Raw genomic sequence first — 72,089 nt, forward strand, 5'->3', positions numbered from 1 at the left:
CTTCACAGATGATTTGAGCAGATAGGGGTATATCTACTTAATGAAACATAAGTCCGAAACATTTGAAAAGTTCAAAGAATTTCAGAGTGAAGTGGAAAATCATCGTAACAAGAAAATAAAGTTTATACGATCTGATCGTGGAGGAGAATATTTGAGTTACGAGTTCGGTCTTTATTTGAAACAATGCAGAATAGTTTCGCAACTCACGCCACCCGAACACCATAACGTAATGGTGTGTCCGAACGTTGTAATCGTACTTTACTAGATATGGTGCAATCTATGATGTCTCTTACTGATTTACCGCTATCATTTTGGGGTTATGCTTTAGAGACAGCTGCATTCACGTTAAATAGGGCACAATCTAAATCCGTTGAGACGACACCTTATGAACTGTGGTTTGGCAAGAAACCAAAGTTGTCATTTCTTAAAGTTTGGGGTTGCGATACTTATGTGAAAAACTTCAACCTGATAAGCTCAAACCCAAATCGGAGAAATGTGTCTTCATAGGATACCCTTATATCATGATAAATCTTTTGTGACAATACTGGTGCAATTGCCTTGGCAAAGGAATCTAGATTTCACAAGAGAACCAAGCACATCAAGAGACGCTTCAATTCCATTCGCGATCAAGTCAAGGAGGGAGACATAGAGATTTGCAAGATACATACGGATCTGAATGTTGCAGACCCGTTGACTAAGCCTCTCTCACGAGCAAAACATGATCAACACCAAGACTCCATGGGTGTAAGAATCATTATAATATAATCTAGATTATTGACTCTAGTGCAAGTGGGAGACTGAAGGAAATATGCCCTAGAGGCAATAATAAAGTTGTTATTTATATTTCCTTATATCATGATAAATGTTTATTATTCATGCTAGAGTTGTATTAACAGGAAACTTAGTACATGTGTGAATACATAGACAAACAGAGTGTCACTAGTATGCCTCTACTTGACTAGCTCGTTGAATCAATGATGGTTATGTTTCCTAACCATAGACATGAGTTGTCATTTGATTAACGGGATCACATCATTAGAGAATGATGTGATTGACTTGACCCATCCATTAGCTTAGCACGATGATCATTTAGTTTGTTGCTATTGCTTTCTCCATAACTTATACATGTTCCTATGACTATGAGATCATGCAACTCCTGAATACCGGAGAAACACTTAGTGTGCTATCAAACGTCACAACGTAACTGGGTGACTATAAAGATGCTCTACAGGTGTCTCCGTTGGTGTTTGTTGAGTTGGCATAGATCGAGATTAGGATTTGTCACTCCGAGTATCGGAAAGGTATCTCTGGGCCCTCTCGGTAATGCACATCACTATAAGCCTTGCAAGCAATGGCACTAATGAGTTAGTTGCGGGATGATGTATTACGGAACGAGTGAAGAGACTTACCAGTAACGAGATTGAACTAGGTATGGTGATACCGACGATCGAATCTCGGGCAAGTAACATACAGATGAGAAAGGGAACAACGTATATCGTTATGCGGTTTGACCGATAAAGATCTTCATAGAATATGTGGGAGCCAATATGAACATCCAGGTTCCGCTATTGGTTATTGACCGGAAACGTGTCTCGGTCATGTCTATATAGTTCTCGAACCCGTAGGGTCCGCACGCTTAACGTTCAGTGATGATCGGTATTATGAGTTTATGTATTTTGATGTACCAAAGATAGTTCGGAGTCCTGGATGTGATCACGGACATGACGAGGAGTCTCAAAATGGTCGAGACATAAAGATTGATATATTGGATGACTATATTCGAACACCGAATGAGTTCCGGGGGTCACCGGATAATTATCAGAGTGCCGGGGGTTACTGGAACCCCTAGGGGAACTAATGGGCCAACATGGGCCTTGTGTGTGAGAGAGGAGGGGGCCTTAGGGCTGGCATCTCCCCCCCTTGGGAGTCCGAATTGGACAAGGAGGGGGGCGGCGCCCCCTCTTTCCCTCCCTCTCTCCCTCTTTTTCCTTCCCCCCTTCCTCCTCCTAGCAGGACTAGAAAAGGGGAGTCCTACTCCTACTAGCAGGAGGAATCCTCCCCTCCTTGGCGCACCACCAAGGGCCGGCCAGCCTCCCCCTTGCTCATTTATATACGGGGGCAGGGGGCACCCCATAGACACACAAGTTGATCATTGATCCCTTAGCCGTGTGCGGTGCCCCCCTCACCATAATCCACCTCGGTCATATCGTCGTAGTGCTTAGGCGAAGCCCTGCGCCGGTAGCTTCATCATCACCGTCATCACGTCGTCGTGCTGACAAAGCTCTCCCTCGACACTCAGCTAGGATCAAGAGTTCATGGGACGTCACCGAGCCGAACGTGTGCAGATTGCGGAGGTGCCGTACTTTCGGTACTAGGATCGGTCGGATCGTGAAGACGTACGACTACATCAACCGCGTTGTCATAACGCTTCCGCTTACGGTCTGCGAGGGTACATGGACAACACTCTTCCCCTCTCATTGCTATGCATCACCATGATAGATCTTGTGTGTGCGTAGGAATTGTTTTGAAATTACTGCGTTCCCCAACAGTTCTATGTATGATGTATTGATGTATTCTTGTGGCATTGTATGCCTTTTGTACGTATCCCAAATATTATGTAATAGTATGATGTAATGATATCCACCTTGTAAAAGCGTGTCAATATGCGGTTCTATCCTTGGTGGGACCTTCGAGTCCCTTTAGGATAGTGTCGCATATTGGGCGTGACACGAGGTCTCCGCGGACCCACGCAAGCTCGTATACATACCAGCGCTAGCGCCCGTGCCCGTGCGCGCCCTCCGCCCACCGTGGCGCCGGCCCCCGTGCGTTTGGCTGCACCCGCCACGCCTGTGCCCCTGCCCGTGCGCGCCCCTCCACCCACCGCGGTGCCGGTCCCCGTGCGTTTGGCTGCACCCACCGTGCCCGTGCCTGTGCGCCCCCCCTTAGCGGCATGTGACGCTGTCGTCAATCACTATCTCTCAGCGGCGCCAGTTGCTGTCCTCCCGCACCCCGCCCATCGATCACGCATGCAACGACATGATGTTTGATTTACAAGTGAAGAACATTCTGTGCTGCCTTAAAGACTTTAACAACGGCGTCCCGGAGGACGATAATGACAACGACGACGTGGCACGCTGCCTCCGCCGCCGCCAGAAATAGTTTTCTTGGGTTTAATGCTGCATCTCGAATTCTCGATCATATGAATATAAATTCGGAGTGTGACTGAATGAAAGATATGGTTTGAATGAACTTGCGTTCTTCTCTCTTAACGTACAGACTTATCAAATGCTTTTCTTTTGAAAAAACACGTCAATGGTTTTTAAATATAAAACACTCATCGCAAACGTTTTAGTTAGAACACCTGTATGCAAACCGACAGCTTTCCCACGAAGCTAAGGGAAAATGTGCCGAGCAGGATTTCTGCATCCCTTCAACGCAAACCGTTGTTTTGCATGACCCGTGTGCACCCATGTAGAAACAATTGGGTAAAATTTGCATTTGTCATTTTGGGTATGTTGCCATTTGTCAAACTGGAAAGATTGACATTTGTTTATATAGTAACATTGTCATTTGTCAACCTTGTAACACTGCGATTTGTCAAAATATGCAGCTAAAAATCACTAGCACTATCTTATTTTTCAACTAAAATCACTGGCACTGTTCGTATGGACAGCACTAGCAAGCGTGAGTTGATGGACGCATATGCAAATGTACCATTGATTACATACAACAAGTCATCAACCCACAACGACAATGAGGATACACATTGGATTATAGATTATTTCCAACAAAACATTCTAGTAAAGTAAAGTTTTTCTCACACAACAAATAACAAAGCGATGAAATGAACTTCAGCTCAACCACTCATCGGCGTTGAAAACGCTTGCTTTGAATCAGAAGTGATTCTCTGGGAAGGGCCAATTATTGTCAATCTCGAGACTAACGCAGGACTGATCATCCAGGCTGAAGCGGGCTATGTCAGGACCCATAGTGCGATGGTAGGGAAGCATACTACTTAAAAAGAATGTAAGGTTCCTATTTCATCTTTCTTCCCATCATTCCTTGGTCCAACCTTTCATGTATATGATAATTAATCATCTTAATTTATTTACCTTCTCAACCAATTACACTTTAATTTACTTATTATCAATCTTCTAATCAAAATATAAAGTAATTCACGGATAAAATTTGATGAACATTTATTTACATAATTATATTATTATTTACAGATAAGCTAATGTACTAGTAGGATATTTATATCCCGTCGCCATGCACTTACATTGTTCTCTAGTCTCTAGTCTCTAAAAAAATAGAAACCCTCCCCTCCGCCCTCCACTATCCGCGCCCCTACGCCGTTACCGCCAAGCCATGGCCGCAACCCCGCCGCCGCCCGACGCCTTCGCCTTCTCTTCTGACGGAGAGCTCTTCGCAGCCGTCTCCGGTCGGCGAATCCAGGTACTCGCTTCGCCTCTCTGCCCCCGCCTAAACCCCATTTTTACGAGCTGGCTAGCTCTCTAGTCTGTCGCTGTGAATTGGGGAACTCTCTGATCTGGATTGTTAATCCCTGCGAGATGTCCCGTGGTTGAAATGTAGGGTTACATGCCAGCAAGTTGCTAATTACCTCCCATGTTCATTTTATCATGGCGATTGATAGTTGCTACCGGGCGAAGCTAGTTTCTGGTGTGTTATGTGTTGCTTGTAGCGGTGGTAAATATTTCTTTGGTATAGTACTCTTTTATTTTCTATTTTTGAGGTATCTACTTAATGTCATTTCCTAGATCAGAGAGAATGTGGCGCGATAAAATATCTAAACGTATGCGGCTGATTTAAATTGAAGGACCGTGAGAAAAAAACAATTAAAGGCATAATTAAAGGAGGAGTAAAGTCGATTGGAATCGCATTAACCGGTTGCACGCATCGGCATTAAATCGACAGCATAAAAATCTAAAGGTTAAAGGGAGAAATTAAAGGCCACACATCGCTCGCTAATCGCTGTGGTATCTACTTAAGCCCCTTGTCATTTTCTAACTAACTAATCGGCGTGGTTTCTCCTTTCAGGGGGTGTTTGTTTCCAGGGACTTTTTGATGTAGGTACTAGAAAAAGTCCCTCTTAGAGACTTTTTAACCAAACAGGAGGGACTACTAGGGACTAAAAGTTGCTTTTTGGGACTAAATGAAGAAGACTCTCAAGGAGAGTCTTTTTTGGGACTTTTTGAGACTTTTCCAACAATGCCCCTCCATGCACCCATTGGCCCGCCACCCCATGGTGTTATTTGGTTGTTATTTTTCTATATACCAGGGGTAACATGGTCATTTAATAACCTCTAGGGAGAGACTAGGGACTTTTTAGTCCCTGGAAACAAACAGGGAGGGACTTTTTAGGGACTAGGGACTTTTTAGTTGGGACTAGAAAAAGTCCTATGACTTATGAACCAAACAGGGCCTCAATAAAATTGTGGAACCGGGGCTATGACACTTTGATCCATTTCTTTGTAAGTAACTAGCTGTGAAGCCGGGTGAGCAATTTGTTATCAGCTGTTTATAAAGAGTGTTCTAAATAAAGAGTTCCGTGTTGTGAGTTTTAGTATGATTGCTGCTTATACTGTTCTAAAGAGGTATGGATTTGAGGTACAAGCCTCCTTGTAAGCAAAAATGGTTGAAAATTGATGCTTACATGGATTTTCTTGTTGGAATTTACTTGAAAGTGTCAAGTGATGTTTACTGGGTTACATAGCTGCCAGCATTTAGCACCTCATGCAAGCTTTTTGCATTTTCTGCTTGTTCATCCATCTATGAGAGAAAATGAAACATTTAACTTTATATGGTATCAGTAGATTCATGCTTGGGAAGATAGGATTGTTAGAATTAAATATTTCTGTTCATTGGGGTGCCCCATCTAGCTAGCAATATTATAGTAGGGCGCTATTGGAAACAATATCTTTTTGTAGTATTTCTATTTTCTGCCTTTTTGATACACTGCATTTCTCATCTTTTTCCATTGTGAACTGGAATGGAAGTATGTGAGTACGTAGTTACCCTATATGCTGACATATTCTATTTTCTTCACTTGAAATTATTAATTGGGAAGGTATGGAGTACAAGAGAAGGACAAAAGATAGCAGGATGGACTGATCCAATAGCAGCCCATGATGATTCATACAGTTGCATTGCCTGCAGCTCTGTTCAGAAGAAGGTACTTTGTGTTGAGCTTAGTTGGTATCTCCTGTACTGTTGTATTATTTCAGGTTTTGATTGTTGGTTTTTTTACAGCACAAAAAGGATGGCGACCTTATTGTTGTTGCTGTTGGCACTGCAAATGGTGTAGTTTTAGCTCTTGATTCTACTGGTGTTATATGGAAAAGTGCTTGTCACACTGGGTATGTGAAACCTTATTACGAACTTGGTATTGTTGATTTTGTAACTCTAATCACGAGGCTTCTCCTGCGCTGTTTCTATTCTTCTGTCATGTAAAATAGGAACCATACCAGATACTGAACTTTCGTTGAGTACTTTCCCCTCTGAACTCATTTTAATAACTCTAAAATCGTCTGGCATACATCTTTTGCCTTGATGAACACACATGCTGGTTCCTTGTAGTTGGTGTCTTCTGCAATAGAAGGGGCCCTCATATTTCTTTGATAAACACCGTGTTGATTTGTTTGTAGGACTACCATGTTGATTATGGTTGATGCTGTAGATGCTTAGAAAGAAAGGGCTATACACTATCTTCTAACCACATAGTCTAATCCTTGCACCTCGATGGTAGTTGAAATTAAATAGTGGCAATTCCTGAAGGGCTATACACTATCTTCTAGCCACATATTCTTTTGGCCTATTCATAAGTTTCTGTTTCCTTCTTCATTCTGAGATGCTGAAGCTCAGTTTCTCACCTAAGTCCAACTGTCCAAGCATGGATGAATCTGTTCTTCAATTATTATTTTTTGTTCTTTTGAACTCAATAATGAGAAGGTCAAGTTGGTCATACTTACACATGCAACATGAGCTTAATTCCGTTGCCACGATCAAGGCTATAGCCCATATGCTAAAATTTTAACTTTTTAAGCCACTTTAGTTTTTTTAGGTCATAAGCTGACTCTATGTGGTTCCAAAGAAAACCTGATAGAAACTGCATTCTGTAAGAAAACATCAGCTAGTTCAAGATATCTTTAGAATGACTTCACTGTGAAAACATTGATGCCTACTAACATGCCTTTCTCTTCCTACTAGCAAGGTCATTTCTCTTCACTTTTCGAAACAAGGGTGTGTTCTTATTACTGCTAGCAGGGATGGAGTTATATGTGAATTGGATACTTGGACTGGAAAATCCAAAGACACATTAAAAGCTTCGAAAAAGTCAATTAATTCTTTGACAGTTTCTCATGGTAAGTGCAACCTTTGTCTCCATGTGCTCTTACTTTATGCATACTTAACAAGATATCTTTATATTAAAGTTTCACGTGTTTGTTGTATTCATGATAGGATCTTCACTAAAATGTTTGGGTTATGTGTGAAGCAGTGTGAATTACATTAGGAAGGATCTCATCTGATTTCCTTAAATATTTGTTCATCATCATGTGGGCCTGTTATGGACCTTGATCCACAACAATATATATTGGGCAGAGGACTTGAAGACCAGGGACATGGCATTCACCCTCAACAAGGGTAGAGTGCTGGTCCCTGGTGTGGAAGCTCTAAGGCCTGTAAAATTTTGTTTATTTTATTGCTCCTATGTCGTCTCAACATAGCCAGTCCCAAGCCCGGGTGAAGGAGGAGGGTTGTGATAGGCTGACGACGCGCCATATCGGAACCCGGGTGTGCTGTCAAATGGGCAAGGGCCGGGCCGTCACCCCCTTGTTGGCGTGCCGAATCTTGATCTGGATATGGTGACAATTGAGCAAGGATCAGGTCGTCACATCCTTAGTGGTGCGCTACATCGATGCCCGGTGTAGTGAAAAATGAGCAAGGGTCTTAGCATTTGACTTGACGAGTGTGAAGGGCAAGGAAGCTAGCCCAGCCTAGGAGGACCCGCTCAGGTAGCTGGAATGTAGAGTCCCTGACAGGTAAGCTATGGGAGCTAGTTGATACAGCAGTAAGGAGAGCTGCTGTTATCCTTTGCGTCCAAGAAACCAAATGGAGGGGACAGAAGGCGAAGGAGGTGGAGGATACTGGCTTAAAGCTGTGGTACATGGGGACAACTGTAAACAGAAATGAAATTGGTATCTTGATCAACAAGAGCCTCAAGTATGGAGTGGTAGAGTCAAGAGGTGTGGGGACTGGGTTATTCTGGTCAAGCTGGTAGTTGGGGACTTAGTTCCCAATGTTATTAGCGTGTATGCCCCGCAAGTAGGCCACAATGAGAACACCAAAAGGGAGTTCTGGGAAGGCCCCAAGGACATGGTTAGGAGTGTACCTATTGGCGAGAAGCTCTTCATAGGAGGAGACCTCAATGGCCACGTGGGTACATCTAACACAGGTTTTGAAGGGGTGCATGGGGGCTTTGGCTATGGCATCAGGAATCAAGGAGGAGATGCCTTTGAGCTTTGCTCTAGCCTACGACATGATTGTAGCTAACACCCTCTTTTAAAAAGAGAGAATCGCATCTAGTGACTTCTAGTAGTGGTCAACACTCTGGCCAGACTGATTTCATCCTCTCAAGAAAAGAAGACAGGCGTAAGCTTGTGGTGATATCTGGAGAGTGTTGTCCCTCAGCATAAGCTTGAGGTGGCTGACTTCTGCTTTCGGATTCGTGTCCAACGGGATAAGGGCGCCAAAGTCTCTAGAACAAAGTGTTGGAAGCTCAAGGGGGAGGTAACTTAGGCTTTCAAGGAGAGGGTCATTAAGGAGGGCCCTTGGGAGGAAGGAGGTGATGCAGACAATATGTGGATGAAGATGGCGACTTGCATTCATAAGGTGGCTTCAGAGGAGTTTGGAGTGTAGAAGCGAAGCTAAAGATACCTGGTTGTGGAATGATGATGTCCAGAAGGCTACTAAGGAGAAGAAGGATTGTTTCAGACGACTACACCTAGCTAGGAGTGCAGACAACATAGAGAAGTACAAGGTGGCAAAGAAGGCCGCAATGCGAGCTGTGAGGTGAAGCAAAGGGTCAGGCGTATGAGGACCTCTACACACAAAGGAAGGCAAAAGGGACATCTATAAGAGGAAGACGAGGGATGTCGACCAAGTCAAATGCATCAAGGATGGAGCAGACCCACTCCTGGTGAAGGACGAGGAGATTAAGCATAGATGGCGACAAGCTGTTCAATGGAGAGAATGAGAGCTCTACCATTGAACTGGACGACTCCTTTGATGGTACTAGCAGGTGTTTTGTGCAGCGAATTCAGGAGTCTGAGGTCAGGGAGGCTTTAAAAAGGATGAAAGAAGGCAAGGCGATGGGCCCTGATTGTATCCCCATTGAGGTGTAGAGAGGCCTCGAAGGCATAGCAATAATATGGCTAACTAAGCTTTTCAAACTCATCTTTCGGGCTAACAAGATGCCATAGGAATGGTGGCGGAGTATATTACTACCGATCTTCAAGAACAAGGGGGGTGCTCAAAGTTGTACTAATTACTGTTGAATTAAGCTGATGAGCCATACAATGAAGCTATCGGAGAAAGTTATTGAGCACATTGAAGAATGACACACACGACCAAAAATCAGTTTGGTTTCATGCCTGGGAGGTCAACCATGGAAGCCATCTTCTTGGTACAACAACTTATGGAGAGATATAGGGAGCAAAGGAAGGACCTGCATATGGTGTTCATTGACTTGGAGAAGGCCTACGATAAGATACTGCGGAATGTTATGTGGTGAGCCTTGGAGAAGCATAAAGTCCCAACAAAGTACATTACCCTCATCAAGGCGATAATGTTGTGACAAGTGTTCGAACAAGTGATGGCGACACCGACACTGATGACTTCCTGATTAAAATAGGACCGCATCAAGGGTCAGCTTTGAGCCCTTATCTTTTTTCTTTGGTGATGGATGAGGTCACAAGGGATATACAAGGAGATACCCCATGGTGCTTGTCGTGGGAACGATTCCGACAATAAGAGGGGGGTAGGATAAAGGAGCATGATCTATCGAGATGCAAATGGGTGACACGGTGGTTTTAGCGAGTTCGGGCCTCTCACGGTGGAGATAACAACCCTACGTCTCGTGCTCCAGAGAGGCTTTGTTTTATCTGAGTATGTATCCGGAGATTACAATGTGTGTTTGAGAGAGAGAGAGAGGGGAGAGCGGATCTCCATGCCTGAGCTATGTCCTGAGACTAATGGTGAGAAAGAGAGAGAGGTGGCAGAAAAAAAGCCCCCTAGTCTAGTGGTGGGGGCTGGCTTATATAGAGTGCGCCACCCCCTCACCCATTATGTTACACGATGGAGCATCAATGCCATAATGCCTGCCCACTACAAAACCGTCATGCTGACTATTGGTCTTTGCATATCCGAGTGAGTTACACGGTCGAGTGGAATGAGCTCGTCGAGTGAAGTGCCGTGCTCCGAGTGGTGATCGCCGTCCGAATGACTTTCAAGTTGTGGTACATCTAGACGGCGATCTGGCCCAGGGGCCCAGTACAAAGTATACGGTGTCCATGGGTAGGGCCTTTAGGTCAAGCCTGTTACCCTACCCCTAATACATGTCCTCGTCATTAGCCCTCGAATCGGTCGAGGTTGAGCGGGTCGAGTCGAGGTGAATTCCCAGATGAGTCGAGTGCTGCGGAGGCACTTATGAACTCCCTCTGGTCACCCAGCAATCTTATCTCCGCATGTTGCCTTGACGGATTCCAGACTGTATGGTGTCCGAGTGAAATGAGCTCAAACGGGTCCGCGGAGGAGCGTTAAACTCACCTTATAGCAATTTTTTTGGAGTGATTTGGAGCTAGTCCTGCATTGAGTAACTGATTACTCGGAATTTCTTCACGCCTGGAACGTGTCTTTGTTTTGTTGTTTGGCCGTCACTCGGACCGGGCGGACCGTTCCGAGTGGATACCATTCCAGTGGGGGCACGCTGAGTGCACCCACTGGGTGTAGTCCCAGAGACCGCCGTCGATTGCGGGCAGTCGGCGGGAGTCTTAGAGCTTATCTTTTTTGTTGTTGTTTGGCCGTCACTCGGACCGGGCGGACCGTTCCGAGTGGATACCAACGGTCGGTGGGAGTCTTAGAGCCTGTCTTTTTTGTTGTTGTTCATCACTCGGACTGGTCAGGCCGTACCGAGTGGAGATTACTCCAGTGGGGGCACGCTGAGTGCACCCACTGGGTGTAGTCCCCGAGACCGCCGTCGACTGCGGGCAGTCGGCGGGGGTCTGAGAGAACTAAAACTCTTCTTAGATGGTACTGATCGAACTTGTTCTTCTCTGACTCGGAGGTCGAGTAATTCTGGAGCTGGTTTTGCATCGCGCAAAATGTTTCTTTCCGAGTTCTCTTCCAGTGGGGGCACGCTGAGTGCACCCGCTGGGTGTAGTCCCCGAGCCTCTGACGGACTAGATGAGTCGGGCAGAGGGTTTAAGTCTCCTGGTAAACCTCCACGCAGTCGACACGGTAAATATCTTTTTAGTCTGAAATTGAATCAATCAGATGCATCTTCAGGTGATTGACATGGTAAATAAGCTCAGCCTGGAGCTGAGTCAGTCGGAATGATCTTCGTGCACTCGGCACGGAATAAATTCAGCCTGGAACTCGGTCAAGCATGTGAATCTTCGTGCTCTCGGCACGGTGAATGAATTCGGCTTTGAAACTGCCGACTGTAGAAAAAAGCTGGACACTCCAGGGAGTAATCTTTCCATTAGTACTTCTACCGTTAGATTTTGCGTGAAAGGGGTATTTGTAAGAGTACACTGTATCCGCAGAGGAGCTTCATTTTCACCCTTTTGCATGAAAGGGGTATTTGTCCGAGTGGACGTGCTTCCCAACTGATCAGGGTATGTTGACTGCAAGGAAAAACTCGGTGGCACTCGTATTTCTCCCGAAGGAGATAGACTAGTGGTCTGACGTGGACGTGCCATGAAACTCGAGTGGCGAGGCTAGTGTGTGGGCTGACTATCCTGAGAGACGCCACTCATTATCCCGGGGGAACACTAGCACATGCCATCTCTGAGTCCAAGTTTGTGAAACTGAGGCCTTGGAGCCTAGGATAAGGGCCAAGTGTATCCGTAGAGGACCGCCATTTTCACCCTTTTGCAGTCCTTAAGATGACTTCAAGAAATGATTTGGGCGATCGTCCGAGTGGACAGTACTACCCTTATAGATGTTCGGCAGAACGAGCATGTATGGTCAGAAAGATATTCCTGATGTGGTCAATGGGTTGATCGAATGGGTGTAACCCCTGAGGGCAGCATGGACAACGGCTATGCGTAGCCCCCGAGTGATGCTCGAAAGAGGTAAGCTTGCTACAGAGTGTGATATGAGGTTTGATCATACGAGTAACTTAGTCGTCCCGTGCTGGGGGTGTAGAGGTAAAGATATGCCCAACTGATGGTGACGCGCGAGGTGGCTAAGAGGCGATGATATGTACAACCGAGTGACGACGCGCGGGGCGGTCGAGTGGTGAAGACATGCACAACCGAGTGGCGACGCGCGGAGTGGCCGAGTCATGATGTGCGAGGTGGTCGAATGATGAAGACATGCACAACTGAGTGGCAACGCGCGGGGCGGCCGAGTGGTGAAGATGTGCACAACCGAGTGGCGACGCGCGGGGCGGCCGAGTGAGGACGCGTGAGGCGTCCGAGTGAAGGATTACGTGTCCAGCCAACGGGTGACGCGCGGGGCGGCCGTGTGGTGAAGGCATGCACAACCGAGAGGCGACGCGCGGAGCGACCAAGCGGTGAAGACGTGCGCAACCAAGTGGCGACGCGCGGGACGGCCGAGAGAAGATACGTGAGGTGGCTGAGTGAAGGACTACGTGTCCAGCCGAGTGGATGAAACTGTCTTCGAAGGAGTTAGCCAGATGCTTTCGAAGTTAATGTAGCGACGAGATTGATGTAGTGTGGTTGCGACGCAACAAGACCGGCGTGACAACTGAGTCTGAGTAGGAATGAAGATGGCGCGCACAGCGTCTGGGTGATTATAAAGCTTGTCAAAGTGGCGGATCGAATGCACTTGTTGAAGTGAAGGATCTGACTGGTGATGAAGTACTCGACTACTCAGGAGAGTGTCATTCCAAATGAGATGCAGCCCCCGAGTGTGGCGTAGCCCCCGAGCGTACTACAGGCTTCGACAATGGACATGTCGAAATATGAGAAATATAGTGTTGAATGGATAATTTTTAATTTATCGAGTCGGACTCGGGTAAAGATGAGGAGAAGCTTCCGAGTGATGCTCGAAAAAGGCAAACTCGCAAAGGAGTGAAGTGTGAAGTTTAATTGTAAAAGGGACTTATCTGTCTCATGCCTGGCGGGGTCTATATCATTGATACGATGAAGAGGATTCCACAGAGGGGTTGGCTGGATGTGTTTGAAGTCAACAGAGCGACAAGGCCGGTGTTGTGGTGCGCTAGGACCGGTACGGTGACCGAGTCCGAGCAGCGATGAAGTTGGCGCATAGGGACGTCGAGTGATCGCGTAACTTGTGTAAAAATGGCACAAGCCAATGAGATAATTTCTCGAGGAAATTTGATGTGTGCTGAAATGATTTGTGTGAATAACACCCATAGACACCCGCTGGGAGTGCAAGGGGCTTGCTGGCTAACCAGCAAGAGTCTGAAAGAGCGAAGGATCCGTTCGAATTTGTTGAAGCGACGGATCCGACTAAACTCATTGGAATACTGGCTCAAAATAAAATGGAACTGTAGTGTTTCAACTGAGTTACAGCCCCGGAGGACCGATGCAAACTCGAAATGAAGAATGACACATGGTGTTCGTGAATGATGTATGCGAAAAAATGGAAGCTGGACTCGTGAGTCACATAACCAGTACTAAGCAAGTATGTGAAAATAAGCAGCCGAGCGTTGAGGTACACTCGTTGAGGTACACTCGGTGGCGTGGCCTCCGAGTGAACGTGATGTGTGAATTACGAGACACTCGGGAAGACGGAAATAACAGGATGTAAAATGACTTAGCTGTCTGAAGGAGCGCGAGTGGCCGAGTGGTGACGAGGCAATGGTGACAGTCGACCTTCGTCTCGGTGTCCTTGCGGATAGGGATGGAGCGCACATTATACTTGTGATGCAGCTCCTTGAGTTAGAGGTTTGCTCTTGTCTCAGTCGGATTTTGGCTACTTAGGCGAGTCCTTGGACTGCAGCTAAGCCTCCGAGTGGGAGGCTTGCTCTCCACTCGGTAGGATTTCAAACACTTAGGCGAGTACTGGACTGCAGCTAAACCCCCGAGTGGGAGGTTTGCTTTCCACTCGGTAGGATTTTTTCAAACTTAGGCGAGTACTGGACTGCAGCTAAGCCCCCGAGTGGGAGGTTTGCTCTTCACTCGGTAGGATTTTTTCAAACTTAGGCGAGTACTGGACTGCAGCTAAGCCCCTGAGTGGGAGGTTTGCTCTCCACTCGGTAGGATTTTTTTTTCAAACTTAGGCGAGTACTGGACTGCAGCTAAGCTCCCGAGTGGGAGGTTTGCTCTCCACTCGGTAGGATTTTTTTTTCAAACTTAGGCGAGTACTGGACTGCAGCTAAGCCCCGAGTGGGAGGTTTGCTCTCCACTCGGTAGGATTTTTTTCAAACTTAGGCGAGTACTGAACTGCAGCTAAGCCCCCGAGTGGGAGGTTTGCTCTCCACTCGGTAGGATTTTTTCAAACTTTAGGCGAAACAGATTCGCAGCTAAGCCCCCGAGTGAGAGGCTGACTCATCACTCGGTAGGATTTCTTGAACTTAGGCGAAACAGATTCGCAGCTAAGTCACCCACTGGAGGATTTTGGTTACAAGTATAAGCAACAACAATTATTTCAGAAAAAACTGTTAAAATCAGTGTGGTGATGAGGTGACCAACCGATGGCGCGAAGTGACGATGCGCGGGGCATACGAGTGAAATAGACGCGTGTCCCCGCGGAGTGACGACGCATGGGTGGCCTGAGTGTCGAGGACGCGTCCAACTGAGTGGCACCTTATGTGACGGTCGAGTTGAGCATGTCGTCGAGGAGGCATCCGACCGAGTGGGAACACACGAATGATCAAGTGCCTGCACATTAGTCGCCTGAATGTGTCGAAGAAAATGATGCATGCCCGAGTATAGCATATGTCGAGTGTAGACTTGCACTTGTCCGAGCGTACCAGAGTACCCACTCGGAGTAGCGGACCGGGTGGGCCAGCTTGAAGTCAACGCAAGCTGCGTGTGCGCTGGAGGCTGGTGCAGGTGGCTGCGGAAAAAAAATGAATCAACGCACCTTATTTGAATGGCTGATTAATGAGGCAGCCAATTAATCCGGCGTTGAAGATTCCTTTCGTTTCCAAATATTCCTGCATGCCGTTAATTGATGGAAGAAACAGCTCACGTCCTGACCATTGGAGTCGCACTTCAACGCCCGCGGAGCTGAGCCGAGTGCCGGCAGGCGGGCCTCGTCGCCCGATAGCCGGGTCGACCGCCGGTCATTGTCCTCCGCCAGCCGAGGAGCCAGGCCAAGCGTTAGCGGCTGTGCGTGTATGGGCGCTCGACGACGACGTTCGCAGATGAGGCCAGGGATGACGGCGGACAGCGGCGCTTCAACATCCGGGAGCCGAGCCACCAATCGGTACAAAGGGAGGTATCCTTTTGTATGAGCTCGTGTGCATACAGAAAAAGAACAAACCATAGTTAGATCATTGTAATGTTTGACTGTAAAGAACAAGTTGATATGAGCAACTCCCTGATCCTTTTGTATGATGAGGAGTATTTCGTGTGATGGCCGGGACTCCAATAGTCAAAATTGGTAGCGGTGATTGTTTGATCTCGGGAGATCATCCCAAGAAAGCTTGGGTCGCCCGCAGAAATTAGTCTGTTGCCGGCGATTGAAGAATAAAACCATCTGCATCATGCCTCGACAGACGCCATGCCCCACGGTGGGCGCAAACTGTCGTGGGAACGATTCCGACAATAAGAGGGGGGTAGGATAAAGGAGCATGATCTATCGAGATGCAAATGGGTGACACGGTGGTTTTAGCGAGTTCGGGCCTCTCACGGTGGAGATAACAACCCTACGTCTCGTGCTCCAGAGAGGCTTTGTTTTATTTGAGTATGTATCCGGAGATTACAATGTGTGTTTGAGAGAGAGAGAGAGGGGAGAGCGGATCTCCATGCCTGAGCTATGTCCTGAGACTAATGGTGAGAAAGAGAGAGAGGTGGCAGAAAAAAAGCCCCCTAGTCTAGTGGTGGGGGCTGGCTTATATAGAGTGCGCCACCCCCTCACCCATTATGTTACACGGTGGAGCATCAATGCCATAATGCCTGCCCACTACAAAACCGTCATGCTGACTATTGGTCTTTGCATATCCGAGTGAGTTACACGGTCGAGTGGAATGAGCTCGTCGAGTGAAGTGCCGTGCTCCGAGTGGTGATCGCCGTCCGAGTGACTTTCAAGTTGCGGTACATCTGGACGGCGATCTGGCCCAGGGGCCCAGTACAAAGTATACGGTGTCCATGGGTAGGGCCTTTAGGTCAAGCCTGTTACCCTACCCCTAATACATGTCCTCGTCAGTGCTTGCTCTTTGCGGATGATGTGGTGCTAGTCGATGATAGTCGGACGGGGATCAATAGAAAGTTAGAGCTATGGAGACAAACCTTGGAATCGAAAGGCTTTAGGCTTAGTAGAACTAAAGCCGAATACATGAGGTGCGGTTTTAGTACTACTAGGCATGAGGTTGAGGCCATCCTTGATGGGCAGGTGGTACCTCAGAAGGACACCTTTCGATATTTTTGAGGTCAATGCTGCAGAAGGATGGTGATATCGATGAAGATGTGAGCCATCGAATCAAAGCTGGATGAATGAAGTGGCGCCAGGTTTCTGGCGTTCTCTGTGACAAGAGAGTGCCACAAAAGCTAAAAGGCAGGTTCTATAGGACGGCGATTCGACCTACAATGTTGTATGGTGCTGAGTGTTGGCCAACTAAAAGGTGACATGTTCAACAGTTTGGTGTAGTGGAGATGCGCATGTTGAGATGGTTGTGTGGTCACACAAGTAAGGATCGGGCCTGGAATGATGCTATACGGGATAGACTTGGGGTAGCACAGATTGAAGAGAAGTTTGTCCAATATCGTCTGAGATGGTTTGGGCATATTCAGTGCAGGCCTACAGCTCTAGTGCATAGCGGATGGCTAAAGCATGCTGATAATGTCAAGAGAGGTCGGGTTAGACCAAACTTGACATGGGAGGAGACTTGTCCCACAGGACACGTTCTCTATCTCCGATCTTCCTAAGTATACTGAAGCAAACTGATATTGCCTAATTCTATTACTCTTTTCCTAATTAACTAACTCTCCTAATGGTTATGTGGCTGGTGCTGGGCGACCTCTTTAGCCCAAGCACTAGCCTTTAGAGCATGTATGAGGATTGCCAGTAAAACATATTTTTTTTCTCGAAATAACATAAACTGCGGGTGCCACCCTGCCAGGAACAAACTCAGGTGGAAGCACTATATTGTATATGTTTGCACCTTTAGTGCTCAAATATATTTAGTTTATCGAGTGTATTGGAACAAATATTAACTTCCAGTCTTTCGTGAATATAGCACTCTTAGGTCATTATTGTTTAGATCTTGCTTTACATATTATCTTCTCAACTTTGTGTGTTTTCTGGACTTATATTGTAGCCCTGCACTTTGCAGATGAGAAGTTTATGGTTGTCTCAGGTAAGACAACAAAACTATATAGTATGAAGGACAAAAAAGAGATTCTGAAGATTCCTTCTGATGATGTATGTTATTCTTACTCTTATTCCGTACTTGCCCCCACCCCCTGACCCTCCTCTCTCTCGCAGTTGTGCCACGTAATGAAAGAGGCCTTAATTTTTATCGGTGCCATTGTGATTGCAGGGCCCTATCCAGCTGATGTCTGTGTCCGATGAAGCACACACATTAGTTTCTTATACTGACAATAATAAAGAAGTCAAAGTCTGGTCTTGTGATCACCAAAATTGCACTGTTGTTTCTACAGTCTCTCTTGCCATGCATACTCAGCCAAAGACAGTAGAGTGTAAAAGGAGCACATCATCTAAAGCCGGGGGAATTGTTCTTGCAGTATCAAAGAAAGGTGTGGCTTATGTGTGGGATTTGCAGACCCTTTCCCAAGATGAAATACTGCCCACCAAAATTTCAGTAAAAAAATCACTTGATAAAAAGGGCCGTGTCCCAATTATTTTAGCCAAGTTATGTGATGTCAAAGAAGACAACACAATTAAGGTTCATGTTGTGTTTGGATCACTAGACTGTTTACAGTTCAAGATTGTTGTATTGGGTGAGAATTGTGAGGACATCAACTTGGTTGCGGAATCTGATGCATTAGCTTCAGAAGAGCAAGATGCAAAAGGTTTGTTCAAATCGCTGTTGCTGTCCAACCATCATTATTAGCACAGTAAAGTCAATGAACATGCATAGGGAATTATCTTCATAGTACTGAAAGTTAATTTTGACAGATGTTCCTGGTTATATAACAGCAGATACTGTTCTCCCTCTTTTCTTGTGATTTGATTTTGCTTTTGCGAGTTTGTTGCCATGGGAAGATGTGCTTTTACTGTTGGACGTGTCTAGTATCTGCAATATATTCTATGGTGTTAAAAATGTTTCAGTTGTTCATCAGGATATAATGTGAGCATTCATATCTTGTAAGCCACAACTTTGGCTTAGCCTATCCTATTAGCATTACTGTATATTTTCACAAATCTTAAAGTCCCTGTGTCTGTTTGTGGTCCGTTTTGAAGGTTTCTCTACAGTGACAAGTACTTCTCATTTCCAGATAAAACGAGTTACTTAGATAGCAGCTAGCCTATAATTAACTAATGTATGGCCAATTTGGAAGTAGACAGAACATGTAAGTAGATGTTCTGTTGATGAAAAGGTGATGCACTTAGCCAAACACTTGTGGCATGTTATGTGGCTTGTAGCTGCATGATAATGAAATATAAATCACACCTAATTAACTGGAATGTTTTATCATAATTTATGACCTGATGCAGTGCTTCAGCGCTTTTCAGATAAGCGAAAAGCACACTTTTAAAAGCAAAACGAGGATGTAATTTGCAATCATCAGTACACATAGTAACTGCACCGCTTTAGTTTTCTGCAATTAGCATTTTGGAAATCATGGAAGCACCACTCTAATTTCTATATTATTTGTCAAGTTGTTAGTGGCTTTATTATTATTATTTTGTGATAAATTGCTTAATTCGATGATAAGCCACTTTTGACTCCTGTTTATAAACGTGATGGTCTGGCACAATGAACCATTGTGTTATTTTGTTGTTCTATTATAGATGATGGTTACACAGGGCTCTCAGATGCTAATTTACAGCTGATGGAAGCGAGATACCAACATCATAGGAAGCAGAAAATAGGCAGTACTTTGTGTGCCAGATTAGATATAATACAGTAGTCAACAATAATAGAATAACAAAGCAACATATGAGAGAGATGATTTCTGTGGTTACAGCATGCATGTTTTGACACTAATGGCATTTTCGTTGGGTCTTGGTACCTTTTAAACCGATCACAAGATTTATACTTTGTCTCCATATTTTCTTACGACTAAGTATGCTATTAAAGTTAGAGATTATGTACTTTGTTAAATGCCTACCGTTGATCTCAACTGGTTACTTGTTTCTTTATGGCACCAGTAAATAACAAGATGGATGATGAACAAGATCGACAGGAGAATACAAACCTCACTCGTCAAGGAAGACCAAACAAAAGGACAGCGTCTGTTTTGGATTCTATCACTGGTAACAATTAGCCCTGTTAATTTGAAGTACATTCAGACCTGATGCTGTAATAAGCATTGAGTGTATACCATGAAGAAACAAATTTAAGGTGTCCTTCATTTTCTACTTTTCTGATCACTAACTTCTCTATTTTGCTGGAAAGTTTAGACACAGTCAAGGAGGTGAATCCAGAGTATAATCTAGATGAACCAACTATGGAGCAGAAACTCGAGAGTCTAAATTTGCTCAATAAGTCTGAATTCCTTGAAGAGCAATCAGCCTCTCTGGCGCCGCCGAGTGCAGATTCAGTCTATATTTTGCTGAAGCAAGCTTTGCGTGCTGATGATCACGCTGAATTGCTGAAATGCATGTACAATAGAGATGAAAAGGTATGGCTTTCTTCTCTTTCTTGTGCAATGTTTGGTCAAATACTTTGTTGCCGCTTGTCTTGGTCACACTGTGAAAGAAATTTTACTTTGAAGCAATGGGTCATACAATTTAGCATACTTCTGTCACACAAGTTTAGTCAATGATGTTATAGATACATGTTACCCCCTTGGTTGTGTTGCAACTTTTCACCTCGTATGTTCTATTTCCTGGTTCATAGAGTGTCTCTATCTTATAATCACAAAACACTAGAGACATGCTCAAGTTCTCATGATCAACCACATTTGATTGACTCAACATTTTTTAGTAGTGTTGAAGCTAAATTTGGTGATGCAAATCTAGCGTCTGGTTTTCTTTTTCTTATTAGCTCCATGTTTAATGAATATCCTCATAGTAAGTAAAGGTGCACATAAAAAGAGAGGATAAATTATATGTAACCCGGAGTTACTACCAGTGATGTTATTGATAACGGAGAAGAAACAAAGTTATTCCTGGTTGTGACCAATGCACTACACCTCTAGTCTTATCAAGTCAAGTTGGGAGGCTTTATGAACAATCCTTGCTAGAAGTAGTCTGTTTGCCGAAAAAGGGTTTCCCCCCGCTTTGTATACAAAGCAAGCAGCCGAGCCATACATGGATAGGTGCTGGGGCGGAAGCAGCACAGTCACGCCCAAAAGAAACGACAGAGAAAAGCAAAAGAAACAAATGCCGACAACGGCGGATCAACAAAAACGAAGAAGCCTCGCGATTGCAGCGCCCACCAGGATCTTCCACTAGACTCCAAGACTCCGAAGCGCCAGCACCTATCAACACCTCCAAGAAGGACCGCGACGATGATGATGCTGCCGCCAAGGGTTTCCCTCGGTACACGACGAGGCGAGAGGAAGGGTAGCCCCGACGCCCTCCCGAAAGGTCAGGTGGTACCCACAGGCGCCATCGCGCCGGTGTTGGCCATGCCGACAGGGGTTTCCCCGATCCCAACCCGCACCTCGGGCGCCCCGGAGCCTGCCACCAAACCAACAACCACTGTGCGTCAACATGGTCATGAGGCCCCCATGCCGTCTCACCACGGCACCGCGAAGTGAGGACAGCACGGCGAAGAATCAGAGCCGGGACTAGGGCATCAGCACCGTCGGCACGCGGAAGGGCCCCACCTCCACCGTCCGCGACGGTAGCCGTCCGGACGCAATAGTAGGAGCACACCAGGCCCGTGGGCCCACAGGCCCGACCGAGCCCTCGTAGGCCCGTAAAGCTCCCGCCTTCGCGCTGCTGCCGGCACGCCGTCGGTGCCGCCGCCCCAAATCCGAGCCGCTCCTCCTCACCGCGTCGCAAACAACGAGGCCACGCTCGGGGGCCGACCCGCTAGGACCCAGATGGGGCCCTAAGGGCCCAGACCTGGGCCGGGGACGTGCCGCCGGCCAACCTGCGCCACCAGGCCGCCCCGCCGCCAAAGGACAGCGCCACCACCGCGACGGGCCGCCGCCAGCCCTGACCCCGGGTCAGGAGGTGCGCGCGCGGGGTAAGGAAGGACCCGCTGCCGCCAGCCCGCCCGGCCAGATCCAGGGGCTCCGCCGGCGGCGGGGCGGGGGGGGGGGGGGGGGGGGAGGAGAGCGGGGGGAGGCGGCGCGTGCGCGGGGTCGAGGGAGGGAGGGGAGGTCTTCTCTCCAGAAGTAGTCTGTTAGGGTGTGTCTGGTTCAGGGAGCAGAGTGGAACGTAATGGGTTGGTTTTGCACTTACGAGCCATCCTCGTGTTTGGTTGAAAAGCGGAACGGAATACACTGGTTCCTCGTAGAGGAATATTCCTCCCATATGCCGAACCAACTCACAACGCCAAATTGGTGGAATCACGCGGTTCCTCACTAGAATCGCGTTGTGGTTTGCAACTATCACTGCGAAATCACCCCCTCTCACATCCGGTGGCGGCAGCACATGCAAGACCATTAGCCCGGTAGGAGGTGAGTGCAGGCGGCCACGCCGGAAGGGGGAAAACGGGGGCCTGCTAGTCAGCGTGCAGTGTGTCAGAGCGGCGACGGTGGTTGAAGGCGAGCCAGGCGGCGGTCCGAGAAGAAAAACGGAGCTGTAGCGACTGGCAGAGGAGCAGAAAAGGTGTGTTTGGTCAGATTTGCCGCGGCAGACGGGTGCTGCAGGTGGCTGGAGTTGCAGCGCCGGTTGCCGCTGAGCTCACCCGTGATAGCTGCCGGGCTGCATCTGACAGGGAAAGAGGAGGCACACGCTGCAGGGAAGAGGAAGGGCTGCAAGCCTGATACAACGTGGAGGGGCTACGGGATGCTAGGCCAGTGAGCAAGGTAGGACAGCACGGGAGGAGGAAAGCAACGAGCTGAGCATATTGGAATTTTTATGTTAGTATTTTCTCCAACATGTATTTACCTTGTGCGGTGCTCAACCTATTTATGCAAAGAGTTGTGAGACTATACACATATGTGTACGAGTGGAATGACTAAAATCAGATTTCATGAAAATGCAAAGAGTTGCAAATCTCTAAATCAATTTCTTCAACCAAACATAGGAACGTAATCAACCCAACCAAACGCAAGACTGGAATTGACCCATTCCGGTGGAACGGAACCATGACATTCAACTCCACTTGGTTCTCAAACCAAACACACCCTTAGGCTAAGGACTGGCCTGCTTTTTGGTCCATAACAAACCTAATAGTCTAACCTTTCAGTTATTAGCAACTGCCAAAGTCAGCATTTGCCATGTTATTTATTCTTATTGCGATTTGATGCAACATTTTCTCTTGTCTGCTAATTTACTGCTGTGTTACATGCAGGTCATTGTAAAGTCAGTATCACTCCTAACGCCAGGAGATGCCCTGAAGCTTCTCAAGTTCTTCGTGTCGTCAATACAATCTAGGTAGGAAAGCTTACAAGGCATTTTGTCTCTTTAGTACATTGTTCGGGACAAACTATGTAGTGCATCTAATATTTAACTAGAGAACACCAGTCTATTGACCATGATACTATCTTCAGTCAGACACCTTTAAGAGCATCTCCAGCCGCGCAGGCCCTCCCCAAGCGTTTTTGCCGCGCCGACGCCCAAAAATTGGCCCAGTCGCGCCCACAGGAGCCCGTTTTCGCCGGCTTGGGCCGAAATTGGCACCGGCGGAACCGAGCCGAACCCGGCGCGCTGGGGGGCGCTCGGGGACGCCGGGGCGAGGGTTTTGGCGCGAAAGCGCGGCGGACCCGCCGAGTCAGTGGCACGCGCCTCATCTTCCCCAGAACGCCTCGGTTTCCCACGGGAATCAATGGCAAGGCTGCCGCCGGTCAGCCTTGCCATTGATCCTCACGGGCGGCGCGTCACGGGCTGGCTGGCGCGGCGACGCCTCCCCTTCCGCCACGCGTTCACACGCCCTGGGCTATAAAACCAGAGGCTTCCCCTCGCCGCTGGCCACACCAGCCCGAGTCCGCCGAGCCCAAACCAGCCGCCGTCCCTCCTGTCCGCCGTCGAGCTCTGCCGCTCTCCCCTTCCTCCCCTTCCCCTTCCCCTCTCCATGGCCGAAAGCTTCCTTGGCGACTCCGCGGCGGCCAACGGCTTCAGCCGCCGCTCGCTCTAGGAGGGCGAAGCGTGGCTTCTCTTCGAGGCCAACATCCCGGTGCCGCCGAACATGCGCGCCGGGCCGACGGGGTGGAGGCTCAGCAATGGCGGCGTCCCCATCCCCCCGGTACCCGATGTCGACGCGCGCCCTGGCCTCTTCGCCGTCGAGGTCGACCGCGTGCGGTCGTCCCTGATGGAGGAGCAGCGCGCCCTCCCCCAGTACGCCGCCGACAACCACGTGGCATGGGCGGACTATTTCCAGCGGCGGCAGGCGCAGCGGCTGGCGTCCACGAACGGGGTGCCGGTGGTTGGCGGCCTCAAGAACAGCGACGGCCGCCGCGTCCCCGGCCGCACGCTCCACGAGGTACTGTCGTACCTCGGGGGTGGCAATGACCCACCGCTGGCATACCCTGCTGCGGCGGCCGTCCCGACCCCCCGCCGGAGCGCCGGGCCGTGGGTGCCCATGAGGTTCGCCGGTTCCTCCTCCCACTCTTCCGGCTCGCCGGCGCTCCTCGGCGTCAAGGCCGAGCCCGCTGCGGAGACGCCGCTCGGCCGGCACACCCGCAGCGTCGGCATCTTCATCAACGAGGGTGGCCGGCGCGCCTCCTTGGCTCCTCCGCGCTTCGTCAAGCCAAAAACGGAGCCGGGGCTCGCCACCGTCAAGCCGGAGCCAGGGCTCCCCGCCGTGAAGACGGAGCAGGGGCTCGCCGGCGGCGTCAAGGAGGAGGAGCTCGACGACGAAGCGGCCCTCAAATGGGCGCGCGACGACTAGGCGCACACGGAGATGGAGCGCCAGTGCGCCGCCTTCGCGCGGTTTGAAGCTCGTCGCCGCGGCCGGGACGAGGGAGGCATCGTCGTCCTCGACGACAGCGACGACGACGACGCGCCGCCGCCGCCGGTCCGCCATGGAGACGCTGGACAGGGGTCCAGCAGGGGCGGCCGCGCCATCAAGGAGAAGGCCGCCGCCGCCGACAAGGACAGCGGCAACGTCGGCGACTTCGCCGCGCTCATCGACTTCTTCGCCCTGTAGATGTTTTTTTAAATAATCTATGTAAACGCCGAACATGTTGAATATGAATGTCAAGTTAGCCGAATTTTAGCCGAACTTTGCCGAATTCATATTTTTTAAACTAAAAAAAATGCGTCTGGGGCGACTCTGGGGCGACCCTGGGGCGAGCGGCTGGGAACCTGCTCGCCCCCGTGCCGTTTTTAGCGCCAGCTCGCCCCCAGGGGGCGCGTAAAATACCCGCTCGCCCCCGTGCCATTTTTAGCGCCGGCTCGCCCCCAGGGGGCGCGTAAAATCGCCGCCTGGGGGGCCAATGGCTGGAGATGCTCTAACTGTATGTATCCATGTATACGTTGGATTGTTAGGTCTTAGTATATTTTGGATCCAATCTTTTTTGGGAATGACTAGAATGTACGGCTTCCAAAATGTGCTTAGCCTCTTCTAGCAACTTCTCCTATTATTTGGTGATTTTTTATTTTGCATGCATGCATACACATATGATAGCTTTACAAAAAGTTCTTATTTAGAGATTTATTCTCCACAGGGGTGCAAAGCTGGTTTGTTTGCTCCCGTGGCTTCAAACTTTACTTAGCCGGCACATGAGCAGCATCGTGTCACAGGAGTCTTCTCTGCTGTTGCTCAATTCACTCTATCAGGTTAGTAATTTTATCAGCTGCCCTAACAGTATGTCAAACAAGTATGTATTTGATTAAGAATCTTTCATCAAGATTACCACATTTTCGTTTGTTTGTTGGGTACTATTGTACTGAGTGCCTTTTTTTCTCAGCTTATTGATGCAAGAACGTCGACCTTCAAATCAGCACTTCAACTCTCTACCACCCTTGATTACCGGTTCAGTGAGGTAAAAGTTTCCTTCCTGTAAAAAAAGCGATATTGTTGTTGGCGTTGCAAATAATTTAAAGATTTCCCAGATTGCCGATGAAGAAACTGACGAGGAAGAGGCGGCCGCACCGATTATCTATGAGGACAAGGACACAGAGGACGAAGAATCTGACATCGATGCTATGGAAACCGATGAGGAGAGTGAAGAGCTTGGCGATGTTACTGATGCCCTAAGGCATTCAGATGGAAGTGAGAGAGTATTATGAGCGACTGACCTGTAGACTCTTCTAGGAATGAGCTCTCAATCATCCTTTTCGGGTCTTGCTAAAAAATCATCTGTAAAAGGTAGGAGCTCGAAAGCTGATGGTGTATACGAGGCTGCTATATGTTGCTGGATAAAGTTTTGAGAGCCTCAGATTTTCATGGAAAACCCAGCTAGGCTTGTACTATCTTAAGCATCGAGCATTTGAAATGGCATTTCATTTGCGAGATGACAATTTACACACCTGTCATAATACCCCATCCGTCCCAAAATAAGCGTCTTGACCTTAATGCAACTTTTTACTAAACTTAGTACAAAGTTGATACACTTATTTTGAGACGGAGCGAGTATGTTTTTTTACATCTAGCATAATATGCGCATTTCATGAAAATTACATATGGGACAGTTCAGTTTAGTTTCCTGTCTACCCTAGTTCCTTTGTAAGTGGTTCGTGGTACCTGTTTCGGCATTTTTTTTTCAAAACTGTGATGAATTTTATAGCAAATTCGGTATCTATACATGCTCACGCATCAAAATCAAAACTAGCACCCCGTCGGCCTCCAGTTGGCTGAAGAGGGGCTCTTCGGCCTGCGGTTGACCGAAGTCGGCTCTTCAGCCTCCCGTTGGCCGAAGAGTGCCCCAACTGGGCCGAAAAGGACTCTTTGGTCTGCCGTAGGCCGAAGAGTACTCTTTGGTCAACCGTAGGCCAAAGAGTTGGGGGCCCAAGGGCCTCCAGTTGGCTGAAGAGGGGCTCTTCGGCCTGCGGTTGACCGAAGTGGGCTTTTCAGCCTCCCGTTGGCTGAAGAGTGCCCCAGCTGGGATGAAAAGGACTCTTTGGTCTGCCGTAGGCCGAAGAGTACTCTTTGGTCAACCGTAGGCCAAAGACTCTTTGGCCTACGGTTGACCAAAGAGTACTCTTCGGCCTACGGCAGACCAAAGAGTCCTTTTCGGCCCAGTTGGGGCACTCTTCGGCCAACGGGAGGCTGAAGAGCCGACTTCGGTCAACCGTAGGCCGAAGAGCCCCTCTTCGGCCAATTGGAGGCCGATGGGGTGCTAGTTTTGATTTTCTTGTGTGAGAACGTATAGATTCCGAATTTGCTATAAAACTTATCACAGTTTTGATTTTCTGTCCCTGTTTCGGCTCCTCCTTGGCAGCATTGGTACTCTTGAGATCCCCTTCATTGTTACTCTACTTTATTTTTTGAGGAATTGTTACTCTAATTTTTTGCACCTTAGAACATCTCCAATGGCAGCCCTAAAATAGGGCAGTAGTTGGTTTTGGGGTATTTTGGGGGATGGGGAGGACCCTCTTCAACAGCAACCCTATCATATTTTTTGTAAAATGTTTTTTGGGCAGCCCAAAAAGAGGGCTCCTCGCGTTGCAAATATATGGCGCGAGAGGGGCTGCGGTAAACAAAAGCCCCCCTCCCACCCGCAACCTTCGGCAGCCCTCCCCCCTCCCACCGCATCGCAGTAGCCTGCAAATCTGCTGATGATTGGGCTTGTCGCCACCGGATCTACTCAATCCACCTCGCCACTGGCCACCGGACCAACTAAATCACCGCCGCCCATGAATCTCGTCCAGCCGCCGTCGTAGACCGCCACTCCACGCGCATCTGGTAGCTCTGTCGCGCCTCCTCAGTCCTCCGTGCGTCCTCGTCGCTGCCATGTCATCGCCATGCCACCGAAGCTCAAGATCGGCTTCAGGGCAGTGCGGTTGTGGTCTCCCGGCTGGTATGACATGGAGTTCCAGCATGCCGACCAACGGTATTGGCTGGGCACCTTCCGGAGTGAGGACCTCGCGCATATGACATCATGGTGTGGCGGCTTGGTCTGCCGACGGACATGCTTAACTTCCCGGAGATCGTCGGGCGGAAGGTCACCATTGTGACCCGCCCGACGAAGACGGAGACGAAGACCAATGTTGTCGCTGAGAAGAGTGGCGAGAAGATGATGGCGAGGTTTGCGCGGAAGCACCTGAAGTGAGCCCAATACGAGCTGGAGTGGTATTGGAAGAGGGTCATAGAGAAGAAGAAGAAGAAGAAGAAGAAGAAGAAGAAGAAGAAGAAGAAGAAGAAGAAGAAGAAGGACTACGAGGCAGGACCTTCCTCTTCGAAGGTGGTGGTCAACGTCGAGTCGTCCGAAGACTACATTGATTGGAGCGACCTTGAGCGTGAGTGATGGTGAGGGTTCTGGCATCCAAGTGGGACAACAGGGAGAACAGATAATGTGTATTTGACAATTTAATTAGCATGCGCAAGCTCTAGTAATTAGTTTAGTATGTGTAGTAGTAGGTGCTATAGATGTAACTTTTTTTTTCTGAAACATCCAACATAGCTGGTTTTCATTCATTTAACAGAGAGGGAGATGACAAAGGGTTGATCAAGCGTTCGTGAGGGTGAAACCGGAAAGAAATTACATCCATCCCAGAGCCCCAGTGCTCCAGGCCATCTAAGCAAGCTTAAAGGGATCTCTCACGTCACATCCTTGAAGGGCTGCTAAATGCATCTTGCACCGGCCAATCTCCATTGCTCCATGTCGCGCTTGCAAGCTTATGTAATGTGCCTCTCATCAGCTTGCTTTCCTCTAAAAATGCAGGAGTTTCATAGTCTTCGTGCCTTTCCTGTGTCCCGGAGCCGTAGCAGATATGATCCTCTGAATTTTATCCATCGTTGTCGTACCCATGCTCCACACTCCTTGGGTCACTGTACTGCACCCAGTCCAAGTAGCCGCAATGCTCCAGACCTGCAGCGAGACCGGCAGTCCCAGATCATGTGGTGAGAGGTCTCGAGGTTGCGTAGACACATGGGGCAGAAGTATCCATTCTCCCAGCCTCTTCGTTGTAGCTGGTCATTGCACCATAGGCTGTCCAGATGCAGCAGCCAAAGGAAAATTTTGATTTTACCCGGAGCCCAGATCTTCCAGATAAGCGTTCTGAAACTGCAAAGTTGGGCTCTATTGAACTAGGCATTGTACGCCGATCTCGCCGAGTAGATGCCCGAACTGTAGAGCTTCCATTTGATCGTGTCTGGGGTTTCTAGTTCCAGGTTGAGGTCAGCTTGCCTAATTTCCATTGCCAACCGAACGACTTGTTGGGCGATGTTGTTGTAGTCACCGTGGCGTAGGTCGAGGATCCACCGATCGCCGTGCAGGGCTTCTCTGACGCTTCTGTTCTTGCGGATGGACCTGGCGAAGAGCGTGGGGTAGGCCAGGCAGAGTTGTCTCCCTCCCAGCCAAGAGCACGACCAGAAGGAAGCAGTAGTCCCATCCCCGATGGTCACCGTAGTGGAAGCTGCAAAGAGAGCTCGGTCTATGGCGTCACAGGGCGTGCCAGTGCCTACCCAGGGTTTGGTTGGCTGATTCCAGGATTGCCAGAGCCATCGCAGCCGCAGCGCCCGGGCGAAACGACTGAGATCAGGGATGCCCAGACCGCTGTGGTGTTCTGGCTTGGTCACCATGCTCCAGCTAACCTTGCATTTTCCTCCAGTGATCTCTTCATCTCCCGCCTAGAGAAAACGCTGTCGTGACTTGTCTATATCCTTGAAGAATTTCTTGGGTATACACAGTGCCGTAAGCGCAAAGGGTCGGCATGGCTGAGAGCATGCAGCGTACGAGAACGAGGCGGCCCGCCAGCGGCATGAGTTTGCCCTTCCAGCCCGCAAGCCTCGATCTAATTCTATCAAGAATGAATTGGAGGTGGACTAGCCTAACGCGCCCTAAAGTAACCGGAAGCCCTAGATATCTGGTCGGGAAGGTCGCCGTGATGCCGCCAAAGTTTTGCAGAACATCCTGAACATATATGTCGCTGCATCTAATGGGGATCACCGAGGATTTAGAGAGGTCATCCTGAACATATATGTCGCTGCAGCTAATGGGGATTGCCGAGGATTTAGAGAGGTTGACGTGTAGGCCCGTCACATCTCCAAACAGGTGAAGGAGCTCTAGGAGGTTATCTATCTCGAAACGCACAGGGGTGATGAAGATTAGGCGTCATCGGCGTGCAAGCTCGTGCGCATCCGCGCCACCATGCCCGGAATGGTGTTCAGTGCCCCCGCCCTGGTGGCAGCCTTGAGGAAACGGTGGAGGGGATCAATGCAGAGGATGAAAAGGAGCGGCGAAAGCGAATCGCCCTGCCACAGTCCTCGCTGATGCAAAAAAAAACTCTCGCCAGGGTCGCCATTAAGTAGGCAGGCCGAGGAGGAGGTTGACAGGAGGAGTGCCATCCAATCTATCCAACGAGAGGAGAAACCTAGTTGTTGGAGCAACTCCATGCACTCCCAAGATACACTATCAAAAGTTGTAGCAATGTCAAGCTTGATGAGAAGAGCCGGTGTTTTATTCCTATGCAGAGCCCGAACAGTGTTCCGAACATAAAGATAGCTGTCATGAATGCATTTCTTCCTCTGAAAGGCCGTTTGCGTGGGGGAGATGATCCGGTCGATGACAGAAGCCAGTCTCATGGATAACACCTTAGTGATCAGCTGGGCTATGGAATGGATAAGGCTGATGGGCCTAAACTCGTTTATTCTTGTGGCCTTGTCCTTCTTCAAAATGAGAGTGATCATGGCTATGTGAGCTCAGTAAAATTGCCATCTGCCAGCCTATAGAACTTGTCAAAAACTGCCATGACATCATGTAGCGACCCGACCTCAAACGATCAAGCCTCTATATATCAAAGTGCAATCACATGTATAAATAACGTAAAACTAATGTATACCTCATAATTCTCAGCGGAAACAGTCAAAAGGGTGTGGAGTCCCATCAACGCCATCAGCAAGTTGAGTGTAGATCGTTACCCTACAACGTAACTCTTACTCGTCGTAGAAATTCCTGCAACATAAGACGTTGCAGCCATGTAGGTCAATACATTGAATGTACTGGCAAGTCACATCATGAGTATAATGAACCTATTTGTACATGCAACTTGGCTGGTGAAAAGCTCTAAATTTAGTTTTTGCATAAAGCTAGTTTTTCCCTAGAATAAAAGATATTACTCTACTACTACTACGACGTAGTAGGATGAGTTGGGAAACCCAACTCAATCCATTCCCAAAGTTTCATTTAAAACCCAATTGTTTAAATTAAGAGTGATGAGATCTCCTGACATTTTCACTACTAGATGCTTAAGTTGTCCGTAACCGGGGACACGGCTAACCGATTAGGTTTTAACACTCTGCAGAGGTTTGCGCACTTTTCCCCGCAAGACTCGATCGCCTCCCTTGAAGTTCTCGCACTGCCCGGCATTTGAGAGCAAGATGACCGAGACATAGTCTTTCGAAGGTATTTCCTCTTAACCCACGGATAGGCCGGTACACCTACTCATTCTACATCTGCTAGCCTATCCCGGAAGAGGTCACACTAACTACTCAACTAAGCCAGAGCCCATATTGGCTTGTGGCTGCACACGTAAGCTTCTAGACATGAAAACACGTTTGATCCCTTTGAGCCTGAGCGGATGAACCACTAGTGGTGCATCACCATGGATTTCCCATGCGTGCCCCACTGTACTTCGCCGCCATTCCAACCAGTTTCCGCCCAGGTAGTTCATTTAAGTCTTGGTCCTGATTACTACTTTGTCACTCAAGTCTCGCCATGAACACTTCCCAATCCATGTCTACATTTGTGAGGCACAAATAAACTTACACGGTGGTGACAAGGTTGTATGGTGCAGACCTACCTCAAATGAACTACTAGGTAAACGCATAGCCATCCGACATAAGATTCCTACCATGCAATCCTACCGCAAAGGACTAAGTGCATAAATAAAACATAGGTAATTGGAAGAATGGTCAAATGTGAACTTGCCTTGGTACTGCTGGTTGAATTCTAGAGACTGATAATATTCTGCTTCGCACTCTGGAAAATCTAACGCAAAGTAAATAAACAAACACAAGCAATCATTTAAAAGAACCAAGAAAAACATGCAAAGCAAAAAGTCTCGGAAAAACCAAATGAACATTCAACACACTTAACTAGCATGGAAATATCCTAAGTGCAAAACAACATGTGACATAGGGTGCAAAGATGTGATGTGAACTAAAGTGCATACACGGCATAATAGTAAAACTATCATGGTCAAATCCTAATGTGTGAAAAATATCGTGAGATTGGTCCAACTGATAGGGTTTGGCTACGGTGACAAAGTGCAAAAAGAATTAATTCAAACGGGGCTAGGGTTTAGGAGATATGGCGAAATAGGGTTTGAATTTGAATTTAAAACAATTCAAATTTTAAATTGTCAAAAGCTTGCAAAGATATGTCCTCTGGATAGATCTAATCGATACGAAGAATTTGCCGCTGGTTTCATCGAATTTGGACCTACGGTTTAAAATTTGTGGCTATTTGAAGTTCAGGGACTAATCTGCTAAATTCAGGGACTAAATGGTGAAACAAAAAAGAGAATAAAACCGCGAACAAGTCCTCGGCCACGTGGCGATACACGAGTGGCTGGCTGAGCAGCGTTCACTGCGGTGGCTATGCGGCGAATGGCCGCTAAATAAGAAAAACACCTACGCGGCTAAGTAAAACCGGGATTGGTTTAACTAAACCGATCGGTTTAATAAAAACCACGGTTAACCGCGTCGTTTTTTTAACAAAACGAAGGGCGGGGTGGCTTACAGCGAGCGGTCGGTGGCCGGCGACGAGCGGCGACGGGGCGGACATGGTGGCATCTCCGGCGCTCCTCGGCGACGGGGAAGGAGGCGGCGGGGACCGGCGCGGCGTGGGCGATCCAATGGCGGGGTCAGCGGTGGTCGGGGTGGTCGGGATGGGGCGAGGCGAAGGCGGCGGCTCCGAGCTCCAGCGAGGGGCGACGCGTCGGGGCGGCGGATCCGGTGAGTTCCGACGACAGCGGAGGGGACAGGGAGATGCGGCGCTTCGAGAGGGTCAACGCGGTGGTGGCGGCTTGCGTCATCAGCGTCGGGACGGGGCGGAGGAAGTGCGGCGGCGCTCCTGTCCTCCGGCGAACTCGGTGTCGAAGGTTTGGCCGCTCCGGCGAGATCTAGGGGAAACCAAAATGTCAAAATGATGTGCATGGGAACGGGGACTCGGAAAATGGAGTTTGGAGGCCTCGGGTGTGATCACTGCGACGAATTTGACGGCGGAGCGGCTCGGCTTCAGCGAGATCCGAATGGGCGGGGCGGCGGCTACGGGCGACGTGGGGAGTAGAGGAGGGGCAGGATCAGACGAGGGCGTCCCGGGGCTTTTATAGGCGCAAGCAGGGGTTTGGGAAGCGGTCGATTAAGCTCTATCCGAGAGCTTCGCCCGGCAGTTGCGGGCGCGCATGCGGCAAGCTCATCCTGAGCAAGCTGCGCGGGAGGTTGAAGAAGATAAGGTTCGGGGCCCACTGGTCATAGGCAGCGGCGGGAGAGAGGGGTGAGGAGGGGCGTGCTGGGCCTTAAGTGGCTGCGGCCCGGTTTTTGTGCGCCTAGGCCTCGCGATGTGTGCGTTTTTTTACACAGGAAGACAAGAATTCATAAAGAGAAAATAAATGAAAATCTACATAGGCATATTATATACCAAAATGTTTATAAAAATAGTAGAAGTAAGATGAACTATTTTTCATGTTCAAATAAATTCCGTAAAAATTCATAAAAATAAAACAGTGCTACTGTTGCATTTAAAATCAATAAAATCATTTTTAAAATAGCAAAATGATTTCAAATTTATTTTCTCCTAATTTCCTATTGAAGAGAATCATTTTACCCTTATTTCCATTTATTTTTTTAGGAGAAAAATTATTTGAATAGAAACTGAAATAACTCCCAATAGGATTTGAAATTTGGAAATTCAAATAACTTCAAAGTGAATTTCAAGTTATTTCTTTGAAACTTCCAACTCTCTTTCTTCAAATTTGAGGAAGTCATTTTATCTTCTCTCATGAACTCATTGAGTTGTTTAAAGTTTCTAAATTTGAAATATTCCAAATGGAATTCAAATCATTTTCAAATCCTGTTTCTTTTCTTTAAATGGAAGAAGTCATATTATCTTCATTCTAGGGTTTTGTGATGAAATGAATTTGAATTTAAGGAAATCAAAATGCAAGATGAAAGTTTGGGAAGCCAAGATAGTAGCCCAAAACTTCCTGCTTAGAGAACGGGTTGTCGAGCCCTTCATTTTGCAAGCTTGGCATGTCTAGTTCATCCCAATTGATGGATCGTCCTCTGGTTTCCTTTCGTCCTAGCAGGTTAAAAAAGTGGTGGTGTACAGCTGAAGTTTTGTCTTCATGGGCAGTGGCAGTAGCCGTGTCTGTTTGCAGAGAGTGTATGAAGTTCTTCTTCTTGAGTTGATCTTTGCTTGGAAAAATGTCGTGCATGCATCTCCAACTCTAAGCCATGTGATCCTAGATGCATGTCGATTTCTTGCTCTCTCCACCGCAGCTAGATCCAGGATCCTCATCTTGAGTTGCTTCCTCAGGAGGAATTCACTCCGCGAGAGCCTTCTATTCTCTTGTGCAACATCTAGCCGAAGAATTACCTCGCAGGCCAAGTGGAACTGCACTTTTGCATCACTGAAGAGAGTTTTGGACCATATTTTCAGATCAGCGGCCGTCCTTCCCATCTTCTTCTCCATCCGGATGAAAGGGCAGTTGTGGTTCGCCGGTCGTTGTCAAGCTCTAGCAACAGTCTCCTGCAAGTGGGGGAAGCTCGGCCAGAAATTTTCAAAGCGAAAGGCCGGCCTTCTACGCGGGGCAGCAGTGTTCGCCATCAGGAGAGGGCGGTGATCCAAGCAGGCCATTATCGCAACCATGAGCATGAAGCAGGGGAAGAGAGCTTCCCATTCCATGTTGCAGAAAACTTTATCAATGCTAACCATCGTTGGATTTTCTCTCTCATTTGTCCAAGTAAATCTTCTATTTTCGCACTTAACCTCTCTTAGGCCTGCTCTGTCAATTGCTGATCTAAACATCCCCATAATCCTCTTGTTCAGGTTGAGGTTGTTCTTGTCACGGGCTTCGTAAATGATGTTAAAGTCTCCATTGACCAACCACGGCTCTCCCAGGGGAGGGGCGGCATGAGCAAGCTCGGCCAGGAAGGTGTCTTTGCGCGTGTCATCCACCGGTCCGTTGTCTGTCGTCAGCCAGAACCAAGATCCATCATGCAGCACTGAGACCTTTCCTGTGATCGAAAAGCAGCCAATTGCGTGTGATGTAAAACTAACAATGTTCTTGTCCCATAGGATTGCATCACCTCCCCTAGTGCCCATGGTTGGGAGAACAGTGCAGCCCTCTAATGTGCTTCCTCCCAGATCTCTGACAGTGGCAGCCAGCCGGTCCTCAATCTTTGTTTCCTGTAGGCAGAGAATGGACGCTCACTGCGCTTCGGTGATCTGTCATACAACAGTTCTCTTTGCCAGCGAGTTCAACCCTCGCACATTCCAGCTCACGATTGCAAGGTTTGTGTTATTCATTGGGCACCCAAATCATCTCCATCAGCAACAAGCACAAGTTCTGGCAGCTAAAATGACTATTGCCAAACAGGTACACATCCGAGCTTGCCAGGGGACACCGTCGACCACCAATAGGCCCTGTCGGTGTCAAAACCGGCAGATCTCGGGTAGGGGGTCCCGAACTGTGCGTCTAAGGATTGATGGTAACAGGAGACAAGGGACACAATGTTTTACCTAGGTTAGGGCCCTCTTGATGGAGGTAATACCCTACGTCCTGTTTGATTGACTTTGATGAGTATAGTGGTTACAAGATTTGATCTACCACGAGATTGTAATGGCTAAACCCTAATTGTCTAGCCTGTATGATTATGATTGCCTCTACGGACCAAACCCTCCGGTTTATATAGACACAGGAGGAGGCTAGGGTTGTACAAAGTCAGTTTATGGAGAAAGGAATATTCATATCCGCACGCTAAGCTTGCCTTACACGCCAAGGAGAGTCCCATCCAGACACGGGAGGAAGTCTTCTGTCTTGTATCTTCATGGCCCATTAGTCCGGCCCATGCCATATAGCTCGGACGCCCGAGGACCCCTTAATCCAGGACTCCCTCAGTAGCCCCCGAACCAGGCTTTAATGACGATGTGTCCGGCGTGCAGGTTGTCTTCGGCATTGCAAGCCGGGTTCCTCCTTTGAATACTTCAAAGCATCTGACCCGAAGAGTTATATTCGGCTGTTCATTTAATGCCATACCCTTTGGCTCCCACGCCTCCGTCTCTTCTGTTTCCACGTGTCGAACGAATACAAAAGGTCAGAGTATTTTTTTCACATAACACCCTGGCCATAAAAACGTCTATATAAAGGGATTGGACCTCAGATGCCATTCCACACCAGGCGGAAAATCCTTGGAGCTCGCTAGGAGAAACCACTCAAACATGGCTAGCGCTCCCAGTTCTTCCTCCCACCCTCATGGCTCCGAAAAAGGCGATTGGGAGAGATGCTCAGTATCCCATGCCCAGCTGACTAAGCTCCAGGTGCAAGGCTACCTTCCCCCTGCGGATCTAATCCCAGTGCGGGCGGGATTAACTTCTTTTACGGGCGAAGCCTTGGTGGAAAATTTCCTAAATCCTTCAAAGGGGGAGCGAGTGTGCTTCATTTACTTTCTCTTGAGAGGCGTTGGATTTCCAATCCATCCTTTCCTCCGAGGTCTCCTAGAGTACTATGGCCTCCAACTGCACAATCTTATGTCGGGCTCCATTCTGCATATCACGGGCTTTGTCGCTCTTTGCGAGCTGTTCCTAGGCTGCGAGGCCCATTTTGAGTTATGGAGAAAACTTTTCTGCCTCGTCCCCCGCTCCCAAAAGGGATCCATATTCGAGGTGGGCAGCGCCGAGATATGGCGCATAGCTAGAACCGGATACCTGTCCGGCACGCCGAAGAAGGCGTCTGAGGAGTGGCCCTTGGAGTGGTTTTATATTGAAGACGTCGCCCTCCCCGACCCAGTCCGAACGGGCCTTCTCGAATTTTCCGGCACTCCATTAAAGAAACGCCATAGCTGGCGCCCTCGGAGCCTCGAGGAGGAAGATAGCGCGGAAGTCAAGATGTTAATGGACAAGATAAAAATACTCGCCCAATCTGTTCTATCCATGATCGAGGTCATGGCAATTTCCATAACGCGCGGCGTCCAACCACTCCAATCCAGAGGACTCCCCATGTGGAACTACAATAGGGAGGATGATACATCTCGCTACGGGCGTAAGGGTCCGGATGTCTTTTCCGCCCTAGACGCCATGCTGGCGGACCTTTATAAAGGGGAGAAAGTAGAATTCACTCGCCTTAAGTTCCAGGACAGATTCTCCATGTACAACCCCCCTAGTTGGGTAAGCTTTAGATCCAAAATCTTATTCAATCCTTGTCTTATGCCACAACTAGTTGGACTCAAACCGACCATCTTTAACAGGAATGGCGGAAGGCTACTGCGGGGATCTATAGCCCTGCTCCGCAGCTGGAGAGTCATATTCGGGACCTGGATCCCGGATTTGAGGAGGATCCGGATATATTTGTAGAGTTTAAGGAGGGGGTCTTCTATCAAATGAGCTACGACGGCACAGAGGTGGACATTGTAGCTGATTACCCCAGTCTCCTGCCATCTTCCCACGTAAGTGCCCAGGGAGCATCTCCTCCAAAAGAGCTTCCTCGTTGTGCCTCATCCACTGCACTATCTCGTGCTCTGAAGGGGAGGCGCTCGACGCGCCATGCTGCACCGGAGGCGTCTCATAAGAGAACGGCGCCTGCGCCGGGCGGGTCTTTGATACGTTTGATATGTATCTACTTTTACAAACACCTTTTCCCTTGTTTTGGACTCTAACTTGCATGATTTGAATGGAACTAACCCGGACTGACGCTGTTTTCAGCAGAATTGCCTTGGTGTTATTTTTGTGGAGAAATAAAAGTTCTTGGAATGACCTGAAAATCAATGGAGAATATTTTTGGAATATATAAAAAATACTGGCGAAAGAATCAAGGCCAGGGGGACCACACCCTATCCACGAGGGTGGGCGGCGTGGCTACCCCCCTGGGCGCGCACCCTGCCTCATGGCCCCCCTGACGCTCCACCGACCTCAACTCCAACTCCATATATTCATGTTCGGGAAGAAAAAAACCAGAGAGAAGGATTCATCGCATTTTACGATACGGAGCCGCCGCCAAGCCCTAATCTCTCTCGGGAGGGCTGATCTAGAGTCCGTTCGGGGCTTCGGAGAGGGGAATCCGTCGCCATCGTCATCATCAACCTTCCTCCATCACCAATTTCATGATGCTAACCGCCATGCGTGAGTAATACCATCGTAGGCCTGCTGGATGGTGATGGGTTGGATGAGATTTATCATGTAATTGAGTTAGTTTTGTTAGGGTTTGATCCCTAGTATCCATTATGTTCTGAGATTGATGTTGCTATGACTTTGCTATGCTTAATGCTTGCCCTCTATGACTTTGCTATGCTTAATGCTTGTCACTAGGGCCCGAGTGCCATGATTTCAGATCTGAACCTATTATGTTTTCATGAATATATGTGAGTTCTTGATCCTATCTTGCAAGTCTATAGTCACCTATTATGTGTTATGATCCGTTAACCCCGAAGTGACAATAATCGGGATACTTACCGGTGATGACCGTAGTTTGAGGAGTTCATGTATTCACTAAGTGTTAATTCTTTGGTCTGGTACTCTATTAAAAGGAGGCCTTAATATCCCTTAGTTTCCAATAGGACCCCGCTGCCACGGGAGGGTAGGATAAAAGATGTGATGCAAGTTCTTTTCCATAAGCACGTATGACTATATTCGGAATACATGCCTACTTTACATTGATGAACTGGAGCTAGTTCTGTGTCACCCTATGTTATAACTATTCCATGAGGAATCGCATCCGACATAATTATCCATCACTGATCCATTGACTACGAGCTTTTCACATATTGATCTTTGCTTAGTTACTTTTCCGTTGCCACTGTTACAATTACTACAAAACTGCTACTGTTACTTTTGCTACCGTTACCGCTACTATCATATTACTTTGCTACTAAATACTTTGCTGCAGATATTAAGTCATCTAGGTGTGGTTGAATTGACAACTCAGCTGCTAATACTTGAGAATATTCTTTGGCTCCCCTTGTGTCGAATCGATAAATTTGGGTTGAATACTCTACCCTCGAAAACTGTTGCGATCCCCTATACTTGTGGGTTATCAAGACTATTTTCTGGCGCCGTTGCCGGGGAGCATAGCTCTATTCTTTTAGTCACTTGGGATTTACATCTGCTGATCACTATGAAGAAGTTGAAAGATAAAGGAACCAAGATTTTTCCCTCAACTACGAGGGGAGGTAAGGAACTGCCATCTAGCTCTGCACTTGATTCACCTTCTGTTTTGAGTAAACTTGTGACACCTACTCCTGCTATTCATTCTGATATGTCGCATGTTATTGATGATCCCACTTATGCTTTGCATGATACTTATGATGAAACTACTTCTATGCTTGATAATACTATGCCACTAGGTGAATTTCTTGATGAACAACTTGCTAGGGCTAGAGAGAATGAAATTATTGAAACTGATAATATTTATGAAAGTGATGATGAAGATTCTCCCTCCAGATATGAATTGCCTGTTGTGCCTGAGGGCTATGTTATGGATGAAGAAACTGCTAGAGACTTTCTTGCTTGCAATGATAGATATGATCTTAAGAAATTATTAGCTAAGCTGGAAGAAAAATCTTTGAATGCTAGAATGAAACATGACTCTGCTTTTGCTACTTCACCTATCTTTATTACTGATAAGGATTATGATTTCTTTGTCGATCCTGAGTTAATTACTTTGGTTGAATATGATCCTTTTTATGGCTATGAATCTGAAACTGTTGTGGCACATCTTACTAAATTAAATGATATAGCCACCCTGTTCACTAATGATGAGAAAACTCGCTATTACGTTATCCTTAAGTTATTTCCGTTCTCATTAAAGGGTGATGCTAAAACATGCTTTAATTCTCTTGATCCTGGTTGTGTGCGTAGTCCCCAGGATATGATTTATTACTTCTCTGCTAAATATTTCCCCGCTCATAAGAAACAAGCTGCCTTAAGGGAAACATATAATTTTGTGCAAATTGAAGAAGAGAGTCTCCCACAAGATTGGGGGAGGCTTCTCCGATTACTTAATGATTTGCCTGATCATCCTCTCAAGAAAAATGAAATACTTGATATGTTTTATAATGGACTAACCTATGCTTCCAAAGACTACCTGGATAGTTGTGCTGGTTGTGTTTTCAGGAAAGAACTGTTGATCAAGCTGAATTGCTATTGAATAATATGTTTACTAATGAAAATAATTGGACACTTCCTGAACCAACTCCTAAGCCAACTCCGAAGAAAAGGGGTATTCTATTTCTCAGTCCAGAAGATATGCAAGAGGCAAAGAAATCTATGAAAGAAAAAGGTATTAAAGCTGAAGATGTTAAGAATTTACCACCTATTGAAGAGATACACGGTCTTGATAACCCGACACAGGTAGTAAAGGTAAATTCTCTCTGTAGATTTGATGAAGGTGATATTCCTCGTTATAAGTCTGCTAGCCAATGCTTAGATGAGTTTGATAATTTTATTGTTAAACAAGAAAACTTCAATGCTTATGTTAGTAGACAATTGAAACGCAATGCTTATATGATTGAACACTTGAGTGATTATATTTCTAGAGTTAAAGGTGAACTTAAACTTATTAGTAAACATGCTTCTATGGTTACCACTCAAGTAGAATAAGTACTTAAAGCTCAGAAGGATTTGCTCAATGAATTAAATAATAAGAAAATGATAATGCTGTTAGAGTTGTGACTAGAGGGGGTAAAATGACTCAGGAACCTTTGTATCCCGAGGGCCACCCTAAGAGAATTGAGCAAGATTCTCAGAGAACTAATATTGATGCACCTAGTTCTTCTAAAAGGAAGAAAAAGAAAAATGATAGGACTTTGCACCTGAGAATTCCAATGATATTTCTATTTCTGATGCTGAAACACAATATGGTAATGAACATGAACCTAGTGATAATGTTAATGATGATGTTCATGTTGATGCTCAACCTAGCAATAACAATGATGTAGAGATTGAACCTGCTGTTGATATTGATAACCCACAATCAAAGAATCAACGTTATGATAAGAGAGACTTCGTTGCTAGGAAGCACGGTAAAGAAAGAGAACCATGGGTTCAGAAACCCATGCCTTTTCCTCCTAAACCATCCAAGAAAAAGGATGATGAAGATTTTGAGCGCTTTGTTGAAATGATTAGACCTATCTTTTTGCGTATGCGTTTGACTGATATGCTTAAAATAAACCCTTATGCTAAGTACATGAAAGATATTGTTACTAATAAAAGAAAGATACCGGAAGCTAAAATTTCCACCATGCTTGCTAATTACACTTTTAAGGGTGGAATACCAAAGAAACTAGGAGATCCCGGAGTACCAACTATACCATGCTCCATTAAATCAAACTATGTTAAATCTGCTTTATGTGATCTTGGAGCTGGTGTTAGTGTTATGCCTCTCTCTTTATATCGTAGACTTGATTTGAATAAGTTTACACCTACTAAAATATCTTTAAAAATGGCTGATAAATCAACTGCTATACCTGTCGGTATTTGTGAGGATGTGACTGTTGTGGTTGCAAACGTTAATATTTTAATGGACTTTGTTATTCTTGATATTCCTGAGGACGATAGTATGTCGATTATCCTTGGAAGACCCTTCTTGAATACTGCAGGGGTTGTTATTGATTGCAACAAAGGCAATGTCACTTTTCATGTTAATGGTAATGAGCATACGGTACACTTTCCGAGGAAACAACCTCAAGTCCATAGTATCAATTCTATTAGAAAATTTCCAATGATTATTATAGGAGGTTTTGAATTTCCTCTTCCTACCGTCAAGAAGAAATATGATATTATTATTGTTGGGGGTGTGCATATCCCCGTTAAGGTAACCTAGTGTTATTCAAAAATTCTCCGGTTTCATGTGATTCGGAATGGGTTTGTTAACAAGACTTGATCAACCTTGTTAGTGGATTCCTTTTGATGAGCATGAGATGGATGAAGTTAGAAAGCACAACCTTCTGTACCCTCTTTTTACTTTCTGTTATTTATATTAAATAAAGTAAAAATAGTATTTTTTTGTCTGTTTTCTGAATTATCCTTGCAATAAAAAATACCCCGAAAAAATTTCTCCAAATGCCCTGAAAATTTAATATGGTTTTTTCTCAAATATTTAAGAATTATTGGCACTGAGAACACATCAGGGGGCCCACCGTGTGCCCACGAGGGTGGAGGGCGCGCCCTACCCCCTTGGGCGCTCCCCTGCCTCGTGGACCCCACGTTCCCCCCCTCCAATTATTCTTGCACCCACACACTTCGTCTTCCTCCAGAAAAAAATCATCCACCAGCTCAAACCCGTGTTTTAGCTCATCTTGCTGTCATATTTGATCTCCTTGCTCAAAGCTCCATTCACAAAACTGCTATGGGGGATTGTTCTTCGGTATGTGACTCCTCCAATGGTCCAACTAGTTTTTCTTCTAGTGCTTTATTTATTGCAAATTTTTGCTGCTTAGGTGACCCTGTTCTTGATCTTGCATGTCAAATTTATGTGGTCAAAAGTAGTTTTAATGCATGATATAGCCTCTAGACACTTGTAGGAGTAGTTGCTATCAATTTTGTTGAGTTTGGTTCACTTTTATTTTAAGGTACTAAAAATTTTATAAATTTTCAGAAAAACATGAAGAGATTTTTGAGGGGCTCATTGAGCCGAAGCTCGAAGGATAAGCAAAGTGAAGAAAATAAGAAGCCCAAGTATAATCTCCCTCGCACTGCGGAGGTTCGCCCATGTGAATGGCCTTGTGATGAGTTGTTGAGAGAAGCCGGGATTTATGAAGATTTTTATTATTTGGCTGAGAATGCAAGCCTCACCAACTTCCTCCACGACCGGCGTGAACAGTATCTCCTACTCACCAATATTTTTGTGCAAAATTTTCATTTCCATGATAGGAGATCGCCACCTTCGGTGGAATTCTATTTATATGATGAGCATAAGGAGATGTCACTTTATGATTTTTGTCGGGTTTGTAGGATACCCTTTGAGGGTAGCATAGAGGAACCACATCGTAATGATGTGGAAGGATTCGTTGATATGATTGCTGTAGGGGAAACGAGGAAGGTTTCCGATGCAAGAATTACTAGCATACATACGTTACTTCGTAATATTTGCTAGTAGATGCTTAATTGGTCGCGGGAACTCTGGAAATCTTAGTGCCCCTGATATTGTTATTTTGCGCCATGCTTTGTTTCGTGATACCACTTTTAGTTTAGGCGCTATTGTTGCTAAACGGTTAAATCTGAACCGTACAAAGGGTCCCGTCTTGGGAGGCATCTTCTCCTCGCGCCTTGCTGCACACTTTAACTTACCTATTAGGCATTATGAGAAAGAGAAAAAGTTGAAACCTCATGTTTTTCTAGATTATAAGAGCATGTTAGCACATGATTTTATTGTTAATAATAATAAGATGCTTAACTATAGACTGATATTTGATAAGAATTACTTTGATACTATCACCTTGCCTGCTCCCTCTTTGTTTAACTTATTTTCAGGCACGTACCTTGTTTTGCCGGAGGCCGTTCATGCATACCGGAGCCTGACATCAGCTCCAGAGCCTAAGCCGGAGCCACCACTTGATCCTCACCGTCAGTCTGTTTATCAGTGGGATCCGAAGGAGATCGCCAATGAGTGGCACCCTGAGGATCCTCCTCAGTACACTGGAGAGGACCATTTTGAGCCATGGCCATAGACCAACTTAGGACAAAAGCCTAAGCTTGGGGGAGTACGTATTTCTCACCGACATTACATTCATGTTCACACACTCATGCCAGTCGGTGCTCATACTTTTTCATTGGATCATCCATGCTAGTTTATTTTCTTTTCTGGCATTCTTCTTATGTGTTTGAAAAACCTTAAGAAAAAAACAAAAAAAAATACTTGTAGCTTTTAGCTAGTTTACTTTCCATGCTTGTAGTAGTAGTAATTAAAAAGAAAACCCAAAAAGATTTCTCGTTCTTCTTTTTCTTGTTGGGAGCTTTCCCGTGTAAATGGTTTTGTTTCTTTTCTTTTTCTTTGGGAGTCGAGAGGAGAAGACCATAATGAAAATGTTAAGTGGCTCTCATATGCATTATTGTTGATCTAACAAAGAGCCCATATTACCTTGTCTTCTCCCATGTATTGAATGCTTGCAGATTCCAGCTTAGTCCAATGCACGTGCACTATTATTATTATCCACACCATTCGGTCATGCAAGTGAAAGGCAATAATGACGATATATGATGAACTGATTGAGATGAGAAAAGCTGGTATGAACTCGACCTCTCTTGCTTTTGTAAATATGATTAGTTCATCGTTCCTGATTCAACCTATTATGAATGAAACATGTTTGCAATGACAATTAGAGATTATAGTTTCCCATGCCATGCTTAATTTGCTAGGAGTTTATAATGTTTTACCTTGCGTGCCAACATGCTATTAAAATGGTGGTGATGTGGTATGATAGGGTGGTATCCTCCTTTGACGATTCGAGTGGCTTGACTTGGCACATGTTCACGCATGTAGTTGAAACAAAATCAACATAGCCTCCATGATATTTATGTTCATGGTGAATTATATCATACTCATGCTTGCGTTCAGTGTTGATTAATTTTAATGCTTGTTGTCACTCTCTAGCTGGTCGCTTCCCAGTCTCTTCCTAGCCTTCACTTGTAGTAAGCGGGAATACTGCTTGTGCATCCAACTCCATAAACCCCAAAAGTTATTCCATATGAGTCCACAATACCTTCCTATATGCGGTATCTACCTCTTTTCGAATTAAATTTGTATGAGCCAAACTCTAAACCTTCAAATAAAAATTCTGTTTTGTATGGTCGAATAGCTCATGTATCAACTAGGGTTGTCTGTATCTTCCATGCTAGGCGGGTTATTCTCAAGAGGAGTGGACTCCGCTCCTCACTCAGGAGAAAATGGCTGGTCATCGGGATGCCCAGTCCCATGCTCAAATCAAATCAAAATAAATGCAAACAAAACTCCCCCAGGATTGTTGTTAGTTGGAGGCACCCGTTGTTTCGGGCAAGCCATGGATTGATGCTTGTTGGTGGTGGGGGAGTATAAACTTTACCATTCTGCTTGGGAACCACCTATAATGTGTGTAACATGGAAGATATTGAGATCTCTCGGTTGTTATGTTGACAATGAAAGTATACTGCTCAAAATATTTCATCTCAATTTCAAAATCGAGCTCTGGCACCTCTACAAATCCCTGCTTCCCTCTGCGAAGGGCTTATCCATTTACTTTTATCTTGAATCATCATCCTCTTATTAAAAAGCACTAGTTGGAGAGCACCGTTGTCATTTGCATGTATTATTATTAGTTTACATTGAGTATGACTGTGATTGGATCTCTTTTACCATGAATTACAATTTCCAGACAACCCTTGATCTTCAGGGGTGCTCTGCATTTATGTTTTGCGGTCTCAGAAAGGGCTAGCGAGATACCATCTTGTTATATCATATTAAGATTGTTTTGAGAAAGTGTTGTCATCCGAGATTTATTATTATTGCTCTCTAGTTGATTATGCCATTGATATGAGTAAACATGAGACCTAAATGTTATTGCGAATATGGTTAGTTCATAATCTTTGCAGAAAACTTGAATGCTGGCTTTACATATTTACAACAACAAGAGCAAATAGAGTTTGTAAAATTTTTTCTTTATCACTTTCAGTTTATCAACTGAATTGCTTGAGGACAAGAAAAGGTTTAAGCTTGGGGGACTTGATACGTCTCCATCGTATCTACTTTTCCAAACACTTTTGCCCTTGTTTTGGACTCTAACCTGCATGATTTCAATGGAACTAACCCGGACTGACGTTGTTTTCAGCAGAATTTCCATGGTGTTATTTTTGTGCTGATATAAAAGTTCTCGGAATGACCTGAAAATCAACGGAGAATATTTTTGGAATATATAAAAAATACTAGCGAAAGAATCAAGGCCAGGGGGCCCACACCCTGTCCACGAGGGTGGGGGCGCGCCTACCCCCTGGGCGTGCCCCCTGCCTCGTGGGCCCCCTAATGCTCCACCGACCTCAACTCCAACTCCATATATTCACGTTAGGGGAGAAAAAATTCAGAGAGAAGGATTCATCACGTTTTACGATACGAAGCCGCCGCCAAGCCCTAATCTCTCTCGGGAGGGCTGATCTGGAGTTCGTTCGGGGCTCCGGAGAGGGGAATCCGTCGCCATCGTCATCATCAACCTTCCTCCATCACCAATTTCATGATGCTCACCGCCATGCGTGAGTAATTCCATCGTAGGATTGCTGGACGGTGATGGGTTGGATGAGATTTATCATGTAATCGAGTTAGTTTTGTTAGGGTTTGATCCCTAGTATCCATTATGTTCTGAGATTGATGTTGCTATGACTTTGCTATGCTTAATGCTTGTCACTAGGGCCCGAGTGCCATGATTTCAGATCTGAACCTATTATGTTTTCATGAATATATGTGAGTTCTTGATCCTATCTTGCAAGTCTATAGTCACCTATTATGTGTTATGATCCGTTAACCCCGAAGTGACAATAATCGGGATACTTACCGGTGATGACCGTAGTTTGAGGAGTTCATGTATTCACTAAGTGTTAATTCTTTGGTCTGGTACTCTATTAAAAGGAGGCCTTAATATCCCTTAGTTTCCAATAGGACCCCGCTGCCACGGGAGGGCAGGATAAAAGATGTGATGCAAGTTCTTTTCCATAAGCACGTATGACTATATTCGGAATACATGCCTACTTTACATTGATGAACTGGAGCTAGTTCTGTGTCACCCTATGTTATAACTATTGCATGAGGAATCGCATCCCGACATAATTATCCATCACTGATCCATTGACTACGAGCTTTTCACATATTGATCTTTGCTTAGTTACTTTTCCGTTGCCACTGTTACAATTACTACAAAACTGCTACTGTTACTTTTGCTACCGTTACCGCTACTATCATATTACTTTGCTACTAAATACTTTGCTGCAGATATTAAGTCATCTAGGTGTGGTTGAATTGACAACTCAGCTGCTAATACTTGAGAATATTCTTTGGCTCCCCTTGTGTCGAATCGATAAATTTGGGTTGAATACTCTACCCTCGAAAACTGTTGCGATCCCCTATACTTGTGGGTTATCAGTCTTCGAAGAGGAAGGCAGATGACAATACGGCCGCGCCTTCATCAAAGAGGTATGGACTCGAATATACCCCCTAGCAGTCACATCAAACTGTGCCATTGTCCGCTGCGTTTTATCAGGAAGAGCGTTCACCGGACTATGTCCGGGGATCCTGCCAGTCGTGCCTCCACCAATCAGGTTCCAGATCCTGCCTCTGGGGCGGGGGCTGATATGGGAGGGACGCCGGATCGCCCTCCTTCAGAGGATTCGGATGATGTGTCCGTCACCAACTCTGAAGTAGAGAGCGCCATGAATCATCGGCGAGGGAGGGCCGCTCTTTGTGACCCCAGCTTTACCGAAGAGGCGTTCAATGCCTTTAGCTCGGCTGATGCATACATCCGAGCTGCTCGGGATGGGCTTGCCAGAGCCACTGACCAGTATTCGAAAGATATGCGGGTAAGTATGCATTGTATAAATCTGGTAACTATATACAAGTAGCCCCCGAGACTTGAAGCAGTTGAAACGACTAATTTAAGGATCATTTTATAAACAGGCACTCGTGGAGAAGAACAACATGCTATCTCAGGAGCTGGAACAGTGTCGGACCCAGCTAACTGCTGTTACCGCCGAACTGGGGAGGTCCAAGGAAGCACCGAAGGGTAAGGTTCCCTTTTATCCGAAAAATGGAATCATGTGCCAGTCGTGTTTATATGAAGAAATATTGTTGCATTATACAATGACAGGCTCGTTGGCTGAGATGGAAGAGAAACTAAAGGCCGTACAAGTGGAGAAGGAACAAGCCGAAAGGCAAGAGGCCCTGGTCATCGTGTACTAACACGGACCAGGGACGAAAAGAACAAGCTGCATGATGCCAATACCCAGCTCTACAAAGAGCTGAAGGATGTGCGCGCCCAACTAGCGGACGCTGTAAAGGAGAACAAAAAGCTGTGAGGCGGCATATTCAGTATGCCTTTCAACTTTATTGTTGTACAGTTCGCTGGGGCGGCTTCTGATAAGTTTATCCCTGTAGGTATTTTGACTGGGCGGCCCAAAGAAGAGGCATCCAACTTCCAAGGCGATCTATTACAAGAGCTGTTCGAAGTGTATGAGCGAGCTCGGAAAGCGATGCCGAGCGTTGCCAAGGCTTTATGGCCATCCGCATCCCCTCCAGGAAGTATGGATGAGCTTGTGAAGCTGTTCAAGGGAGCTCGGCACCGCTTCAGATTATGGAAGATATCTGCTTGCTGAGAAGGCACACGAGAGGCCTGGGCCATGGTGAAAACACGGTATACCGGACTTGATCCGGATCATATGGCCGGGTCGGACCTCGGGGGTCAGATGGACAAAAGATTCCGGTGAGATTAGTATATGACCAAGTAAAGATAGCCGCAAAGTTTTCCCAACAGGACTGTAAGCTAGACAGCCTGTTAGATGGTATAGAGGAAGAAGTTTTTGAGCCCAAGTGACTATGTACTTCAATCGACAATTTTGTCCCCTAGCCGAATTGTAAAACGATTGTCATGGCAAACCTTTTCGCTTCAACCTCCGGACCCGAAGGCGCGGAGTGTTTCCGAATACCGGACCGGCAACAAATACTGGGGCATGCGTGGGAACCAGGCGTAGGGGTCATAATTGCTTGAACAGACAAGTTGTATTCGGCTAGCTATGTTATATCACTTATTGATTGTAAGAAACATCTTCCAGGGAGAATAGTTCCGTTAGGGGTTCCTTTCCCTGGGTGAACATGCATTAGTAAGCATGCCCGAACTGTGATTCGAAAAATCACAGTATACATAATATCTTGGGATTCATAGTGTAATGAGGGTAAAACGTCTTTAGTCCGCTGACCGATTATTCCCTTAAGAACGCTAGCTTTCGGCTTCACCCAGTCTAAAGTACAAGTCCGGATGACCCGGCTGTAACAATCACAGAGGTGCTCCCTTTATGCCCTAGCCGAACTAACGGGAACGTAGGTCATAAGCACAGGAGCCAGGCAACCCAGCTTGGCAAAAACTTAAGTCATAAAGGTGCATATCATGGCGAAGAAAAGGTATATATATGAGAAAAGGACATATATGCGGCGAGCTTGATGCTCAGAAAAATGATAATAAGCTTCTGTAAAAGAAGCCCTCAGGTGTTATGGGCGTGTACATTGAAGGATGTGTACCTCATTAGTGTGCGGTATAGCCGTACACGAGCTATAAAGCTAAAGAAAAACATGTAAAGAGAGAGAAAATGGAAAGAGCAGAAAAAGAAAACGAACAATGAGTTTGGCTCTAGGCATAGAATCTTCGGAGTCTGGCGGCATTCCACGGGTTCGGGTCTAAGCGATTGTCTGATGCGTCACGCAGATGGTACGCACCTCCAGTGAGAACTTCATCTATAATGAAGGGACCTTCCCACTTGGGCTTGAGTTTGTCCTTTTTCTTTTCTGGCAAGCGTAGAACGAGTTCACCAACATTATAGGTCTTCGCCCGCACCTCCCTGCTTTGGTATCTACGAGCTTGTTGTTGATAGAATGCGGAACGGGCTTTTGCAACATCGCGCTCCTCCTCCAGGGCATCTAGAATGTCCTGCCGATCTAGCTCGACTTCTCTCTCTTCATACATGCGCACTCGAGGTGAATCATGAATAATGTCGCAGGGCAAAACGGCCTCCTCGCCATACACCATGAAAAATCAAACTAGTCTGGGCTTAATGCCTCTCATGATAAGACCATTAGCTCGTTCGACTTGACCGTTTGTTTGGGGGTGATAGACGGAGGCATAATCGAGCTTGATGCCCAGGTTAGCACACCATTTTTTCACTTCGTCGGCTGTAAAATTGGATCCGTTATCGGTGATGATGCTGTGTGGGACACCATAACGGTGTACGATGTCGGATATAAAGTCTATCACTGGTCCGGCTTCGGTCGTTTTAACTGGCTTGGTCTCTATCCACTTAGTGAATTTATCTACCATGACCAACAGATATTTTTTCTTATGGCTTCCTCCTTTGAGGGGTCCGACCATATCAAGCCCCCAGACCGCGAAAGGCCAAGTAATGGGGATTGTCTGTAAGGCGGTAGGTGGCATATGGCTTTGATTGGTGAAAAGATGGCATCCCACACAATGTTGGACAAGGTCCTATGCATCTGCTCGGGCTTCGGCCAGAAGAAACCGGTACGGAAGGCCTTGCTTACAAGGACCCGGGCTGCAGCGTGGTGACCACCAAGACCAGCATGGATTTCGGCCAGGAGCTTCCGTCCTTCTTCTTCGGAGATACATCTTTGAAGTATTTCAGTAGCACTCTTCTTGTAGAGCTCTCCTTCATGAACCTTGTAGGCTTTCGAGCGCCGAACGATGCATCGAGCCTCATTCTAGTCCTCAGGGAGCTCTCGCCTATTAAGGTAGGCCAAGAAGGGCTCGGTCCATGGGGCAATTACTGCCATTATTAGGTGGGCCGATGGTGTTGTTTCGGTGGCTGAGCCTCCGATGATATCGGAATTGTGTTCGGATTCTTGGGGTATAACCGGATCCGGACTAGGGTTGCCGCTCTCATCCTGCCACACCACGGATGGCTTGAAGAGCCTTTCCAAAAAGATGTTAGGCGGGACAGGGTCACGCTTGGCGCCCATGCGAGCAAGGACATTCGCTGCTTGATTACTTTCTCGAGCCATATGATGAAACTCGAGTCCCTCGAACCGGGCTGATATTTTGAGTACGGCTTTATGATAGGCCACCATCTTCGGATCTTTAGCATCAAAGTCCCTGTTTATTTGGGATATTGTGAGGTTTGAATCCCCGCGCACCTCCAGGCGTTGTATGCCCATAGAGACAGTCATCCGAAGACCGTGCAATACGGTCTCGTATTCGGCTGCATTATTGGAGTCTGTGTATAATATTTGGAGTACATACTGGACTGTGTCTCGTGTGGGGGACGTTAAGACAACGCCCGCTCCTAAACCAACCAACATTTTAGAGCCATCGAAGTGCATGACCCAGTTGGAATATGTACCGACTCTTTAGGAAGTTCGGCTTCTGTCCATTCGGTGACGAATTGAGCCAATACTTGGGATTTAACGGCTTGGTGTGTTTTGTATGTGATATCGAATGGCAAGAGCTCAATGGCACACTTGCCAATCCTGCTTGTAGCATCGCGGTTGTTTATTATGTCATTGAGTGGTACTTCGTAAGCCACCGTGATTGAGCACTCTTGGAAGTAGTGGCGTAGCTTCTGGGGTGCCATGAAGACCGCATATGCTATCTTTTGGTAATGAGGGTACCAGGATTTGCATGGTGTGAGATGGTGGATACATAGTATAACAGTTTCTGAAGTGGAAATTTATGTCCGTCCTCCTCTCCTTCGATGACGAGCACCGCACTCACCACCTGGTGTGTTGCAGAGATGTATAATAACATGTGTTCGCCGACGTTCGGCGCGGCCAGGATTGGGTTGCTTGCTAAAAGAGCTTTTATTATTTCCCAGCCGTCTGTTGCCGCGTCCATCCACTCGAAGTGGTCGGTGCGTCGGAGTAGGCGGTATAGTGGCAATGCTTTTTCTCCTAATCTGGAGATAAAACGGCTTAAAGCTGTTGCGCATCCGGCTAGTTTTTGGACCTGTTTAAGGTCTGTTGGTGTAGCCAATTGTGACAAAGCTCGGATTTTGGCTGGGTTGCCTCAATTCCTCTATTGGAAACGATGAAGCCCAACAGCTTTCCGGCAGGAACGCGGAAGACACACTTTTCCGGATTGAGCCTGATGTCTATGCACGGAGGTTGTCGAATGTGAGACTGATATATCTCCGTCGTATCTATAAATTTTGATTATTCCATGCCAATATTATACAACTTTCATATACTTTTGGCAACTTTTTATACTATTTTTGGGACTAACATATTGATCGAGTGCCCAGTGCCAGTTCCTGTTTGTTGCATGTTTTTTGTTTCGCAGAAAATCCATATCAAATGGAGTCCAAATGGGATAAAAACTGACAGAGATTTTTTTGGAATATATGTGATTTTTGGGAAGAAGAATCAATGCAAGACGATGCCCGAGGGGGCCACGAGGCAGGGGGCACACCCTCGTGGCCACCCCGTAAGGCGGTTGGTGCCCTTCTTTCGCCGCAAGAAAGCCAATATCCGGATAAAAATCGTGTCCAAAATTCTTCCCAATCGGAGTTACGGATCTCCGGGAATTTAAGAAATGGTGAAAGGGTAGAATCAGCCAACGCAGAAACAGAGAGAGACAGAGAGACAGATCCAATCTCGAAGGGGCTTTTGCCCCTCCCATGCCATGGAGACCAAGGACCAGAGGGGAAACCCTTCTCCCATCTAGGGAGAAGGTCAAGGAAGAAGAAGAAGAAGGGGGGCTCTCTCTCCCTCTCTCCTAGTGGCGCCGGAACGCCGTCGGGGCCATCATCATCACCGCAATCTACACCAACAACTTCATCGCCATCATCACCAACTCTTCCCCCCTCTATGCAGCGGTGTAACCCCTCTTTTACCCGCTGTAATATCTACTTAAACATGTTGCTCAACGCTATATATTATTTCCCAATGATGTATGGCTATCCCATGATGTTTGAGTAGATCCGTTTTGTCCTATGGGTTAATTGATGATCGCGATTGGTTTGAGTTGCATGTTTTACTATTGGTTCTGTCCTATGGTGCTCTCCGTGTCGCACAAGCGTGAGGGATCCCCGCTATAGTGTTTGCAATATGTTCATGATTTGCTTATGGTGGGTGGCGTGAGTGACAGAAGCACAGACTCGAGTAAGTAGGTTGTTTGCATATGGGAATAAAGAGGACTTGATACTTAATGCTATGGTTGGGTTTTACCTTAATGATCTTTAGTAGTTGCGGATGCTTGCTAGAGTTCCGATCATAAGTGCATATGATCCAAGAAGAGAAAGTATGTTAGCTTATGCCTCTCCCTCAAATAAAATATCATAATGATTACCGGTCTAGTTATCGATTGCCTAGGGACAAATAACTTTCTTGTGTGACAACAAGCTCTCTACAAAAACTAACTTAGTTATTTGTTTATCTAAACAGCCCCTAGCTTTTATTTACATGCTCTTTATTATCTTGCAAACCTAGCATACAATACCTACAAAGTACTTCTAGTTTCATACTTGTTCTAGGTAAGGCGAATGTTAAGTGTGCGTAGAGTTGTATCGGTGGTCGATAGAACTTGAGGGAATATTTGTTCTACCTTTAGCTCCTCGTTGGGTTCGACACTCTTACTTATCGAAAGAGGCTACAATTGATCCCCTATATTTGTGGGTTATCAGAGACGCGGGTCGTCTACTAGTGACTCGACGTGCTTAGTTTTGATGACGACATCATCCACATATGCTTCGACCATTTTGCCAATTTGTTTCTCCAGGCACGTTTGAATCATGTGTTGGTAGGTGGCGCTGGCATTTTTCAGCCGGAAGGGCATAGTGTTGAAGCAGAAAGGCCCGTATGGGGTAATGAATGCTGTTGCGGCTTGATCAGATTCCTTCATTTTGATTTGATGGTATCCGGAGTATGTGTCGAGGAAACACAGTGAGTCGTGTCCTGCGGTAGCATCAATGATCTAATCGATGCGGGGAAGGGGGAAGGGATCCTTAGGGCAAGCCTTGTTGAGGTCTTTGAAATCGACGCATAGGCGCCAGGATTTATCCTTCTTTGGTACCATCACCAGGTTTGCTAGCCAGTCCAGATGTTTTATTTCTCTGATAAACCTGGCCTCAATTAACTTGGCTAGTTCCTCCCCCATAGCTTGTCGTTTGGGTTCGGAAAAGCGCCGTAGTGCTTGCTTGACCGGCTTGTATCCCTTCAATATATTGAGGCTGTGTTCGGCCAACCTGCGTGGGATTCCTGGCATGTCAGAAGGGTGCCAGGCGAATATGTCCCAGTTCTCGCGCAGGAACGCGCGTAATGCTACGTCGACTGTAGGGTCCAGCTGTGCCCCGACGGAGGCAGTCTTCTTGGGGTCTGTTGGGTGAACTTGAAATTTGACTATTTCGTCTGCTGGTTTGAAGGAGGTGGATTTGGGGCGCTTATCGATGATTACGTCGTATCTATCCACCATGGAGCGTACTGCGGTCAATTCTTCGGCCGCAAGGGCCTCGGATAGTGCCTCGAGGGCCAGATATGCGGTTTTTGTTATTAGCACGGAGTGCTATGTTCGGATCACTGGCGAGAGTGATAATACCGTTGGGCTCGGGCATCTTGAGCTTCATATACCCGTAATGAGGTATGGCTTGAAAGCGCGTGAATGCGTCCCGCCCTAACAAGGCGTGATATCCGCTGTTGAAAGGGGCCACTTGGAAGGTTAACTCTTCGGACCGATAGTTCTCCGGCGTGCCGAATACCACGTAGAGCTTAATTTTTCCCGCGCATCTTGCTTCCCGACTGGGAATGATTCCTCGAAAGGCCGTATCACTTTGCTCGATGCGGCTTCTGTCTATTTGCATTTTACTAAGTGTGTCCTTGTAAATGAGGTTCAATCCGCTGCCCCCGTCCATGAGCACTTTAGTGAGTCGAAAGCCATCCACAATTGGGTTGAGGACTAAGGCGGCCGTGAAAGTGCTATTGATCGACTAGAGGGGGGGTGAATAGGCGATTTTTATAAAAGTCTTCAAAACATGGAAGTTTCAAAGACAAATGATAGAAACAAACCTATTACCATGCAGCAGAAGGTAGACTACACTAAGCAAGCCATAGTCAAGTATTCAATGAGATGAAAAGCACAAAGACTAATAGCAGCTAGGCAGTATAGATCAGGATGGAAGATAGTATGAAGCCAATCAGAACAGCAGTCACACAGTTAAGACAAATAGATAATGCAGACAGGCAATGACTTCGCAAGGACCAATCTAAAAGTGAAGAGATGGGAAGGATGGAACCAGTGGCTTGTTGAAGACAATGATTTGTTGGACCAGTTCCAGTTGCTATGACAACTGTATGTCTGGTTAGGGAGGCTGAGATTCAACTCAGAAGACCACGTCTTCACCTTATTCCCCTTGAGCTAAAGATACCCAGTCCTCGCCTAATCACTCTAGTAAGTCTTCAAGGTAGACTTCCAAACCTTCACAGACTTTGTTCACCGGCGATCCACAATGACTCTTGGATGCTCAGAACGCGACGCCTAACCGGCTGGAGGATTCACAGTCCTCAAGTGTAATAAGTCTTCAGATCACACAGGCAGGAAGACTTCAGTGATGCCTAACACTCTTTGGCTCTGGGTGTTTAGGGCTTTGTCCTCGCAAGGAATTCTCTCTCAAAGGCTTCGAGGTGGGTTGCTCTCAAACGACAAAAGCCATATACTAACTCTGAGCAGCCAACCGTTTATGGTTGTAGGGGGTGGGCTATTTATAGCCACTAGGCAACCCGACCTGATTTGTCCGAAATGACCCTGGGTCACTAAGGAACTGACACGTGTTCCAACGGTCAGATTTCAAACACACACGACAACTTTACTTGGGATACAAGCAAAGCTGACTTATCCAGCTTTGGATAAGATTTGCTCTCATTGTCTTCGCTCGAAGACATATGATTTTGGTTAAGGATCACTTCAGTCATTCTGACCGGTTCACTTGGACCCCACTTAATAGTACGGTGGTTCCTATGACTCAACAAAGAAGAAAAAGAACGACGAAACAACTAAGTCTTCGCGCTCCATAGTCTTCACGCAATGTCTTCTCTTGTCATAGTCTTCAATGTGAATGTCTTCACATACCACCTTTGACTTCAATGTCTTCATACATTTTAGGGGTCATCTCTGTAGGAAAACCGAATCAATGAGGGACTTCTACCTGTGTTATCCTGCAATTCTCACAAACACATTAGTCCCTCAACCAGGTTTGTCGTCAATACTCCAAAACCAACTAGGGGTGGCACTAGATGCACTTACAATCTCCCCCTTTTTGGTGATTGATGACAAACTGGTTGAAGTTTTCAACGGGGAATAAAATATGTGAAATTGTAACGGATAGTGTATTGTCTTCATAAGTGGCAAAGGCTCCCCCTGAAGATGTGCATATAAGTAATTTGCTTTTGGAATGCAAATGCACATGGCAGGTTATACTTGTGGAGATCCTCTTCAACTTATGATGATAATTCATCATGCATGATTTGAGATAACAAAGATAATGACATGCATAATGAAAAATGGACGTCTGCAAAATGACCTAAGTGCGGAAGTTATCGTCGCACATGCGGAATTTATCATCGCATCACAGAATAGCAAATAAGTAGCAGACGACTATCGAGTTTAAGTGTTACAACTCAAGGAACCAAATGTATCAAAAAGCGAGAGTTGTAAGCACTTGGCAAAAGTAGCAAAAAGTAAAGTAACCACCCATATGGACCCGCTTGAATACTATAAACTCATATGCTTCTCCCCCTTTTGTCAGTAAGGACAAAAAAGGTTTGAAGCCAGAGAGCGCCTACTCGTTCCCATGAGGTGCAGGCGAGGAAGCAGGGTCGTCGTTGAGGTCCGGTGGTGCAGAAGAACTTGGTGCAGTGTCGACACACGCTGAAGTTGAAGGAGGTGAAGTTGCATCATCTTTGTCATCGATGACTCTGGCATTTACTGTCGCAGCCAAGGACGAATAGTCAGAGTCTTCAAGTGAGGGAGTTCGACGCAAGTGAGCATTCCTTGGAGGAGTTGAATCAAACTTGAATCTTTCGGTGAAGCCATCGTCCTACAGATCAGCTTCAACACTAAGCAATGTCAAACTCTTTCATGACCTCCGACAGGTTTCATGAGTAACGAAGGCATTCTTGGTGGCAAGATTGCGAATGCGATTGACATCCACCAAGAGGCTTTGCATCTGACGCTTAAGCCAGTTGTGATGCTTGTCCTGTTTCTGGTGTAGCGCGACGAGAAGCTCTCGGTCATTGAGAACACGAGATCGCCTCCGAGGCCTTTGGGAAATGGTGCTTTCAGTGGCGTCAGTTTGAGCGCGAGGGGCACGTGTGTTGCCAGCCAAGGTATAAACACGAGAGACTGCCTGAACTCCTTCAATGGGCTGGGTGAAGCTTTGACGATCAGCATTGTGAAGATAAATGGGATCCTTAGCAGGCTCTGGGTAAATAGCTTCAACAGACAGATCAACCTCTGGCAAGAATACAAGATGATTGCACGCAGACGGCTGATAGTTGAAGGCAGAGTGAAGCTTGATAGGACGCATGAACCATGGAGCATAGAACTTCAACCCAAAAATGTCAGAGCCAGATGCAGCTAATTGTCTGATGAAAAAGTCTTGAGCATTGAAGCTGATGCCATTGAAGATGTAGAAAACCAAAGTCTTCATTGCTCCTTCAAGCTTCACTGCAGATGAATGTCCTTTGACAGGCCATAGAGTTTTTCTGAGGATATGATAAATGGTGCGAGGCAGATACTCTATGTCTTCAACAAAGAATTCAGATGGGTAGTCAGCGTCGTGAGGCAAAGGCTTCATCATGCTCAACATTTGGCTCATGTTGGGTTCTGGCTTCTAAAAAATGCTCTCCAAAGCATTCTGGTGTTGTTGACAACCTGGTTCATAGTATTCACCAGGAGTGGGCAGGCCTGTGAGCTCAATGATATCAAGAGCTTTGGCTTCATGATGGACATTGCCTGTCATCCACTCAAGGACCCAAGTCTTTGGATCCCTGTTGTAGCCTCGAATGTGAAGAGTTGCATAGAACTGTAGCAGAATCTCTTCATTCCAGTGTTCCTTGTCTGTGACAAACTGCAGGAGTCCAGCGTCTCTGAAGCAATCCAACGCCTCTTCTAGACAGGGCAGGCCAGCTATAGCTTCAGTGTCGAGACGCATATGTGGAAATATGCGCCCTTGATTGTATAAGATGCAAGAATAGTAGCTGCGCTGTTGATAGCTCCAGAACCGATCCGATGAAACGCGAGGTTTGGTGTAAGGGTTCTTGGCGCTGTTGAAGAAGGTGTTATGTGCCACGAAGCCATTCACATTGAAGACCCCAGGTGAAGTTGCAGTGCCTGGGAATCTTGGAAGTCTTGGCTTGGGCTTCTGGACTTGAGGTCTGTGCTCGACATGATAGTCAAATTGTGGACCCGCAGCAGGTGGAGGAACCAAAATGGGCCATCGGACCATAACAGGCTGACCACGATCAAATGACAGCTCAATTGTATGAGGTCTTGGAGGGGGTATAGGAGCATTGGCATTGTCGTTGACATGGGCTTCAGGGGCCACATTGGCTTCAGGTGCTTCAGTATTGGTTTCGGGCGCTGCAGTGGCTTCAGGTGCATGCACTTCTGGCACCACATGAGCTTTAGGCACCACATTAGCTTCAGCCATGACAACGTCATTGGCTTCAATGTTGATGTTGGTGGCCGCCTCAGGATTGTCAACCTCCACTTCAGGAGCTAGAGGGCCGGACACATTCTCCTCGAGAACAACATCTTGGTGGGACGGGGGTGTAGCAAATCTTTCTACTTCAACTCTTGGTTCTTCTCCTTCATCGGCTGATGCAGCCGGAATATCTTCAGTCGTTTTGGCTTCAGACTCAGAAACATGCAAAGTGGAAGGGACTTGGGGCCTTGGTCCTTTGCGAAGCCTGCGTAATGCTGGTGACGCTTGTGGAGATGGAGTTGGCTGGGCCTCAAAGTCATTGTCATCTTGCACGGGTGAGGTGACTTGTGGTTGGGGAGAACTTGGGGTGTCTTGTTGCTGTGGGTGATCAGCCCACGATGCATCCTGAGAAGTTGGCGTCAGAGGAAGACCAATGCTGATGAGTTCGCTATGCGTGAGCACAGGCGATGATACCAAATTGTGCTCGATCTGAGGAAGGACTTCATCATCTTCAACATTGTCGTGAGGACCAATGTCTTCAGCTGCGGTGGGGTCAACAGCTAGATTGTCTTCAGCTTCAGGAGCCTCTGTGGAAGCAGGCTCATGAACTATCACTTGGCGCTCTTGATGTTCAGATGCAGGATGAGCCACTGAGATTGGCTCGACATCAAGGGGCTCTGTGGGAGCAGCCCAGTCTCTCTTCTTGGTTTTCCGTTTCTTGGTTGGGGGAGCATCATCAGTGGTGGCCTTGGTCTTGCGTTTTCTTACTTCGGCTTCAGCTGCCCTTGTTTTCTTGAGTTCTGAAACCACTATGGGGACCTTAGGCTTCGAGCCTGTCATACTGGCCGGGAAGACAATTGGATGTATTTCCTGCCTTGGTGCTTCGGGTTCTGCCACAGCTGGCTTCTTCTTCTTCTTGGCCGCCATTCGGGGGTCGATGCCTGGTCACCCCAAAGCCTTTGTGCTTTTCAGCTTCATTGTATCCCTGAACACATTTAGCAGCAAGATCCTTCATGCGCTCACAAGAACCTTTGGCTTCTTCCCGTTTCGTGCGGAATGCTACCTTGAGCTCATGCATCATGACCTGGAAGTTCTGAATGTCTTCAACATTGAGCTTGGCCATATACTTCTTGAACTGAGCCTTTTCATAATCTATCTTATGCTTCGGCTCAACAATTTTCTGAGCTAGAGCCAGCTCAGCAGCAATGGCTCCGTGGAAGGCGACGCTGAGGCCAATGGGAAGTTGAAGATCATCAAAGCTGACATTTGGGTTGTCAAACCACTCATCAATGAACTTGTTTACGATTTCCACATCAAAGAGAGGAAGGTCATTGAAGATTTCCGCCTCTTGCTTGCTCTTGATCAACTGCTCAAGAGCGTCATCGCCAAGATCGTCGTCGCTGGACAGATCAATGGCGTCATTCTCGTTGCGCAGAACAGCAGCAGGGGTCAGTGCTTGGCTAGTGGGTTGCATGGGCATCTTCACTTTGGCGGGCTTGGAGATGCGTGAGAGATCTTCAGACTACACACTTGCTTCAGGAGGTGCAGTGGCCAGACGCTTCGCCCGTGAAACCTTTGGTGCAGGGGAAGGCTTCGAAGCTTTAGGTTTCTTCAGCTTCTTTGGCTTCGGTGGTGCAGGCGCTTCGTCAGAATCAGCGTCGTCTGCAGGTTCATCCATGGCTGTCCCTTGAACCATAATATGAGAGATGAGACCATCTAGGTTGTAGAAGGGCCCAACAAGATTGGGTTCAGCTTCACGAGTGCCATCGGCATGAGGAGCAGAGGGACCTGGATTGAAGTCTAATCCCCATGACTTCTTGTTTTCTTTGGCCGAGTTCTTGGCAAACTGGAAGTTGTGCTTGAACAGATTATCGTCACGGCACCATAGTAATGAAGATGGGTCTGCATCTGCAGGCTGTGGTCCACGGACCATGCAAGGATAGAAGCCTTGTTCAATGGCTTCATCTCTGGACCTGGGTTGAAGGTTTTTGTACAAGATGTCTCCCCAGGGTCGCTTGATGGATTTCTTCTCAGCATATTCCTGCGTCACGAACCTGTACTTGAACCATTGCTCGGTCCAGTATCTTCGAATCCATTGGATTCGTGTCTTGCGCTGACCATAGCTTTTTTCGGGGTCAGTTTTGTACAGTTCATAAAGATCTTCGGGCAGGTCCATTGATGTACCCCCAAGGCGTTGTCTGCCGCCCTTCCTTGCAAATTTCTCTTTTGCCATGAAGTTCAGACTAAAAGGCTTCAACACTGGTCAGACAAGAACTGGCTTTAGGAGAATTTATATGATGCTGTAAGAACTCTGCAAATGAATGCAGACTATGAGAGCCAAGGGATTCTCCCACGGACATGTACCTGTGACAACATTAAAGGTGCAAGGGAAGGGGAAAAGGTCATATGCATTCTCAGAAGATTTTGAAGGTAAATCAGTTTAGAAGACATTGACCTCATAGTGCGAAGACATTCACTCATAGGCAGAGAGTTGGTTCCAGATTTGTACGAATCCACGAATAAGTACAAGTGAGGAATCTAACTACTTTGTGAAGCATAAGTGAACATACTAGGCATGTTATGAGATGCAGTATGAGATAGATCCAACTTGTGTGAATAGAAACTACTTGTGGTTGAAAAGGATGAATCTATCGGATCAAAAAGACTGTAAAAAGGAGGTTTTATTTACCACATGAGGAACTGCTAGACAGAGTGTAGCGACCCGACCCGAATGGATCAAGTCTACTGTGCTCCGGTGTCATCCCTGGATCAGTAATGCTGACACCACACAGTACATCGAAGGATTTATAGCAGAGTGGCAATCACACACTTATTACATCGTTGTCTCAAAGAGAACTTATTACAATAAATATGGCTTAAGGCCATCTAATAACGATAACAGCGGAAGACTCGGAAGATAAAAGGGTCCATCAACTCCAACGGCATCACTGAGTATAGGACCACGACCTAAAAGCACCTTACTCGTCGTCTGAAAAGTCTGCAACATGAAAGTTGCAGCCCGAAAACGGGTCAGCACATGGAATATGCTGGCAATGTAACACATAGAGAGTAATGGAATGAAACAGCTATACTACATGCATATATGGCTGGTGGAAAGCTCTATGGTTACAGTTTTGCGTAAAGCCAGTTTTTCCCTACTGCAAAGGAATAAATTTATTTAACTATCATGGTAGTTGTTAAACATCGAGAATGGTTGATAGCATTCCGATCCCAATTAAGTAATTAAAACCCATTAATATTAATTAGAGTAACATGTTGAGATTCACATGATATTCAAGTACTAGATACTCAAGTTGTCCATAACCGGGGACACGGCTAATCATGATTAGTTTGTACACTCTGCAGAGGTTTGCGCACTTTTCCCCACAAGACTCGATCGCCTCCGTTTGGATTCTCGCACTACATGGTGTTTGAGAAACGGATGACCGAGACATAGTCTTTCAGAAGCGCTAGCACCTTACGTTGGATAGACCGGTACACCTACTTTCCCCTACATCTGCTAGTCTACCCTGTAAGAGTTCGCACGACTTAATCAACTATGCCAGAGCCCATAATGGCTTGTGGCTACACACGGAAGTTACTATCATGAATGATCTTATGATCCCTTTGAGCCTGGGTGGCGGTCCGAAATAAAAACAGGCAAGTCCTGATAGACATCAGGTGCCTCAATCCACCCAGATGTGTGTTTAAGTTGCCACCTTAGGTAAACCATTAAATTATCAATCTCACATCTGTCATGGATATCACTCACCCAATCCACGTCTACTAGCATAGCATGGCATAATAAGCAAACGTAGAAGTAACTCCCAAAGGTTTCATAATAATACAGGTGATAGGTACTACCTCATCTACCTCCCATCCCACAATTTAATTAGATCCTAATCATGCAATGTGAGAGGATTGATCTAATGCAATAAAACTGGGTTGTAGAAAAGGTATGATCAAAGTGTTACTTGCCTTGCTGATGATCCGCGAGACCTAGGGTTTCGAAGTAACAAGCGTCGCAATCCGGGTGATCTATTGCAGACAAACAACAAGCACACAATAAGTACTCATCTAATGCACAGGTAAAACTCGAACAAGAGAACGAACCAGAAATTTCAACTTAAGAACTCCGGTTGCAAAGAAAGAACGAACCGAACAAAGAAACGGAAAACAAACGGCGGAAGAAAACAACTCGGTTCTAGCAGGTTGAAACTAGGTCAAATTTTATTGTGGAAAAAACTTGTTCAAGTTGATTAGACGGAACGGCGGTTTCGAGACGAAACTCCAGGCGCTTGAATCACCTGATTCCGATAAACGAGCGAGAAGAAAGACTAGAACGAAGATTGGATCTGAGATCACGATCGCGGAATAAATCCGACGAAAAGAAAGAGGCGAACGGTTAAACAAACGGGCGTCGTTAACCGGGAAAATCGGTGATCACGTTCGCTGAGACGAACGGTCCGAAAGAAAAACGAAAACCGATCTAGGGTTTCGGAAGAAAACCGAAACAAAGCCGGAAGAAAAACCGGAAGAAAAAAAGAGAAGAACCGGAACGGTTTTCTAGAAGAAAAACCGAACCGAGGAAAAGAAGAGGCGGCGCGGCTACCTCGGGAGGCGGGGCTCCGGGCGGCGGCTTAGGGCGGCGGCGGCGGCTTAAGGCGGCTGCGGCGGCTTGGGTGGTTGAGGAAAAGAGAGGGGGGGGTGAGTATATATACTAGGAGGGGGGGTGTGTGTGACTTGGCCAAGGGGCAAAGGGGGGGCCGGCGGCCTAGAGTCCCGCTGGGACTCGGCTTTGCGCGAGGGGTTGGGGGCGGTGGCGGCTGGCTGGGCCTTGGCCCGGCTGGCCTGGCGCGCGGGAGCTGCTCCTTTTTTTAAATCGGTTTCGCGCGCAGAAAAACAAAAGAAAAACTATCTAAACGAACTCCGAAAAATCTAAAGTAAATTTTCCCCGACTCCTAAAAATGAGTCGAACAAAATGAACTTTTCCCCGGGCCTAAAATGCAATTTTTTTGAAAACGCGCATTTTTCCCTATCCAAAAAAACGCAAAAGAACTCCGGCAGAACCAAAACTTGACTTATTCATTAAATCTTCATTTTTCCTAACTTTGGGAAAGTCATATTATTCCCTCTCTCATTTTTTTGATATTGGAAAAATAATTGAAGATGAAATAAATAAATCAAATGATCCTCTTTTCCAAAATTTGAGAGAACTCAAATATGAAAATAACGAAATCTCCAACTCTCTCCGTGGGTCCTTGAGTTGCGTGAAATTTCTAGGATCAACCAAAATGCATGAAAATATGATATGCATGATGATCTAGTGTATAACATTCCAAATTGCAAATTTGGGATGTTACAAACCTACCCCCCTTAAGATGAATCTCGCCCTCGAGATTCGGGTTGGCTAGAAAATAGGTGAGGGTGGTCCTTGAGCAAATCTTCTTCTCTTTCCCAGGTGGCTTCATCCTCTGAGTGGTGGTTCCACTGAACTTTGCAAAACTTGATAACCTTGCTGCGGGTAACTCTGCTGGCATAATCGAGAATCTTGACTGGCTTCTCCTCATACGTTAAGTCGCCCTTCAACTGAATCGCTTCGAGTGGCACGGTATCTCTTGGCGGTACCTCCGCCATCTCGGCATGACATTTCTTCAGCTGAGAAACATGGAATACATCATGAACTCCTGACAGCTCCTCTGGTAATTCCAACTTATAAGCGACTTCTCCCATACGTTGCAAGATCTTGTACGGTCCAACGAAGCGCGGTGCTAATTTTCCCTTAACTCCAAAGCGCTTAACTCCTCGAAGTGGGGATACTCGAAGGTAAACTCTGTCTCCAGTTTCGTAAACTGTCTCCTTGCGTTTTGAATCTGCGTAGCTCTTCTGCCTGGACTGGGCTACCTTGAGCCTATCGCGAATCAACTTAACTTTCCGTTCAGACTCCTTAATCAAATCTGGTCCAAAGAATTGACGATCTCCAACTTCATCCCATGACAACGGTGTCCTGCACCTCCTTCCGTATAAAGCTTCGAAAGGTGCCATCTTCAAACTGGTTTGGTAACTGTTGTTATAAGAAAACTCCGCATACGGCAAGTTATCGTCCCAGCTAGATCCATAATCTAGTGCACAAGCTCTCAGCATATCTTCCAAAATCTGATTGACTCTCTCGGTCTGTCCATCTGTCTGCGGATGAAAAGCTGTGCTGAACTCTAGTCTGCTTCCTAAAGTTTCATGCAACTGATTCCAAAACTTTGAGGTAAATTGGGTTCCTCTATCTGATACGATACTCCTCGGAACTCCATGCAAACAAATGATCCTAGTCATGTATATCTTCGCCAACTTAGCACTGGTGTAAGTGGGCTTAACTGGAATAAAATGTGCTACCTTTGTCAAACGATCAACTACTACCCATATCGAGTCATAGCCTGCTTTCGTCCTGGGTAGTCCTATGATAAAATCCATCCCTATCTTATCCCACTTCCATTCGGGTATCGGCAATGGTTGTAACAATCCTGCTGGCTTCTGATGCTCTGCCTTTACTCTCTGACATACGTCACAAACTGCTACATATGCTGCAATATCCTTCTTCATTCCGGTCCACCAGAATGTTTCCTTCAAATCCAAATACATCTTGGTATTCCCTGGGTGAATCGAATACGGTGAATCATGTGCCTCGTGCAAAATCAACTTCCTGATCTCCGGGTCATTGGGCACATAAACACGGTCCTCAAACCATAAGGTATCGTGCTCATCCTCACAAAATCCCTTTGCTTTTCCTTCGCTCAATTTCTCTTTTATAGTAGCAATCTCCTTGTCAGATTTCTGAGCTTCTCTGATCTTATCCATCAATGTTGACTGAATCTCCAATGTTGCTACATAGCCTCTCGGAACTATTTCCAAACATAGCTCACGAAGGTTTTCTGCTAACTCCTTTGGTACTTCTCCCGTCACTAGGGTGTTGATATGGCTCTTACGGCTCAATGCGTCAGCTAGCACATTAGCTTTTCCGGGATGGTAATGCAATCTCATGTAATAATCCTTGATGAGCTCCAACCATCTCCTTTGTCTGAGGTTTAACTCCTTCTGCGTGAAAATGTACTTCAAACTCTTGTGATCTGTGTACACCTCACAATGATTTCCAATGAGGAAATGTCTCCACGTTTTCAATGCATGCACTACGGCTGCTAACTCCAAATCATGCGTGGCATAATTCAACTCATGAGGCTTTAGTTGCCGTGAAGCATACGAAACAACTCTCCCTTCCTGCATAAGCACTGCTCCAAGTCCTCGACGTGAAGCGTCGCAATACACCTCATAATCCTTGGTCTGATCTGGCAAAATCAATACTGGTGAGGTAACCAAGCGTTTCTTCAATTCCTGGAAACTAGCCTCACATTCCTCAGTCCAATTGAACTTAGTATCCTTCTTCAACAATTCAGTCATAGGCTTTACAATCTTTGAAAAGTTCTCAATGAACCTCCGGTAGTATCCTGCGAGTCCAAGAAAACTCCGGATCTCTCCAACTGTCGTTGGTGATTCCCATTCGGTTACGGTCTCAACCTTAGTGGGGTCAACTGCTATACCTTCTCCGGATATAACGTGTCCGAGGAATCCAACTTCCTTCAACCAAAACTCACATTTGCTGAATTTGGCGTATAACTGATGTTCCCTTAGTTTCTCCAAAACCAAACGCAAATGTTCCTTATGCTCCTCTTCATTCTTTGAATAAACCAGGATGTCATCAATGAACACTACAACGAACTTTTCCAAAAACTCCATAAACACTTTGTTCATCAGGTTCATAAAATAGGCAGGTGCGTTAGTCAATCCAAATGACATAACGGTATACTCATACAGTCCATATCTCGTGGTGAATGCTGTCTTAGGTATGTCCTGCTCCCGAATCTTCAATTGATGGTACCCTGATCGCAAATCGATCTTGGAAAACACTTTAGCTCCTTGCAACCGATCAAACAGATCGTTGATCATTGGCAGTGGGTACTTGTTCTTGATGGTTACTTCATTCAATCCCCGATAATCTACAACCATCCTTAATGATCCATCCTTCTTTTCCACTAGAAGTACGGGTGATCCCCAAGGCGAAGAACTTGGGCGAATGTAACCTTTATCCAATAACTCCTTAATCTGATTCTTAATTTCCACCAAATCCTTTGCTGGCATCCGGTACGGTTGCTTCGATATTGGGCCTGTACCTGGCAATAACTCAATCAAAAACTCAATGTCTCTATCCGGTGGCATGCCTCGTAATTCCTCAGGAAATACATCAGGAAAATCCTTTACCACTGGTACTTCTTCTTGCACAACTCCTGTTAGGCAGTTTACTTGTGTCCTGTTTGGCACATGTCGGGATACATACTTGATCCTTCTTCCTTCTGGTGTGGTAAGCAAAATTGTCTTACTGGCGCAATCGATGTTTCCTCCATACATCGACAGCCAATCCATACCAAGAATCACATCCAGACCTTGGGATTCCAGAATAATTAAATCTGTTGGGAAAACATGCCTTCCTATACTTAATGGTACTTGGAAACATCCTTGTCTGGCCATGTACTCTGCTCCTGGCGAGCTTACTAGCATAGGTGTTTTAAGAACCCTAGTGGGCAGACTATACTTTTCCACAAATCCCCTTGATATGTATGAATGCGATGCACCAGTATCAAAAAGAACGAGTGCGGTAAATGTCTTAACCAAAAACTTACCGATTACTGCATCAGGCTGATCTTCAACCTCCTCCACATTAACGTGGTTCACCTGTCCCCTATTGAAAGGGTTCGGCTTCTTCCCAGAGCTTCCATTGCCATTTCTATTCTGGCCTTCGGGACATTCATTGGCATAATGTCCGATCTTGGAACACTTGAAACAAGTGACTTGACTCAGATCTCTCTTGGTTGGGGTCGATGGGGTGGTACGGTTCTGGCCGTTGCTTCCTCCATTCCCATTACCATTCTTGTGGCCATTATGGTTGTGCGAACTACCTCCTCCATGGGTATGCTGAAACTGAAATCCCGGTTTAGGGGTAAAACGGGGCTTCTGCTGGGCTCCAGAGTTATACTTCCCCTGTCCATATTTCCTCTTGCGGTTCTCAATCTGCTGTTGCTTCCCTTCAATCATGATGGCACGATCTACCAAATCTTGCTAGTTGTTGAAACTCGCTACCATCAACTGCATGCTTAGTTCATCATTCAGTCCTTCCAGAAACTTCTCCTGCTTAGCTGCATCCGTAGCAACGTCATCTGGGGCATAACGTGCTAACTTGCTGAAATCGTCAACGTACTGGCCAACTGTCCTTCCTCCTTGGCGTAAGTTGCGAAACTCACGCTTCTTCATGGCCATAGCTCCTGCTGAAACATGGGCAGTGCGGAAAGCTTGCTGAAACTGATCCCATGTGACAGTGTCAACTGGGTAAGTGGCTGTGAAATTCTCCCACCATGCTGCCGCGGGTCCGTCAAGCTGGTGAGCGGCAAACTTCACTTTCTCACCATCCGTGCATCCTGCAGTGGTCAACTCCCTTCCTATCTTGCGGAGCCAATCGTCTGCTACTATTGGCTCGGTGCTACTGGAAAACACCGGCGGATTCAGCCTAAGGAAACGGGCTAAATGGTCAACAGGTGGTGGTGGTGGGTTGTTGTTGTTGTTGTTTTGCTGGTTCTGGACTAACATCTGCATCAATTGATTCTGCTGCTGGATCAACTGAGTGAGCTCCGGTGGGAATCCATTGTCACGTCTCGGAGGCATCTGAGGGTTTAGAAAAGACGAGAATTAAGAATAGAGTGAGGTCTAAAGGGAAAACACTACCCCAATGCACATGGGCAAATGCACACAAAATCACTTCATTCAATCAAACAAGGGCTTACAATCGGTCTAAAACTATCGCAAAAGTGCTCGACTATAATGTTTACATGGGGGAATACTACTACTATCTGGTGGTCATCTAGAAATTTGAACCGGTGGAAGACTCCATGATATCTGCTCCAGCTTCGTCTTCAAAGTCGGGTTCACTTGGATCCGAATCGGTGTCGTTGATGATGATGTAGTTGTCCGGACAGGCGATGTACTCGTCTTCCTCCTTGGATGCTAACTTCCTCTTGAGTTCTTCAATCTCCTGCTTAAGATCGCCATTGTGTCTCGCTAGAGCTACGATCTCGTCCATGTAGTCCTTGCGTGTAGACTTCAGTTTTCCTTCTAGCTCGATGATCCTTGCCTTCGCATTCTTCAACTCTATCATATCATTGCACATCTGGTTCTCGTGGCGTCGAATGTGCTGGTTTAACTCCTGGATGAAAGATGCAATGGATCTATCCTTCTTGGTGCTGACTAACTCCCATTGTTCATCTCGGCGTCCGCAAATCTGGTAGATAGTGTCCTTGAGGTCTTCTTGATAAACTTCTCCAATGTGTCCCATGGTGATATGAGCTGCCATGCTCCTTCCCAGACTCCAGGTTGGTGCATTGAAAACACTATCTATAGGCTTCGTGATTGGCGCGAATGTCCTTCCCAGAACGTGAGCTTGAATCTTCCAGCGCTCCTCTTCAGGCAGAGTGGCGTTGAAGGTTCCCGTGAAGCTTGGTAATCCAATGTTCAGGTACTTGGTGACTTCCTTCAGGTGAAATCCAAATGGTGTGCCTTCATCCGGTTGAGCGTACTTAATCTTCGCGTTCGTCATCCTAAAAGAGTAGAAAAGATGAGGAGTTAGAAAATGAGAAGAGAATGGTGATCTATGGCTTTAACTTAGTGGTCGTGTCCTACAGTCAGCGTGTGCTCTGATACCATCTCTGTAGCGACCCGACCCGAATGGATCAAGTCTACTGTGCTCCGGTGTCATCCCTGGATCAGTAATGCTGGCACCACACAGTACATCGAAGGATTTATAGCAGAGTGGCAATCACACACTTATTACATCGTTGTCTCAAAGAGAACTTATTACAATAAATATGGCTTAAGGCCATCTAATAACGATAACAGCGGAAGACTCGGAAGATAAAAGGGTCCATCAACTCCAATGGCATCACTGAGTATAGGACCACGACCTAAAAGCACCTTACCCGTCGTTTGAAAAGTCTGCAACATGAAAGTTGCAGCCCGAAAACGGGTCAGCACATGGAATATGCTGGAAATGTAACACATAGAGAGTAATGGAATGAAACAGCTATACTACATGCATATATGGCTGGTGGAAAGCTCTATGGTTACAGTTTTGCGTAAAGCCAGTTTTTCCCTACTGCAAAGGAATAAATTTATTTAACTATCATGGTAGTTGTTAAACATCGAGAATGCTTGACAGCATTCCGATCCCAATTAAGTAATTAAAACCCATTAATATTAATTAGAGTAACATGTTGAGATTCACATGATATTCAAGTACTAGATACTCAAGTTGTCCATAACCGGGGACACGGCTAATCATGATTAGTTTGTACACTCTGCAGAGGTTTGCGCACTTTTCCCCACAAGACTCGATCGCCTCCGTTTGGATTCTCGCACTACATGGTGTTTGAGAAACGGATGACCGAGACATAGTCTTTCAGAAGCGCTAGCACCTTACGTTGGATAGACCGGTACACCTACTTTCCCCTACATCTGCTAGTCTACCCTGTAAGAGTTCGCACGACTTAATCAACTATGCCAGAGCCCATAATGGCTTGTGGCTTCACACGGAAGTTACTAGCATGAATGATCTTATGATCCCTTTGAGCCTGGGTGGCGGTCCGAAATAAAAACAGGCAAGTCCTGATAGACATCAGGTGCCTCAATCCACCCAGATGTGTGTTTAAGTTGCCACCTTAGGTAAACCATTAAATTATCAATCTCACATCTGTCATGGATATCACTCACCCAATCCACGTCTACTAGCATAGCATGGCATAATAAGCAAATGTAGAAGTAACTCCCAAAGGTTTCATAATAATACAGGTGATAGGTACTACCTCATCTACCTCCCATCCCACAATTTAATTAGATCCTAATCATGCAATGTGAGAGGATTGATCTAATGCAATAAAACTGGGTTGTAGAAAAGGTATGATCAAAGTGTTACTTGCCTTGCTGATGATCCGCGAGACCTAGGGTTTTGAAGTAACAAGCGGCGCAATCCGGGTGATCTATCGCAGACAAACAACAAGCACATAATAAGTACTCATCTAATGCACATGTAAAACTCGAACAAGAGAACGAACCAGAAAGTTCAACTTAAGAACTCCGGTTGCAAAGAAAGAACGAACCGAACAAAGAAACGAAAAACAAACGGCGGAAGAAAACAACTCGGTTCTAGCAGGTTGAAACTAGGTCAAATTTTATTGTGGACAAAACTTGTTCAAGTTGATTAGACGGAACGGCGGTTTCAAGACGAAACTCCAGGCGCTTGAATCGCCTGATTCCGATAAACGAGCGAGAAGAAAGACTAGAACGAAGATCGGATCTGAGATCACGATCGCGGAATAAATCCGACGAGAAGAAAGAGACGAACGGTTAAACGAACGGGCGTCGTTAACCGGGAAAATCGGTGATCACGTTCGTTGAGACGAACGGTCCGAAAGAAGAATGAAAACCGATCTAGGGTTCCGGAAGAAAACTGAAACAAAGCCGGAAGAAAAACCGGAAGAAAAAAGAGAAGAACCGGAACGGTTTTCTAGAAGAAAAACCGAACCGAGGAAAGGAAGAGGTGGCGCGGCTACCTCGGGAGGCGGGGCTCCGGGCGGCGGCTTAGGGCGGCGGCGGCGACTTAAGGCGGTGGCGGCGGCTTGGGTGGTGGAGGAAAAGAGATGGGGGGTGAGTATATATACTAGGAGGGGGGTGTGACTTGGCCAAGGGGCAAAGGGAGGGGCCGGCGGCCTAGAGTCCCGCTGGGACTCGGCTTCGCGCGAGGGGCTGGGGGCGGTGGCGGCTGGCTGGGCCTTGGCCCGGCTGGCCTGGCGCGCGGGAGCTGCTCCTTTTTTTTAAATCGGTTTCGCGCGCAGAAAAACAAAAGAAAAACTATCTAAACGAACTCCGAAAAATCTAAAGTAAATTTTCCCCGACTCCTAAAAATGAGTCAAACAAAATGAACTTTTCCCCGGGCCTAAAATGCAATTTTTTTGAAAACGCGCATTTTTCCCTATCCAAAAAAAACGCAAAAGAACTCCGGCAAAACCAAAACTTGACTTATTCATTAAATCTTCATTTTTCGTAACTTTGGGAAAGTCATATTATTCCCTCTCTCATTTTTTTGATATTGGAAAAATAATTGAAGATGAAATAAATAAATCAAATGATCCTCTTTTCCAAAATTTGAGAGAACTCAAATATGAAAATAACGAAATCTCCAACTCTCTCTGTGGGTCCTTGAGTTGCGTGAAATTTCTAGGATCAACCAAAATGCATGAAAATATGATATGCATGATGATCTAGTGTATAACATTCCAAATTGCAAATTTGGGATGTTACACAGAGTGGGAGAGGAGGCCGAGCAGTTCGATCTTTCGTGCCCTAACTGCGACGGAGGACACCTACGGCGACGGCGGAGAAGACGATGTCCGCGGCCGGCGTGAGGATGGCGTCGGTGATGTCGCGACAGCTAAGCACTTCGTCGCCGGCGTCGTCGAGGGCTAGCGGTGGCGCTAGGGTTTGTGCGAGAGTGGAAGAAGAGATAATGACTGGGGTGGAGTAAATAGCATAAAACTACTAGTTTACAGGTTAGGGTTCCAAAATCTACCAGATTTTAATTTTTCTCAAAAAACTACCAAACGCGTGGTCGGCTGTTTC

General features: G+C 46.5%; 2 protein-coding genes across 2 annotated transcripts; one reads left to right on the forward strand and one right to left on the reverse strand.

The window, feature by feature from the left end:
* The first annotated feature begins 4,277 nt into the window (after nt 1–4,277).
* Nucleotides 4,278–26,234, forward strand: LOC125544279 (uncharacterized). The gene is made up of 12 exons (XM_048707896.2): nt 4,278–4,455; nt 6,089–6,193; nt 6,271–6,377; nt 7,228–7,382; nt 17,732–17,820; nt 17,939–18,431; nt 19,735–19,839; nt 19,987–20,207; nt 23,000–23,082; nt 25,314–25,425; nt 25,557–25,631; nt 25,702–26,234. Exons 1-12 carry the CDS (start codon nt 4,369–4,371, stop codon nt 25,876–25,878), a joined length of 1,809 nt encoding a protein of 602 aa, XP_048563853.2. The 5' UTR covers nt 4,278–4,368; the 3' UTR covers nt 25,879–26,234.
* A 2,603-nt stretch (nt 26,235–28,837) lies between these two features.
* LOC147979997 (uncharacterized) lies at nt 28,838–29,332 on the reverse strand. The gene has a single exon (XM_087515429.1). The coding sequence runs from the start codon at nt 29,330–29,332 to the stop codon at nt 28,838–28,840; it is 495 nt and encodes a 164-aa protein (XP_087371555.1).
* Between the last annotated feature and the right edge of the window lie 42,757 nt (nt 29,333–72,089).

This window comes from Triticum urartu, chromosome 3A (genome assembly GCF_056163025.1).
Source record: "Triticum urartu cultivar PI428250 chromosome 3A, HENAU_Tu73, whole genome shotgun sequence".
Taxonomy (NCBI): Eukaryota; Viridiplantae; Streptophyta; class Magnoliopsida; order Poales; family Poaceae; genus Triticum; species Triticum urartu.

Coding starts and splice junctions, on each gene's coding strand:
- LOC125544279 (XM_048707896.2), top strand. CDS start 4,369: ATGGCCGCAACCCCGCCGCCGCCCGACGCCTTCGCCTTCTCTTCTGAC. Junction 6,194..6,270: donor GCAGCTCTGTTCAGAAGAAG/GTACTTTGTGTT, acceptor GTTTTTTTACAG/CACAAAAAGGATGGCGACCT. Junction 25,632..25,701: donor TTGATTACCGGTTCAGTGAG/GTAAAAGTTTCC, acceptor AAGATTTCCCAG/ATTGCCGATGAAGAAACTGA.
- LOC147979997 (XM_087515429.1), bottom strand. CDS start 29,332: ATGGTGACCAAGCCAGAACACCACAGCGGTCTGGGCATCCCTGATCTC.